The following is a 72089-nucleotide window of genomic DNA, read 5'->3' as shown; positions in this document are numbered from 1 at the left end:
GCAATGGGTGTGTGTGGGGGGGAGATATATATACGTGGGCTGCTGGGGTGTGTGGGGGGGAGATATATGTGTGGCCTGCTGAGGTTTGTGTGCCAGGGCTGCTTTTCAGCCCCAGTCCGGCCCTGATACCAAGCCATGTATGTGAACGTGCAAAGGATTTGGATTTCTTGTATTTGGTCACTTTTTTTTAACAGAGAAAAGTCCAAATATCTGCACAGAAGGACCATGGGTTGCAGTCTGACAGGAAGGGAGACACCTAGTGCCCATACGTATAATGAGTAGAGATGAGCGAAGTTCATCCGAACCCGATCGTTCGGCATATGATTAGCGGTGGCTGCTGAAGTTGAATAAAGCCCTAAGGCTATGTTGAAAACATGGATACAGCCAATGACTATATCCATGTTTTCCAGACAACTTCAAGCAGCCACCGCTAATCAAATGCCGAACGCTCGGGTTCGGATGAGCTCGAGCATGCTCGAGGTTCGCTCATCTCTAATAATAAGTTAAAATTTGATTTGCAAAAAAAAAAAACGGGTTTTTTTACCGCAATTTTGCACAAAAACAGGCATCATGACATTATCTATCCTGTACTATAGACACTACACTAGTGCTGTCAAAGTTACAGTGGGGTAGGGATGGGGGGGGCCCAAGCTTGGTCAACAGCCCGGGGCCTATGGTAAAGTTAATACGCCCCTGAGTCTTACATATATATTACTACATATATTTTTTCTCCATTTTCAAAGTGATGCACCTATTGTATAATATAGATATTATATGTATTTTACAGGGGAAAAAACTTTTTTCCCCCACATATATAACTCAATTACTTTTTAGACCATCTACACTACCTTCATTTTTCCTGGAATAGTCCTAAAATATTATCTGCCTTCAGAATGGACCAGTGTTTGCTCAGAATTTTTCTTATTATATGTCTCTAGAGAAACCCAATACAGAATCCCAATACAGAAAATATCCACCAATATAGCACCAACTCATCACTTTTCAGAAATTTCAAGTTTCTTCCATACTAACAGGTACAGGTTTGCATAACGGGGGGGGGGTGAATTCTGCCCCCATTGCGGTTCCAGTTTGCAGAGCAATCTCTCTTATACAACTAAAGTAATTGTTTGTGAGGACAAGCAAATCACCATTCATAATCTCTTTAATGGCTTCAGTTATCTTTTCTTGTGGGATAATAGTATAGTCGGGGAGGAAGGCTTCCTGATTTATGAGTTGTAACAGACTAAGTACATATAGTACTAAGTATATAAGTACATATATTTTTTTGTGCATTTATGAAATGTTATATGTGAGTAGTCTATAAATATATGGTCTTTCTTTTAGGAATTATTGGAAAAATAGGGCTGTGTAAGAATGGTCCCAATACTGACTAGGAATATAACAGTAGTCAAATAGCATAATTGCCATATAGAATGAGAGATTTCCCTGGGGTTTTCTATGGACTTATAGTTTTTATATTTGGCTGGGGTGCTTTAGGCATAAAAAATTAGTCATACTCCTGTACCCCTATCCCTTGCAGCTGCTGTTTTAATGGTTGACAGTCCCTGCTCATCACTGCTTCTTCCTGGTTCTATCTGTCCGTTCAGCCAATCACTGTATGCAGGTGTGTCCCGCCTCAGTCATTGATTGGCTGAGCAGGCAGTTCCTGCTAGGATGACTCACCTCAGAAACAGGAAGAAGCAGTGATAAATGGGGACTGGGAGTTGTCAGAACAGCAGCTGTGGGGGATTGGGGTAGGCGAGTAAGAATAATTTTTATTTTTTATACACCCCAGTCCCTGGACAACCAAATTCTATACGTAAATGTTAGATTTTTGCAAATTGAGTGTAATGGTTTTATATTGCAAACATTTTGGTTATAGTTTGGACTTTTCTACATTTTTCTCCACTAACGTTATATAGTGTATGATATTCAGTTCTGTGTTTTTAGCAGTTAATTCAATAAGAAAAAACACAACTGTGATGCATAGGGCAATGCTCCCATTGGTGAACAGGACTTTTAATATTCTCTTCACTCAATAGCAGCACAGCAGCAGTTTTTTATTCCGTTTTTTCTTTCTTTATTTTATTTTATTTATTTTACTGTTCTTGCTGCATCCACTTCTGGCTTTGGCTCAAAAAAACTGAAACATTGGCTAAAATACTGTGTGTGAACCCAGCCTTATAGTGTAACTAAATGGTGACAATGCATTACTCTCTGCTATCACTTCACACATAACTGACAAAGGAGAAGAACAATAAAACCAAGCATTTACTAGCAAGTTACTGACCATGTTATGGATAGGCAATAAAGCTGTAAAACAGCATTATTAGTTAAAGGGGTTGTCCAGGTTTAGATAAACATGTCTGCCATCATTCATAAATAGCACCTCTCCTGTCATCAATTTGGGTGTGGTTCTGCAGCTCGGTACCATTTAAATTGTCCCTGTCATTATAACTTTCTAAATCAACAGTAGATGTGATATAAAGCAAGTTTTCAATACACATTCATTATTTTGGTTGTTGTTATCATGCTGTAAAACAAAGCTGTACTTACCTAGAATCCAGGTCCAGTCTCCTAAAGGCAAATTTTCTGACTTGTGCTGGTTGAAAAAAACAGACTAAACACAGGAATTCCAGCCAGTACAGAGAGTCACAGCTCAATGTGTCAATCAGTCACATGACTGCCTTCTCTCTGTGAGCAATCAGATGGCCTGGGATACACAGGACTTCCTGTTTTCTGACAGTTTCCTGTTTTTTGAGAAAAAAGTGTCAGAGAACAGGAAGTGCAGTGTTTTCCATGATAATTTAAAATTTTTTTAAAATAATGAATGTAAATTGCAAACTTGCTTTATATCACATCTACTGCTGATTTAGATTTTAAAAGCTATAACGACAGTGACACTTTAAGTGAAAGGGGCTGAGTTCTAATACTGCACACACCCTGAGGACAGGGGTGGTGCTGTTTTTGCAAAGAAGTATCTGTGTTTTTTCTATTCTTGATAACCCCTTTAAGTAAGGGCCCTATTACATCTGATTTGTCCGATTATCACTCCGTGTAATAGGGACATCGATCAGCTGATGAAAAAGAATAGTTTCTTTAGGCTGGGACCTAAAATCAATGGGCGCCGACCACGCTTTGCTAAGTGTAATAGTGATGCGCAGCCGGTGGCTTACGATTCAGCAAACAGTGTACATTACCCGTCCACGTTACCAGTCTCCACCTGGGCTCTGCTTCCTCCCCAGTCTCACGTGCTGCAGCTTTAGAGCGGCCTGTCTGAGCTGACTGGCCGCTCAGCCAATCACTGGCCCTGAGGGCCCTGGCCAGTGATTGGCTGAGCGGCATGTCGGCTCTGACGGGCTCTGATCGCTAAACGATTATCTGACCGTGTAATAGGCCCAGTTAATGAGCACTGATCTAGCTGATCAGTACAGTATTGATTGGGCCGGCCCGTGTAATAGGACCCCAGCACTTTCCCTGTTGGATCCTTTCCCTGCTTTGGTAAAGAAAAAAAAATAATAATCAATGCATAAAAATAAGATAAACGTGCAAAATGTTTCCTCCCATCACCCTGTCTGGCTATGATTATACAGTAATAATGGGAAATGTGGAATACACTCAGCTCACGTGAATAAAGTTACTATGAGTTTTGTATTCTGATCTTCCAGGTAGTCGTAAAACCAAGACAGGACATAAAAGTAAGAAAATCCTGTGTTGATGGGCGAAGGATGAAAACACAGGCAGCAGTAACAGGAAAATAACACTTGTGGCTACACAAGTTTACTTGGATTAAAGATTTAGGGCCGTAGTACACGAAGAGAGAACCTGCCAAATCAGGCCAATTGGGAAGATTATCACTCTGTGTAATAAAATGTACAACCTTAATTACAACCTAAAGATCATCAGCTGACGACTGTGTAAAAAAACATTATCCATCCCTCTCTATGATCCCCGGTGTCCTCCTCGCTTCTGCCCGGTTCCCGCAGTCGCTGCTAGAACTTCAAAGCTGAAGTGACCAGCGCTCAGTCAATCACTGGCCTAGACTGGACCACCACGGCCAGTGACTAGCTTGAGCGTCCTGTCCAAAGACCGGCTTTGAAGTTCCATCAGTGGCTATTGGGAGTGTGCAGGAGCAAAAACACTGAGAGCATGGAGAGGTAAGTATATATAATATATATATTAATATATATATATATATATATATATATATATGTGTGTGTGTGTGTGTATATATATATATATATATATATATATATATATATGTATGTATATATATATATACACACACACACACACACACACACAGCTCTTGCTGCATGGTTATCCAGGCTCACTAAGCGATCACCAAGCTAGCAGATCGGCACTCGCTTACATTGGTGATTGGGCCATGTAATACGGCCCTTAGTTTACCTGCCTAGTTGTGTATGTAAGTAGCCTGGCAATGACCTGGAGTTACTTGTTAGACTTCTCCTGTCACATGGCACTTGGAACACATAAAAACAGAACATCTCTTAAACCATGGGTCTCCAAACTGCGGTCCTCCAGCTATTGCGAAACCACTACTCCCATCATGCCTGGACAGCTAAAGCTTTGGATTTGGCTGCCCAGGCATGATGGGAAATGTAGTTTTGCAACAGCTGGAGGGCCGCAGTTTGGAGACCCATGTCTTAAACCATGACCACAGTCGGCAGACTTTTGAGGGGTGGAGGCCTGTCTGACCCAGCTAACAGATAGTTATGTATCCTGAAGAAGTTCATATTGACATAAAGCACTGGCCAGGATCCCATCCAATGTCCATTTTACAGCATTCCAGGACTAATTTACAAGTTTCTCGCCTCACAAAGGTTATCCACATAACCCCTTGTAAAACCCTTCAAGGATTGGTCGTAAGACAGATAGGAGCTGCCTAAAGTAGCAATATAAAACTCACAGGTCAACATTTATAAGACACTATAGCCTGTCCTATAACATTAGACGGCTATTAACAAATCCCATTGGTGTCATAAGCTACTGAAGTTTTTCAAGGAACATGTATTGTATGCATCCAGCCCAGACAGGGGTAAGACTCGAGTTTCTTTCCAGTCTAATATTACTGTTGTCCCCCAAATAGAAGTTTTCTGTTACTCTCATTCTTCCAATCTTCATTGAGATTTACAGTCACTTAAAGGGGTGCTCTGGAGAAAAACATGTTAAAAAAAAAAAAATGTATACACATTTATAAATTTCGTATTTAAAAATTTCAAGTCTTCCAGTACTTATCAGTTGCTGTATGCTCTACATGAGGTTCTGCTGTCACCTCTGTTTGTGTCAGGAACTGTCCAGTAGTAGGGAGTCCTTATAGAAAACCTCTCCTGCTCTGGACAGTTCCTGACACGGACAGAGGTGGCAGCACAGAGCACCATATCATAATGGAAAGAATGCACCACTCTTTGCAAGGCATACAGCAGCTGATAAGTAGTTAAAGACTTGAGATTTATCAAGCCTCTAGCATTGTGGCACCATCAGTAATGAGTAATGTAAGGATCACCTTTTAGGCCCTCTCGGAAACCCGCATGCACATTGTACCTCCACTGCAGCATTTTATACAACATGTGTGCAACATATGGGCAACATGTTCGGAGCCATCCAGGTCAGAGAAGAGCACAAATAAATGTAATCAGACGCTACATCCTCCTCCTTGAAGTGCAGATAACCGACTCCTGGTCTTTATATGACGAGTCCCAAAGTCTGGATACGGCATTGACTATTGCTCGGCACTAAAGTCATGGGGGAGATTTATCAAACTGGTGTAGAGTAGAACTGGCTCAGTTGCCCCTAGCAACCAATCAGATTCCACTTTTAGTTCCTCACAGATTTTTTGGAAAATGAAAGGTGGAATCTGATTGGTTGATTGGGAGTTATGGTACTTACACCCCTGTTCTGCAGTGATTACCTCTCATAAGGTGCAGGTACCCAACCCTTAGTTACCTAATAACAGGGCCTGCTCCAGGTTTTTGCAGGCCCTTGGATGACAGACCCTCGGCTGGTCCCTCATTTATCCACTATGCACCCGTCATCCATACACTACGCACAATCACTTGAGACACCACTAACATACACACACTTACTTGACACACTTACTGACTGACACACATCACACACTGGCTGACAGACACAGCACTTACAGCTCAGTCCTTTCCATCTTCCTCTCTCTCCAGCTGCTCTCCACACTGTAGGGTTGAGGACCTGCAGGTCATGTGACCAGGTCTTTCACCAATTTCTCTCAGTGCAGGTCCTGCTCGGTCTCCTGTGTCTTCTGATGATCAACCTGGTCACCCTGCACTACAGTGAGCGGCCAAAACATTAGAACACCGGGCCCCTCTCCCTCTCTGGGCCCCTCTCCCTCTCTGGGCCCCTACAGGCGCTGTGGGTCCTGCACTTGCCCAAATAAGCGCTGTGCTGACGCCGGCCCGACCTAATAAGCTATATAAACGGTGTCCAAGACTGCTGCATGGTGTTTGCCTGTATTTTTATGTTTATGATGTAGCGATGCCGCTGGATGGGGAGCACTTTGATCTGAGAGCTTTCTCATATGTAACCAGTTTTAAAAGTTATATGAAGTTCTTGTCAGTTTAGTCATGAGCCACTCTAATGCTGCGTTTACACGAGACAATAATTGGCCCGATCGTACAATTAACGATGTCGGAGTAACGTTTTTTTTTTCCATAACGATCAGCGTTTACACGGAACGATCTGCGAATTTTTTACCATCGACGATTTGAGAACATGTTGTAAGATCTAAATGAACGATTTCTCGTTCGGCGTTTGATCGTTCGCTGCGTTTACACGTACGATTATCGCTTGAATTCGAACGTTATCGCGCAAATTCGCACGATAATCGTTACGTGTAAACGCAGCATGAATTGTAAGTATAATGAGGATTTAGACCAATTCAGTCTGGGCTCACTCTACATTTTTGCAATAAAAAAAAAGGACCAAAACGGATCCTTCTTTTTAGCGAACACAAAAATGAGGTCAACTACATTTTTGTGTACGTTAAAAAAAACTGATCCGTTTTGATTTTTTTTTTCTATAATGGAATTCAATGGAAAAACAGATCAAAATGGATGCACAGAAATGCATCTGTTTTTTTCATCTTTTTTTTTTACGTATATGTTATGGTATACTAGGGTAGTATATCTTACTAATAATGGCAGACAGTTGGTACTTCCTAGATGGTCTACAGTTCATTGATAGGCTGGCATAAAGTGGAAAATTGTACTTTATTTAGAACCTTATATACAAACAAAATGGTAGCAGGTGGAGTCATAGGACTATGAAAGGACCTGTTGATAAATTAGATGAGGACATGTCCAAACTGAGGACATAAGCGGTGCTGTTTCTTGAAGAAAGCAGTCATGGTTTTCAAAGCCTGGACAACTTTGTCGAAAATCTTTTTCTTTCAAATCAACTGGATTTAGAAAGTTATATAGATTTGTAATTTACTTCTATTTAAAAATCTCAAGTCTTCCAGGTACTTATCAGCTGCTGTATGTCCTGCAGGAAATGGTATAATCTTTCCAGTCTGACACAGTGCTCTCTGCTGCCACATCTGTCCATGTCAGGAACTGTTCAGTGCAGCACGCTGATTGGCTGAGCGGGATGTCTAGATGTCAGGAACATTCGAAGCAAGCGGGAGCGCGGACTGGTAATGTATGGACTGGGCCGCGGGGGGTTAAGGGGACTGGAGTTTGCTCCAAACTCACAGCATGAAATCCGCTGTGGATATGTTATGTGTAAACCCAGCCTAATACTGCACGCAAGGCAGAGGGAGAGCCGTGAGCTAGTCATCTGGGCTGTGACTAGTCACAGCTCTCTGTCCTGTCAGTGCACTCTGCTCTGGTACTCTGCTGCCTGACAAGCTGGCGGCCGAGCCTAACAAAGCCCTTTGCTCCATTCTTACTATAAAATCACTCATCTCTTCACACAACCATCATGGTTTATGTTATAATAATGAACAGCAATGAATACCAACAGTCCACCAGATCTCATTGACTTAAAGGGGTTATCCAGGCTCAGAAAATCCTGGCCGCTTTTCTTCCAGAGGCAGCACCACTCTTGTTTCCAGTTTGGGTGGGGTTTTCCAACTCTGTTCTATCGAAGTGAATGGAGCTTAAAGTGAATGTACCACCAGGTACATTGTTTTTTTTGTCATGAACAGACCAATGCCTTTTTTTGAGCCGCCGGTCTATTCCCGAGCATTGACCCGGCATGAAGCACTGGGTGCAGCCCGCTGGCCCCCAGAGTGACGCCCCCCGTGATGCAGCTCTAATGATTCTAATGGAACATTTGCTGGTACATTCACTTTAAATGCAAAAACCCCATTCAAACTGGAGACAATTAGTGCCATTTCTCGAAAAAATAACCCCTTTAATATTAGGGTCCATCATGGTGTCTGGAACTACTGAGTGTCCAAATAATGCAAAGAATTTTCTAAATGACCATCTAACTTTTTGAAGTTATCTTTGAAGTCATATTTAATTCGCTGTACACTATAAGAAAAGAGTTATAAGAATAAAAACATTTTTTAAAAATACAAAAAAAAAAAAAAAGATTCTTTTAGACGCAGATGACACAAAGGTTGAATGTAGGTACCCAACCCGCTTCGATACATTATATTGATGCTATTATCCTAATGCTCTGATTGCTCAGGGAGCCTCTGCAGCTGTCTGTTTCCACTCCTGTATGTCTTCATGTAACCGGTTTTGATACTTGAACATAACAGGATCTAAGGCCTCAGCAAGACGTGGCTAAAAAGTTGCTGTTACACGTAACAAACGTATCCAGGTTGGAATATGTACCCCTTTAACTATTAACCTAAATAAAATTAAATAAAGTAATTGGCATTCCCAAACTATATCTAATAACATTCCAACCTGACAGTAGTTGCATTTGGCTTATACTTTAAGGGTGCGTTCACGTGTACAGGATCTGCAGCAGATTTGATGGAGCAGATTTGAAGTTGCAAATGCAAAGCAAATCTGCTGCGGATCTGCTGCAGATCCTGTACATGTGAGTGCCCCCTAAGGGTCGCTTCACACGTATCGTATTCCAGCGGATTTGATGGTCCGATATGATGCTGTGTTCAGTTATTGAGATAAAATCTGCTGCGGAACCGCCGTGGATCCGCACCATCAAATCCGCTGCAATACGGTACATGTGAAGCTACACTAAGGGTATGTGCACACCGAGGAATAGGCAAAGAATTTGAAGCAGAATCCTCTCTCAATTTCCGCTTGAAATTTCTCCTGTAAAATATGAACAGAGCAATGTCCCATTGTGTACAATGGGATTTCCCCTCTGATGTTCATACGACAGAATTTTCAAGCAGAATTTTCTGCCCTGGATCGGCGGAATTCCGCGGCGGAGCTCTCTGCCGTGGAATCCCGCCATGCTCAGTGACCTACTTTGAATGAATGAAAGGGCGCACGCTCCTCTGATGCCGCCGCTCTCCGCTCAAAGAAGTGACATGTCATTTCTTTGAGCGGAGAGGGGAGGAAGCGGACACGCGCGCGCCCTCTCATTCACTCAAAGCAGCACACTGAGCACAGCGGGATTCCATGGCAGAGAGCTCTGCCGCGGAATTCCGCCGTTCTTGCTCAGTGTGAACGGGGCCTTATTAGGGTGCATTCACACTGAGTAAAATCGGCTGAATTCCACGGTGGAGCTTTCTGCCTGCCTCATTGTCAAACAGTGTGTCTATGGGGGGGCTTGCATGCTTCTGCTCTCTGCGCCTCTCTGCTCAGAGCATTGACGTGTCAATTTTTTGAGCGAAGAGTGGCGCATTCTACTAGAGAAATCCTATAAAAATCAATGGGGCTTGAATTCTGCTTAAATTCCGCTTTAATTCCGCTTAAATTCTGCCCCTATTCTGCCATAGCAGAATAGGGGCCCGTTCACACTATGGAATTAGCTCCAAATCCTGTCTGCTATATGTTTGAATGGGAGGCCTCCGCTCTCCGCACCTCTCCGCTCAAAGAAATGTAGTATGAATAGGACCCTTAGCGAGGAGTTTCAAGCAGAACACTTTCCTCTTCAATTCCTCGCCTATTCCTCAGTGTGCACACACCCTAAGGGACAGAATAGAATTATGTGTTTTTATATTTATATATAAAGTGTTTGTATATTCATATGTTAAATAGATAATACGATCATGTGATCTGCTTGTTAAAGGTTTCTGAAAAGCCAAATATTTTCATAGACTGCATAATAAATATAACAAAGTAAATTGAAAATATACTTCATAATGTCCCATTCTGATTGTGCCTCAAGACTTCCCAGAATTAACATGTCAATTTCATTGCCTTTCTTCCTATCACATATGGAATATTGGTTTTTCTCTATATCTTTTAGGAAGAGTGAATATATTCAAGGAAAAAATTTTGATCTTTTCCCCTCTGCCTTGTGCTGTGCTGCAATCCTCCTTGCAATGTAAAAGGATGTAGAGAAGAATAGACTTGTCTGGCTTGAGGTGAAACGGGCTTAAAGGGGTACTCTGATCAAAAAAGCCTGCCTCCAGAAACTAGAGACCCTTTAAATCTCCCAATTATTAGGAGCATAGGGACCCCTATTATGCTTTATGCTATTAAAGGGGTGTCCCAGTAATGTTTCAAGTAAATTGGTGCTGGAAAGTTATCCAGATTTGTAAAACACCTCTATTAAAAAAAAAAAGTACTTATCGGCTGCTGTATGTCCTGCAGGAAGTGGTATATTCTTTCCAGTCTGACACAGTCCCCTCTGCTGCCAGGAACTGTATAAAGCAGCAGCAAATCCCCATGGAACTCCTCTCATGCTCTGGACAGTTCTGTCACAGTCATAGGGGGCAGTAGAGAGCACCGTATCAGACCTAGGACACCTGTCCCGGATTTCTGGGTGAGTGCCGCATTCAGTCTCCGACACATCGTCTGTGCTGGAGGAGAGGAGCGGAGCACCGGCTGCTGGGATGCTGCTGCGGTGGAGCCTACACTAAGTGAGTTTTCTTTTTTTTTGCTTCTGGTGCGCAGTGGGGGCACTGCTTAGGGGGCAGCACGGGGGGGGGATAACTGTGCGGAGAGCACAGGGGAAATGACTGTGCGGAGAGGACAGGGGGCATTACTATGGGGTGAACACAAGGGGGATTACTATGGGTAGAGCAAAGGGGGGATTACTATGGGGAGAGCTCAGGGAGAGATTACTATGGGGACAGCACAGGGGAAGATGACTATGGGGACAGCACGGGGGGAATACTATGGGCAGAGCACACTGGGGACACTATGGAGAGAGCACGGGGGGAATTACTATGGGGAAAGCACAGGGGGATTACTATGGGGAGAACACATGGAGGAAAGTACTATGGGGACAGCAAAGGGGGGAATTACTATGGGGATTATTATAGGGAGAGCATATGGGGGACATTACTATAAGGGGAGCACACAGGGAGTCATTACTATAAGGGAAGCACATGGGGGGGCATTACTATAAGGGGAGCACATGGGGCCATGGCAATAGGGGACTGCACAGAGCGGGCCACTAACTCTAGGGGCTGTGGGGGGCATTACTATAGGGGATGGCATAGAAAGGGGGGCACCTACTATATGTAAACTGCACAGAGTGGGCCACCTACTATATAAGGGCTTCACAGAGGGGCCAGGCTTCTATATAGGGGCACAGGGGATCTAACTATTATATGTGCTGGAGCAAGTAGCCTAAACTTTTTCTCTTTTTAGATTCTGGAGAAAGGATTCATGGCCAGGAGAGGGACTGCAAGATGGCCCAGGCAGAATGGAGAGAAAAAGAAAAAGTGAACGACTCTGCTCAGAGAAGACGCCCCTGTGAGTCACTGGATGTAACTGCACTCTGTTATAGGGTCTGTAGTGATAGCGGTCATGGTGTGGTGGTATTATGTAGTGGTATCATTGGTAATGTCTTTCTGTTTTGTTCAGTTGCAGGATGGAAACAATATGTAAACACTGTATGGTGGTAATATACTGTGTGTGCCCTTAAAGGGGTTCATGTGGGCAGTAAAAATGACTAGTAGTGCACTACTAGTATATAAATTCCACTTAGGGTGCCATCTACACCCTAAGGCTGGCCGGCAGGACATAAAGCAGCTGATAATTACTGGAACACTGGAGATTTTAAAGTAGAAGTAATTTCCAAATCTGCATAACTTTCTGACACCATTTGATTTGAAATCATTTTTTTCTGTAGAGTACCCCTTTCATAGCATGGAGCATAAATGTTTAAGAAGTTGGGGTCCCTATTCTCCCTATGTAAGTGGGGGGTCCCTATTTCTGGCTATGCCATAATTGTCTATGTAGCAAAATTTCTTTTGATCATTCAACATGCCTCAACCTCTAGTTAACTTGAGACCTACCTGTACCCACCTCATTTTTTTTTTTATTAATATGGTGGTTAAAGGGAATCTCTCACTAGGTTTATGCTGTCTTAAATGAGGGCAGAATAAACTAGTGACAGAAATACTGAACAGATCGTTGTATGACTGACATCATTCTGTTCAGCCGTTCTCCTAATATGCTGGAGAATAAGATTCTTGCCACACACCTCCCCTGCCCTCCAGCTGCGGATTGACAGCTAACTGCCTATACACATCATGAATAAATAACTGCCAATCAGCAGCTGGTGGGTGGGGTTTTCTGCTTCTCATGAATATCCAGGACTACTGAGCTCATGCACATAATGGAGAGGACTACTTATTGTCCATGTTATTCAGAAGGATTTCTCTGGCTCAGCTGCACAGAACAATGTGAGTGATACATCATTCTGTTCAACTTCTTTGTCACTATTTTATGCTACCCTTAGATAGGACAGCATAAACCTGCTGACAGAGTCCCTTTAATATAAGATTTGCCTGTGAGCATGAGCCTTAAGGCCACCATAGGTGTATCAGCATTTGACATACTCCAGCCAATCATCACGATTTTCTAATAACTGTTGTGTCTATGATACTGCAGTATACGCCTATCCTCTATTGAGAACATAAAAAACGATTTCATGGCAATTTTAGCATGTCTGAATGCGGCCTTATAGATCTATACTCGTCTATACGACTTGAATAATACAGAATAGAAGAAGAGGATATTTTGGAAGTTCCAGGCAATGAAAGTGTTAAAGACTGAACTGGTTAGGAAAGATCAATGACTTAGTCAATGCGGCCCTCCAGAGAGAAGCCCTTAGAAGATTGACCTTTTACTTGATCTTTTTTTTTGATGGCTCATCGTAGAGGAACCTGTGTAGCTCAGCAGAGCCTGTATATCTGATGTAAGCCAATATCTATTGGGATACACGGCTTTCTGAATAAGAAAATATTTCCTGCTTTCACATTACAGTAAGTTAAGCATACTTCAAACACATTGATGGGGGCTCCGTACTTGAAAATGGAAGTAATGCTTCTAAACCGAAAATTACTGATTTCCCCAATCACAAGTACATTTAGCTCAGCTGGACGTCTATGGAGGCCAGATGGACGATTGGCTGCTGTAAAACTTTACTGTACCTTATCTTGTGGGAAAATCTTAGAAATTAATTTTTTACATCTGTTATCATTTAGATTTAGGTATGGAGATGGGTTGGGAGCTGCGATCCCTCCATACACGGTGGCTGTTGGCTGCTTTTAGGGGCTGACAGCTGCTGGCAGAGGTTGGTGTTGGAGCAAGCAACAGTGCTACTATTTTATTCATCTAGGTGTCACTGTCCAGTGACTGATTGCCAGAGGGTGCCGACTGGAATGGCACCAGGAAGCCTTCTGAAGGTCTCCATGACAGGCATAGTAGATCTGCCATGACAGCCTGCTATAGTCACTGATATGACCGACTGCTCGTACATGTCCCCTAGGGGGCTAAAAAAAAAAGTGTTAAACCTTTTCTTTTTTTGAGTAAATAAATTCTTATCACAGAAAAGTGTGTTCTCCTCTTATCAAGCTTCAACATGCACACAAAAAAGTTCAATAGCATCCTATTGAGATCAGGTTACATGCTGCCATATAACTCCATGGTGAGAACAGTGTTAACGAGTGATATGGGGAGTGAGTTCAGAGTGAGAACAAAGAAGATGCTACCTTTAAATATTAGCTCTAACTACTGGGCTTGATTTACAACTGAGACTGTTAACTACTGCTCCATCATGCTCTCCATGCTGCTGCTTGTCCTTAGGCTCTGTACCAATTTTTCCTTTTTTTTTTTACTTTTTATTTCCAAAACTATAAAATCACAGTTTTACAGACAAGAAAAAAAGAATAGTTCTCTCTCTAAAATAGCCTATTTTACTGACCTGAACATCATAGTTAGACATGAGCAAATTTGCAGTAATAACAAAGCAAATCACTTTGTTTGGCTGCCTTTTACCTCACGGCTGCTTCAGGTGACAGAAAAAAACTGGATCCAGTCTTCGGAAATATCCTAGTTTTCCAGGACAAGATACAGCTTTTCCAGACACTTTTCCCAGTTTCCCAGGACGGGACCCAGCTTTTCCAGGTACTTCTCACAGTTTCCCAGGACGGGATCCAGCTTTTCCATGCACTTCTCACAGTTTCCCAGGACGGGATCCAGCTTTTCCAGGCACTTCTTACAGTTTCCCAGGACAGGATCCAGCTTTCTAGGCACTTCTCCTAGTTTCCCAGGACCGGATCAGAAAGGCAGCTGGCTGATAAGTTGACTGCCGCACTAAGAAAGCAATTCACTTCGCTATTACTGTAAATTCACTCATCCTTAAAGAGAATGTACCATCAGGTACACTCTCTTTAAAATTACACATGGATCGAACGTCGCTTGCACGGGGAAGCCGATGCCGCGGCCCCCAGTGGGAGGAAACTCCAGTGCCTCCATGACGCGGCGTCCTTAGAAGCAATGGAGTAGTGCTTCACCTCTGGCCCGGAAACCATAAATAGAACGGCACCATACGTGGGAACTGGGCCGCGGATCAAAAAAAGGATCACAGCACCGGCTTCCCCGTACCGGCGCCGTTCGATCCATGTGTAATTTTAAAGAGAGTGTACATCCTCTTTAAACGTAGTGTTGCCGGTCAGGCCAGGATTTGCATCCTGAATATAAAGAGAAAAATATGTCCGTATTAGGGTTCCTAGAAACTAACACAGCTAAGGTAATATGATGTCACAAAAAGGAAATGTTCGCTGCGGATTTGTACTGTTGCGTAGTTGTACAAGACGTCTCCTCATCCCTGATGGGAAATATGGTGTGAGTCATTGCTATTTACAAACTCCCTATCCATTCCTTAGCCATCCATGGCCCCAGACATGCTGAAAATTCTCGCTAACTGTAAACCAGGACCAGATTTCTAGCAACCAGTATACAATTTACAGAGGAAAGAAATATATTTCAAACTTGAAAATACGAAGATGAATTATTTTGGTGGTTAAAATTTATACTAACCCAACAAAGTGTTTTTGCTGCAAGCACTTAGGTTGAATCCTTGACAATATTTGTTATATTTCCCTTCAGTGAAGAATTTGCAAAGCAACATTTTTTAAGATTTGGTTTATACAAAAAATACACTAAATATATCTTCTGGGCTTTTGTTTTTTAAGCAAAATTACTCAATGCTGTAAAATGTGGTTACCAAAAACACCCTCGAAACAAGATCTGTATATAACCTGCAAAAAGCAATGTACAGGGATATTTACATTGTTGAAATTAAAGGGGTTATCCAAAAAAAATGACTTGCTCCCAAACCTAGCTGGTCTTACTCACCAAGGCCTCCTGAGTATATTAAGCCATCACCTGTCTTTCTAACTGCTGCCATTCCTGAGTTACAAGTTTTTCTAAACACTGATCTAAAACCAAGATGGCGCCGGCCAGGAAATCTACATTTCCAATCCCATTTCCCGTACTCGCCCCCTTAGCTTTCTTTCTTGCCCACTGCTGTCATTACTATTGCACAGTAAACACAGGACAGATTTTTTCACTGATTTTGCATCACATCACCCCAATATGTATTCCATACCAACTGATGATGTAGCAGAGCTGATGCAGGCATGGTGTAGCTATGTGCTGCATGATGGCCATCTTTTTACCAGGGGGATGTAGTGTAGGTTTAGATCTCTGCTTTCTGACTGTAAATGAAAAAAAGCATTCTAGTTCCATCTAGACTCTAAGAACATCCATAACACTTACAATATGCAGAGCTGTGACACAAAGACAGGTACATATGCCTGCATTCACTGACAACAAGCAAAGATAGAACTATAACTTTCCATATTACAGAAACCTAGGCTCAAGGACGCCTGTAAGTCTATGGAAGCGGCGCAGGCGCAGATGATGTCTCCTACCAAGTCAATAGACAACTAACCTGGTCCCCAGAGAGGAGATCACATTTCCTGTGTCTACAAAGCAAGGGGGTAAGAGGGAGCAGCATGTTGTCAGAGTGGACCCAGAGAAGATGATTTTAGATGTCCAGAGCGGCTAAGTAAGAGAAAAAAAAAACCAGGGAAAAGGTGCAAGATATTGTTTTTGTTACCCGGATAACCCCTTCAATATCTGTCCAGGCATAAAGTTTCTTGAAATTTTTCTTTATTCCTCCTACCCAAAATAAGTATTTCATGTTGCAGAAATGACAGCTTTTTCATATGACTTTAGTATGACATTTCCCTCCAGATGCTATGGATTACAAGGGTAGTGTTATCCTTTAGGGCTATGGTCACACTGGTATTGTGGCTTCTGTTCATAATGGAATCCACAACTCTCTGCCGGATTTGTCACACAATACACACCAACAGCGCTGGATGGACCCTATTGACTTATAAATGGGGTTAATCTAATTTCCATAAGACACAGTACAAAATGTGGACTAAATAATAGCAGTTCTGAGCAGTACAAAGCATTTCATTTAGGAGGCTCCATACACTCTGGGTGAAATATTTATTTGTAAGAAATGTATCTACATAGATTGTGATTTTGCTATAAAGATTCAGATAAAGAAAATTTCATATTTAAGAAAAGATGTACAGTTGCTTCACATTATTATGACTAGTAATGAGCAAACTTCCCGAATGGTCAAGTTCATCCGAACCTAAATGCTCGGAATTAGACTCCCAATGACTGGAGAAGTTACATGCAGCCCTAGGGAGTCCTGGAAAACATGGATACAGCCAAATACTCTTTAGGGATGCATGTAACTTCTCCAGGAGTCAAATGTTAAGCCTGGAACAGCCAGGCCAGGCTGACGAAGGCTATAGGCCGAAACTCGTCCTCTATGTACCTGCTTGATTTTCACTAAATAAAATAAGTATAATCTTCTTGGTAAGTGCCGGGATTCATCTATTCTATTGTTTGGGGACCATTTCTACCATGAGCACCCCTAACCTGGACGGAGTGCCATCTACTATACCAAATGCCAAACCTGAACAATCAGAAGGTTCACTCATTAACTAATTATGACCACTTTCTACTTCTGATGGCAGCAGCTCGTAGCTGATGAGGGTTATAACATGTCAAGAGCTGGCTCAGTGGGTTTATACTGTAGGTTGTGTGAGCTGTCTGCACACGTATCCCTTATTCCTATCATGGGTAAAAGAGGCAATTTATCAGTGGGCAAATTTGCCCTTATTGGATTTTTAACTAAGGGCATTTTTGTTCCTGAAATTGCACACTTTCGGGACATTTATTAAAAGGCTAAAATGCATTTTTTAAGCGTAGATGGTCCCAAATGGTCTATTTGCAAATATTTTGTGCACATCGGACCCATCTGCGTCTCTTGCGCCAGAGGGGCGGGGAGGGGGTGTTACAGGAGTGCACACAGAGGAGAAGCATGGGGGGAGGTGAGTAATGATGGATTATTATTAGAGATGAGCGAACCGGGTTCGGATTCGAGTCCATCCGAACCCGAACGATCGGCATTTGATTAGCTGGGGCTGCTGAACTTGGATAAAGCTCTAAGGTTGTCTGGAAAACATGGATACAGCCAATGACTATGTCCATGATTTCTACATAGCCTTAGGGCTTTATCCAACTTTAGCAGCCACCGCTAATTAAATGCAGAACATTCGGGTCCGGATGGACTTCAGCATGCTCCAGGTTCGCTCATCTCTGATTATTATGTTCCCCCCTGTGCCCTGCCAGACTTCCACTTTAATAGACCAACCTTTTGGGGAAATCTTATCTGAAAGTGCTTTGTGGGCTGCCTTCTACCCTAGGGCATCTGGGACTGCTTTGGGGAATTTATCCCACAGTTTCCCAAATGCACAATGTTAGTGAATGGGAGTCAATGCGTTTTGCATTCATACAATGCAGCTTTTATTTATTTATTTTTTTTTTAAAGCATTCAGTATCCACCATTTTTCCCACCAAGGGATCCAAATAAATAGTAGTGAGGACATGGGTTTTGGTGGAAGTTTATTTAAAAAACTAATAATAATTTCACCATTCTGGTTCCATATGAATATTTTTTTGTTACACTGTGTTTCCCTCAGGCAGATTGGGAAAATTCACAAGAAAAACAAAAAAAGGAAAACCTTTGGACCAATGGCCACTGTAGACTAGAGATGAGTGCAATTCGAGCATGATCAAGGCCAATCATTCTGCATTTGATTACCGGTGGCTGAAGAAGTTGGATGCAGCCCTAGGGAGTCCTGGAAAACATGGATACAACCTATGGTCTATGGCTGTATCCATGTTTTCCAGGACTCTCTAGGGCTGCACCCAACTTCTTCAGCCACCGGTATTCAAATTCCGAACAGTCAGATTCAAGCATGCTCAAGTTGTAGTCTCTTTTGTAGACCGGCAAAAAATAGTGGTGCACCCCAGCATTACAGTGTTTATAACATTTCGCAAATCCTTTTTTTTTTTTTTTTTTCTGGAAGCATTCTCCACAGACAACTCACCATATGATAATTGTTGACTTGCTAAATCTGGGGCAGCTGCTGCAGTGACCGGTCAAGCCCGCAGAAGAGGATGGTGTTACACAATGTTTGTCACATATGACTTTTATTATTTCCTGCCGAAGGAGGAAAAGGTGTTGGTGTTTATAAAACTTGTCAAACTGTGATAACCTGTGACCGGGAAGATCAGTTTACTGATCGGGAATGAACAGATGAATTAAGTAAATTTGTCGTGAGTATATTTCTTAAATCACTAAGCTTTACTGGTGTAATGTATTACAAAACATTACAATGTCGAGCACCACTTGGGCTCTTTTCTTTGTGTGAGAAAAAGAGCAATAAATGCGGCACTCACCAACGCTTGATGCACATAGAAACTTTATTCCATCATACGGTCAGTGTACAGATGTAGAAGGACAAACAGGCAAACTTTTTGTATGTTAAACTTTTTTTTCCCCTTACTTTTTTGTATGTTGCTTTCTGTCAGGAGTTCTTATGCTACAACCTGATATAGATTCATACAATAACTAATCTGTTATAGCCTTCAAGGCTTGGCTATGCACTTAACAATGATGTAAAAAAAAAAGTCTCAATTTGCAGTAAAATTTTTAAGATTTTAATTTGCCATTTGTTGGATGAGAGTCAATAGGCTGTCATACACTTTAGACTAGGATTTTCAAACATGCAGCCTGCAGATCGACCACATACAGCATCTAAAACTGCCATCTGCGGACCATAAGACACTGGAGCTCCTGACTGGGGTGAGGCCAGCACTGGGCATCCAGAGTGCAAGACCTAGATTTTTCAGGTCTCAAAGCAACGGCCTCCCCTAACTACATCTGCATCCTTAAAATGCAGATGCAATGCAGTAGAATGGCGGAGCAGGGTCTATATCTGCTACCTATCAGCCACCACGATGCAATCCCCGCACTGGCTGTTGCAATGATATTATTATTGCATATATATTATATATATTGCATATATATTATTGCATCTGCCTAGGGATGCAACAGCTCTCAACAATGGAGTGGCACTAGGTGACTATAGTTTGTATTTTCTGTTCGGCCATCGGAAACTATCGAAGCCCTAATACAGTATAGGGGCACAGGGGGGACTACTGCCATACAGGGGGCTCTGGGAAAATTACTGTAACTAATTGAGTAACAATAAATTTGTATTGTATCGATTTTGCAAGGGTGATAATGTTATAATAATATGTTTTCCATGTGCGGTCCATTTACCTGGCCAAGTTTGAAACTCCTACTGAAATCAGAGGTTTTAGTTGACATTTCCCCAATGTGAATGGGGAACCTTTCGACTGCCTCTTAAAAAAAAAAAAAAAAAAGGGTGAAATCCTATTTATCGTGGGATATACAGCGGGGACAGAGTGTACAGTATGGCGGCTTTCGGCTACCAGAGGGAGCTCACCACAGCGCACACGTACAGCACAGCAGGGACAGCGTAAGGTATGGCGGCTTCCAGCCACCAGGGGGAGCTCACAACTGCACACTTATACAGCACAGCAGTGACAGAGTACGGTATGGCAGATTCCAGCCACCAGGGTGAGCTCACCACAGCACACTCATACAGCACAGTAGGGACAGTGTATGGTACGGCAGCAGATGAAGGGATAGCAGTAGACTGTGTGCAGCTCTACATCTGGAGGTAGGGGACAATAGGGATGGTGGCAAATGACGGGCCTCTATTTCTAGGTCTTACTTCCGGGGGAAGGCCTTTTATTTAGCAATTCAGCCAAACCTCTACTATGTCTTATATTTAGGGGAAACAGGGTATTATTACATGCTCCCATTTAGTTTCCATACCTGAGGTCTGGTGTCTTACCCCTTAAAACACAAATTCTGAAAAATACCCATTTGACCGTCTTACACCTTTTCCAAATATCAATGATTTACATATATATATATATATATATATATATAATTTATTTATTTTTTTAATTTATTTAATTTTTTAAAATAAAAATTCCTGTACAATGCGTGGAGGAATGAAGTCTTTATTGCAGACTAATTTGCAGTACTAATTCAGGAAGGTAGTGAGTGATCTCTGCAGCCAGACACGGGAGATGAGGTCTTACTGGTAACTACATCTTAACACTGACAGTATTTGGCAGCAAGCAATTGGTTAAACGTCCTCGGAAAGCATCACAAGAAATGCACAAGAAAAAAAGATACCGTTCCTCTAATTTAACAGAAAGCAGAAGTCTATATTTTTTATTACCTATGACAACATAATGTTATAAATCCAGCTGTTTCCCATTCACAGGTCTATAAATAATAAACATGCTGCCAGTCAGTGGGGCTCTGGAGCAGCAGATAGGACGCCGAGCTGGATCACAGCAAAGACGGCTCACTCATTTGGTTTTGCTTATTCTTCCTCCTCACCGGAGAAATGCGGAACAGACTTCTTGGCTACAACGTTGTCCAGCCTCTGTCCCTGTAGGTATGGATTCACCATCTGTAAGAGGGAAAGGTGGGTGGTGAGAGGGTAGATGGAGACAAGTGTGTATGTCATGGATACTAGAGAAAATAACACTAGCAATTAATGGGTCTTTAATAGGTACATTTTTCTTTTTTCACATTAAAGAGAAACTGACAGCATGGATGCACATATATCCGTGCTGCCCGTCTTCATTTGCCAATCATGCAAGCAGTGCATAAGTACCTTCCGCGCTGCTCTGTGATCTGGTGTTTTGCCAAAAAACGTTCTTAAAGGGGTTATCCAGCAAAAAAAAAATTCTTTCAAATCAACTGGTTTCAGAAAGTTATATAGATTTGTAATTTACATCTATTTAAAAATCTCAAGTAGAGATGAGCGAACCGGGTTCGAGTCGATCCAAACCCGAACGTTCGGCATTTGATTAGCTGGGGCTGCTGAACTTGGATAAAGCTCTAAGGTTGTCTGGAAAACATGGATACAGCCAATGACTATATCCATGATTTCCACATAGCCTTAGGGCTTTATCCAAGTTCAGCAGCCACCGCTAATCAAATGCCGAAAGTTCGGGTTCGGATGGACTCGAGCATGCTAGAGGTTCGCTCATCTCTAATCTCAAGTCTTCCCATAATTATTAGCTTATCAAGGAAGTGGTGTTTTCTTTCCAGTCTGACACAGTGCTCTCTGCTGCCTCCTCTGTCCGAGACACAAACTGTCCAGAGCAGGAGAGGTTTTCTATGGGGATTTGCTCCTGCTCTGGACAGTTCCTGTCTCGGACAGAGGTGGCAGCAGAGAGCACTGTGTCAGACTGGAAAGTATACACTAGTTCCTGCAGGACATACAGCAGCTGATAAGTATGGGAAGACTCGACATTTTCAAATAGACGTAAATTACAAATCTAAATGACTTCCAAAAACCAGTTGATTTGAAATATATATATATATATATATATATATATATATATATATATAGAATATTGTTCCATAGGCTGTTTATATTAGCAGTAACAGCAGAAATGAAAGGGCAGAGCTATTGGCGGGGGTCTCAGTAGCCAGACCCCAACCGATGCAAACTTCTGACGTGTCGCTATGACATGTCAGAAGTTTTTTTTAAATGATAGTTACATTTTAAATAATAGTGGGGGAGATTTATCAAACATAGTGTAAAGTGAAGCTGGCTCAGTTACCCCTAGCAACCAATCAGATTCCACCTTTCATTCCTCACAGGTTCTTTGAAAAATGAAGGGTGGAATCTGATTGGTTGCTAGGGGCAACTGAGCCGGTTTTACTTTACACCATGTTTGATAAGTCTCCCCCAGTGTGTAAAAAATTCCTTCTGTTCCACCCTTTCCTTTGTAGATTCCATATTCCATGTTCCATTTCCCAGTATTGCCAAGTCTTTATTCATGGGAACATAGGCTGTCCAAGAACGGTTATGAGATATGAACTCAGCAGTATACAAACACAACATAAAACACAAAAATTCTTACCCTCTTTTTCCTCTGGGAGGTGCCTTTCATCTTCTCATAAAGTAGTTTTTTATTCTGCACAATGGATAAAAGAAGAGATCACTATACTAAGAGTCACATTTTATTATATTGCAAAAAATCGGCCGTCATCCATGATAAAGACAAGCACAAATAACAAATACTATTCCAGAAATCTTAAATTAGCTAAAAGCTTTAGAAGTTGGTTTTTCTGCCCCTTCTGCAAATATCAGTGCGGGGAGATGCAGGTAATGCTGGGCAGTACAGTGTCATTGCCAAGCCTTAAAGGGAACCCATCACCATGAAAATGCTACCTAAGCTATCAGCATCATGTTATAGAGTAGAAGGAGCTGAGCAGATTGATATATATGTTTGTGGGAAAAGATTCAGTATAACTTGTAATTTATAGATTGAAATCTCTGATATTTCCAGTCCATTGAGTGACACCGCCCACTGGACTCCTAACACAGAATGAGCAGGGATTTCACTCAACATGGTACAAGTTATGCAGAATCTTTTCCCACACACATATGTATAAATCGTCTCAGCTCCTCCTGCTCTATAACTCGATGGTGATGGATTGGATAGCATTGTCTTGGTGACGGGTTCCCTTTAAAGAGGTTTGCTAGGAAAAATTAACATGTAAGAGATTGCGGGGGGTTTGACCTCTCTACCCCCAACGACCCCGGGCCCCCGGGTTCTTTGTTATGAATAGAGCCAGGGGTACAGCACATGACCTGCGGCTCTATTCATTGCTGTGGAGCCGCCAGAAAGAGCTGAGTAAGCCGGAAGAGTGCTTACTCGATACAGAGATCAGCAGGGGGTACGGAGGTTGGGCTCCCCGCAATCTCTTACGTCCCCTATCATGTGGATAGGGAAAAGTATTCTCTCTCATTATACCCCCCCACCCCCAGACTGATTGGACTGGAGCCAGTCTTCCTGATCTGATCGATTTGCTCTTTTTAATCTGGATCTAGTCTGAGATCTGGGGATACTTTCAATAATTTAACATCATTAAAAAATGCTCACGACAATTTTCCCTTTAAGCATAGAGGTTATTTTTTTGGCCTTAGGGATTTACATCTGTGTGTTGCTTGTCGTCATGTCTGGACTCCAAGATTATACAGAAGAAATAGGGGGTTTTCCACACGTACAAAGACTAGAAAAAGTGATAGAGATTTTACAATAAGTGACACCAGACTTTTCCCTTTATAGTACTGCTGGATAGCCAGGCTGAGTAATACTGCCTGTATGTGCTTAAAGGGAATGTATCATCGAAAATTACCTATTGTTTGAATCAAGTTTCTGTGCTAAACTTATACAGATTTTTTTAAAAAAATTTTCAAATTTTCCATTTTACTATTCATATTTTAAAATAATCCTGAATTTAGCATTTTTTCATTCAGGCCACTAGTCCATTCTGGTCCTTAGGAAACCTTATAGTTAAAACCATAAGCGTAGCACCTGGCAGCCGGGTGCCTGTCAACCCGATAGTGTCCTGCTCTTTAACCCATTCTGTGCAGCAGCATGAGTAATTAAGCTCTACATCACTTACCTGCTGCGGCACAGAAAGGGTTAAAATGCAGTACACTACATTTATGTCTTAGCTCCTGCACTGCCATCCTCCGCACTGGATTCCACACATATATTTAATTGTTTATTTTTTGAAAGTCTAATTGTGAATCCCCCCCCCCCAAAGTTTGAATTAATTCAATTAATCATCCAGCCCTACTTTGACATGACATGGTGTGTGTAATAGCGTGGAACGTGGAGCAAGCAAGCGCTCATCTGGCTGGTCGCCCTGTGTAATAGGGGCTTTGGATTAACTCCTGCAGAAAATCTACGGGACCATCCCCTGTCGCAAGGACAAGTAAGGCATGCTTCTCTCTTCTCCGTGTTCTAGCGATTGGTGGGGATCTAAATTGACCAATCTACAAGTGTCTACGACAATTGAAAAGTTTTTGAAGTGACAGGTTAATACGTGATCAGTGAGGATCTGATCACCGGAAAGGGAGCACTGTTTTCCAGACATGGTGGGTCTTTTGTACAACTAAACAGCTGAACTCCACTACCAATTCCATTCATTCAGCAGATTGGAAAAAGTTGACCACCCCATGGCCTTTCCTATAGATATTAAATAGATTCAATTATTATATTTTCAAGCTAATTTCAGGTGAATGGAAAGAAATTATAGCGTTACGGTAGTATAAAATAACTAGAAACGTACCCACTTGTTCACTCCAGGATAGTTGTGTTCCGGGTCATACAGATTTTGGTGAAGTTGGTACTCTTTGCTGAACTGGGCTGTGTCTGGGGTATCTGCCAGGCAACCTTCACCTATTTTCCAAAGGAAAAAAAAAAAGTGTAATAAAATTGGAACAATTAAATTTCCCTGTAGTTGGCCATTTAGAGTGCTGCATTCATGTGAGCACACAGACCGTAATGAATGTTACATAGTTAATAAGGTTGGAAAAAAAGAGTCAAATTCAATCTATAACCCTACTGTGTTGATCCAGAGGAAGGCAAAAATCCTCATGAAGCAAATGCCAACTGCCCAAATGTCAATTCTTTGAGCGGAAAGCCGCGGAGGGGCCCTATACAGAACATTGAGACAGTAAGCCAGGCGGGATTCCGAGTTGAGTCCATGGTGGGGATTCCGCTTGGAATTTCTGCCTGTTTTGTGCAGTGTGAACGCAGCCTTAGGGAGTATGTTCCCCTGAAGGGGTATAACAACATTTAGTTAGGTGGTAGGTGTCAAAGTAACATCCACATAAATGGGAGTACCAATGGTTTTCCAGGATAACATTACACTGCCTCCCCAGCTTGGCTTTTTCCCATAATGCACGCTGGTGCCATCTCTTCCTCTGGCTGAAAAGGTTTTCTAGCCTCCACAATTTCTTCAAAGTAATTTTGTTCATTCTTAAAGGGGAACTGCTGACAGCTCCCTATTACACATGGGACATTGAGGATGAAGGTATGTCTCTTACCGTGCAGTTTTAATGTAGTCCTCTGTCCAGTAAGGCCGCTTGGAGCAGTGCCCCATCCCCACAGCACTGATCCACCACCCCGCAGTCCGCCCATTCAAATGATTATTACTGGGGGGGACTGGCGGGGGGTGGGCCAGATCAGTACTCTAGGGGTGGGCAGTGCTGCAAACAGCCTTACCAGGCAGAGGACTACATTAAAGGGGAACTCCAGTTAGAGGTAAAAAAAAAAATGAAACTTCTGCAGAAGCATAACGCATTACTTACCTGTCTATCCCAGTTTTGAAACTACCAAAAATCCATTTGTTTGGGGGGGGTTTTGCTCTGTTTTGTGTTTCTGTTCTTTCTGGTTTGGCATTTCCCAGAATGCAATGCTTTCCCTCATGTGATCATCACAGATCCCACCCATTACAATCAGTAAAATTAGTGCTGCACCTGCTTCTAGCCGGTTAGAGATGGTGAATCACTCGGGATTGGAGGATCCAGACCCGCCTCCTGTGACATCACGCCCTGCCCCCTGTCTGCATCATCAGCAAACACACACACAATGTGAGACAGAGGCATGGAAGATTTGTCCCCTAGGGGGGATAGCAGAAGGAGCAGGAGACAATGTGAATTGGCACAGGGGCCTTTTTTTTCCACCTTCTGGATTTCTATCCAGAAATCAGATAATCTTTCTGTGTAAATGGACCCTAACCGATTAACGATTTGAAATAAGATTGTTTATCGTTAACCTGAAATCGGTCACCTTATTACACAGAACAATAATAGTTAGTAACGAGCGTTACACTGATCGTAGCTACGATCATTTACTCCATCTGATCCCAGCAGAAGAAGGAACGTTGTGCAATTAGACCAAATAATTAATGAACGAATGTGGAATTACAGCCAATGATTTTAGGGTCTCAATCAACAATCAACGACACACAATCGATTTTTCGATCATTATTATTCAATAATTCCAACACACCAACAACGGACTCTTCACTTGTTACCTAATGTATCCCGTCTTTTATCAAGCACCATTTTCCTAAGAACATCATTGTTATTTTTAGTATTATGTCTGACACATTGCACTGAAAAATAGTGAATTTGCTTCCCATTTGGTTTCTCTTATTCTATCAGACTTGTTCAATAAGAAATCATCTATATTTCATGGCGTTATATTTTTTCCAGTCTTACATCTTTTATTTAATACTGTCATAGAACCTACCCACCCTGCAACCCCAATAGCATTTTTACCAGTCTATGATTTCATGGATCCCTTCCTCTACAGCCATAGTCTCATACTGGGGGAGGATGGATGACCTTGTCTGCGTCTGTGGTGGTCACTTATTTACCAAGCACACTTTCACTCCGTGCCTTTGGCAAAATGTTAATGGTTACGGGTCCATTTAATGACTTGTTCATTTACTCACAGACAAAGGGACGCCACTGAGCGAGTACATGAGGAGGAGGAAAGTGAGAAGGCTTGGACACAGCAGGTGAATGTCAGAGTGGGATAGAGAAAATAGTTTGTCTATTTTGGATGTTAATTCATGGTGATCCTTACTGGGATAAACATAGCTATTAATGCCAGGCATACAGTGTACTATAAAGCCCCCATAGAGATATGCTTCCATATATCTATATACTTGACAATAGATCATAAAACCCATTCACACTGGCCATAAAGGGGCTCATCGCTTTGGGCAATACCGATTTGTTATAAGGGTCCATATGTTGTAACCCTCCACTGATCAGTTGTAATCTGTAGGTACACTTGGCAATAAGGGTTCAGTTTCCCTGTAGCGCCACCACAGGGAAAATTAAGTATTACACAAGGTGCTTATTCAGATCAATGGTCTGTCTGTGTAATCTACCCCACTCCGGCCAAGAGATGAGGATCCTGAAGAGAAGACCCCCATTTGTTAGCTCAGAATTCCTTAAAAACATATATAAAATAGTTGGGTTTTTTTAATCTGAAAAATCCCTTTAAGTAGTCATACCGGGAAGGTGGACAGATTTTTGAATTGTTGGGACTATTTTTGGGCTAAACTAAAGAAAAGAAAAAATTATGGATTCATATCAATGAGAACTTTAAATATGTCTCAAGGTCATAACACAAAATGGTACATTAGATACTTAGGCTATTAGATTTCTTTATATGTGTATAACTATATATTGATTAAGGCTATGTTAGTCTAAGTACTTATAAGAGCTGACAACGGTCTTTGTTGTGAAACAATTATGTTCATGATGATTAATTCTGCCCATTGATATAACAACGGCCATTGTTAGCGATTATCAGTATGTAGTGGGTACATAGCATTAATTCAATATTAAAAATCACAATGAAAATAAAGGAGTTATACCTGTTTTACCAACAGGACATGGGTTGGGAGGGTTTGGATATCCTTGATCTTCCCGGAAGTCTTTGGGAATGTTGTCCCCTGTTAGTTCTGCTACAATGTTTGGTATATTACCATATGGTCCCAAGTGCTGCAGTCCCTCATGGGCGCCACCTATAGGAAAAGCAAAATATAATTTGCATGTTAAAGTAATTATATCAACGGATATTCAACAAATTCAACAATACAATAGAGCTATGGATGATACCATTTTGCCCATCTATAGTTCCATAAATCTTTAGTAAATATTACAAGACTCTATTTTTATCTGTTTTATTGTTTAATGTAGTGTTTATTAGCATCTAAATGATCATATTAACCATAGTTTATAAGTAGAGATGAGCGAACCGGGTTCGGGTTCGAGTCGATCCGAACCCGAACATTCAGTATTTGATTAGCTGGGGCTGCTGAACTTGGATAAAGCTCTAAGGTTGTCTGGAAAACATGGATACAGCCAATGACTATATCCATGTTTTCCACATAGCCTTAGGGCTTTATCCAACTTCAGCAGCCACCGCTAATCAAATGCCGAAAGTTCGGGTTCGGATCGACTCGAGCATGCTCCAGGTTCGCTCATCTCTATTTATAAGGTCATATAAGGCTGCAGCCACACTAGCTGCTAAACACGTACATCCGAAACAAAGCCTGCACGCATTGGCCCCCATAACATTGCTGATAACCCACTGAAAAACGCATGCAGATTTTTTTGGTCATAGCCGAGAAGAGATTAGAGTAAAAATAAGAATGCTTTCAACAATAAATGCATTGAAGCCTATCTGCTAGTAACAAAAATTTAAGATACCTCAGGGAGAAAAAATACGTTTTAAACAGTCGGGGAATATTCACAACATGACCGATCAGGAGAATGCGTTGGGAGAAGTATGAGCTTAGTAATGCAGGTCTATGAGGATGTCCAGGCCTCAGACACAGAGCAGGGAGAGGGGCACACGGTAGCACGGTCGTCTCCCTGCTGCTTCTAATGATTCCTTGGACATTTATTATCGAAAGTTCCTCCTCCGAAATGGCTTTGTTTGTTTTTTTTAGCTCATTCATATACAGAATTTCTAACATGATCCTAGACAGGGGAGTAACTACCACTTTAGCAGTCATAGCGGCTGCTATGGGGCCCGCTTCTGCTATACACTGGGCTCCCTGAATTGTCACCATCTGCAGCACCAGGTGGCCAAGCAGGGCTACTGGGATCTGCAAATGTCCCTTTAACTGGAATTACTCCTTAGGGGAAATCAAACGTTTGCTATGGGGCCCAGTCATTTCTAGTTACGCCCCTGATCCTAGCCCTGGCTTGAATGCCTACATACAACAGATGAATAGAAATTGGGATACCCAAGTTATATAGTAGTTCTACAACCAACATGAAATGCAATATATAGCTATAGAACATTTCTAATATCCATTGCTGTCGGCAATGCAGAAGGAAAATGATTATCAGTTTAAAGAATTACTAATAATTCCCATCCTGGCAGTAGAGTCTCTATGGCTGCTCATTCTGGTTATACAAGTTTCTTGGAAGTCAGGATGAAGTGACAGAATTCCATAAATAGAAAAGCAACAGTCTCCTTGTATGAGCGATGCTTGCTGATCAATATGCAGCGCGCCACTTGTAAGCAGTTTGTTTTACAATGTGTCATTTCTGATACATGGATCCCCCTCGTGCTCACATCACAGACCCTGTGGCACCGCGAGCCGCCCATAAAGAAAACAGAGGTACTTAGCAGGCTCCAGGGTGCTAACACATATCTAGTTAAAGTTTAACCAAGTGACAGCATTCCTTCCACTGAGAAAACACATCTCTCTAAGCACTTGGAAATATAAGACAGCGGGGCTTAGATGAGCCTGGACTCTGTGTTGTAGCTAAGGAACCGCTGCAAAGTCAATTCCTACTTTTACTGCAAATAGGAAAGGTCACTGCAGTGGGTCACAGGGAGATGATGATGATGGTGGTGGTGGTGGTTGTTTACGGTCAGAATATTTTAAAGGTATATAAAGAGAATGCACAGCATGCCCACAAGCAGAAATGCCTTGGTTTCTTTTAAATAAAGTTTATGAGATTGTGATATTATTACCCTCTGGCATAGCTATGGAGGCAGAACACGCAACTGCTATGGGGCCCCTGCGACCCACAACTGCCCCACCCCATACACATACCCGGACAAGAGAACACTCTTTCGGAGGACAAACGTTTCTCTCCTGCCTGCTCACACACAAAGGTCCCCAGTCTCTGGAGGAAGCTGCAGGGATCATGGGATCAGGTGATGACGTTGCTGCCGGTGTCGGAACTGCACAGCTCCAGAATCCTCAGCGACCCTCCTCCTCCTCAGACCAGGGATCTGTGTGTGAGTGGCCGGGAGGGGAGTGTGTGTGTCCAGGCTGAGTGGGGGAGGAGTTGCCTCCTCTTCTTAGTGATGCGTTGCCAGAGATTGTCGGGGGGGGGGGGGGGGGGGGGGGGGGGTCATAAAGTATGCATGGGACCCTATGAATCCTAGCTACACCTCTGTCAATACCATACACAGATTTGGACCCCCAACTATATATTTGCTTATCATACAGATTGGCCATCAATATCAACAACTTGGAAACCGTTTTTAGGATGCTCTACAAATTAAAAAAACTTAAATAGCATGTGTCCCCTACATTTTCTTTTACTCATTAGAATCAGATATTAAAACTTGTTCTTTGATTCTAATCTGTTTCTATTTTCTGACTTTCATTTTTTTTTTTCTTATTTCACTTTTTGTATATTGTCATGGGGGCTGCTATCTTACCTGAGCTGTTTTTAACAGCATTTAGTGACATGCTTTACAGCAAGACTAATGGACATAGACTACAATAGACAGTCCCCTTGAGATGAATGAAAAACATTATTGAGCACGCTCTGTGACCTTTTAAAAGGTCATTCCAGAGGGAGCTGCTATTGTCTTGTATTGATGCGATCTACCTACTGGTGTCACATGATGCTGAAATGCTGTACAGATCACTTTACAACTACCCCTCCTCTTCTCACTACCTTTTCCATCCCAAAAAATGGCATGTAAAATATTTGTAAGTATCTGATGGACTCAAGGTTACATGTATATAAAAGGAATCTTCCGGATTACATTAGATCTGCTACCTTAATTGATAAGGTTGGAGGCCCTCCCTTTTTTTTTATCCATTTGGAAGCATGTGGGTTAATACCCCCAGAATACCCCTTTAAGGGGTGGAGCATGAGAATTATTCCTGTAGAATAGAATCTAAATGTCATGATTACCAAAGTGTGTAGTCTATTAATGGGCAGCATGATAGCTCAGGGGGTATCTGCTCTGCCTCTCATGCTGTAGACCCAGGTTCAAATCCCATAAGATCACTTTATCACTTGCATCTCGGCTGTAATCCCCCTACAGCTGAGAATTCAAATAGGTGAAAAAATGCCACATTTTTGCATAACCAGCTGCCCCACCAGACAGCTGTGCTATATGTATGTACAGTATATGGCGTCCCGACCCAACAGGGACATTGAGCTACTATTCCACGTAGCCAGCAGAGGGGATTGAACCAAGGACTCCAGCACCACTGCTGCTCAGCCTCCAGGCCCTTTACCCCCTGAGCCAGCTCCTGCTCTGAGATACAAGGGAAGGTTTGTCAATGTCATTATCGAGATGGAGGTGAACAGGCCCAAGGCTCCCGGCCCGAAAAAAATGGAAAAAATGGATTTCCTTGTAGCTGACATGGAAAAACTAGATCGTAAAGGCAGGATTAGAACCCTGGTCTCCTACACACATATCATGTATGCTAGCTGTTCATTGTACTGTGCCACAGCCACAACTGGGAATAATGGTGATATTTCTCAATGTCATCCATCAAAAACACGAAAAAAGGGATCCAGAACAATGATCTGACCATCCAAGGGATAGACCCATCCATGGTGGGGAAAACTGAGAGAAATGAAAAATAAAGATAATACTAAGGTCCATCAGATGTCTTCAAGGATCTCCAACTCAGTCCATGGAGGACTGAGTCGGAGATCCTTGAAGACAACTGATGGAGCTCCTTGCAGAAACTTCAAGAACAACTGTCCTTCCTCAACGGCTGAGAAGCCGGTACTAAGTGTAAACCAGGACATTAACATTGAGTCTTATACATCTTACCCCCCAGCCATGGCTTAGTAGTCAACACTGTAAGAAATATTATGATTATTGCTGGGAGCGATTTCAGAAAAGTCAAAGGGTGGGATTAGAACCCACAGCCCTGGTGATGAGGATGGGGGTCAGGGGCTAAAGCCAACCCTTCAAGCCACAGCCATCTTGGATGGTTGCTTGTGTGTTACACACTGGTACAATCATACAAGTTCATAACATGAGAATAAAGAGATCTCAGGGGATCAGAACCCAGAGACCCATCAATAAGTGTGAGAATGAAAGGCTACTACAAACCCCTCAAGCCACAGCCACTATGGATGGCTACTTGTGTGTTACACACTGGTATAATCATACAAGTTCATAACATGAGACTAAAGAGATCACAGGGGATTAGAACCCCCATCTAAGATGATGGTCAATGGCTGTGCACAGACATCATATATGGAGTCCAAACCCAACCTTGAGCACAAGGGTTTGATCCAAGCACTCCAGCACCTCTGCTCAGCCTCCTGGCCCTCTACCCCCTAAGCCAGCTCCTGCTCTGAGATATAAGTCAAGGTTTGTGAAGGTCATTATCAAGATGGAGGAAACCAGGTCCAAGACTTACAGCAACAATAAATGTAGTTCCTTGGAGGTCACAAAAAAATAAACAAGAGAAGAAAGCAGGATTAGAACCCCACTCTACCACATACATCCCAACATCACATAGGAGCTGCTCATGGCACTGCACCATAGCCAGATATGAGAACCACAGGAAACACAAGTGACCAATCAATGACCACATCATCACACCAGTAGAGGGCAGTGTGTCACTCCATAGCAGGATTAAAGCAATCACCAAGAGGCCTCCATACTCCAACAGAAGCTAGGTTTCTCGTTCACGACACCACTGCAAGTGAAGTTGATGGTGGCCACTGTCGATGGAAGGACATGTAAGTCCCTGGAAATGGTCAGGTACAGACAAAAGGGTGTAATATAGGTGCCCCCTGTGTCTGGATGGTGGGCACATAAACTTTGGGAGCTGCTTGTGCTTGTCTTCAGATGTTCTAGTGGTCCGTCTGGACTATCCAAAGCCTGTTTGCCGTGTGGGTCCTCCTGTGACCACTGCTTTCAACACCTCCTACAAGCTTGGTCAGAACGGCCTAGCTGGCAAGTAATTCATTGAAATGGCCGTCCTTCTTCCTCCTGTAAGGAACTTGTAACTTCTTATCGTTTGCTCAATTACATGGAACGATAATCGTTACTTATGATCGTTCTTGCGGTCGTCTTGTTGTCGCTACTGCGAACGACCCAACGATTTCTTATTCAATGCAAACGATCAACGATAAAAATAGGTCCAAACTCTATCTAATGACTAACGATTTCTTGTTGGTCGTTTAATCGTTGTCTGCTATTACACTAAACAACTATCGTCCAAATCTAAACGATCGAACGATAATCGTCCCGTGTATTAAGGCCCTTACCTTCAGTCTGATTCAGACTTTATTAGCAGAGCACTGATCTAAGGGTCCGTTTACACAGAAAGATTATCTGACAGATTATCTGCCAAAGATTTGAAGCCAAAGCCAGGAATGGATTTGAAAAGAGGAGAAATCTCAGGCTTTCCTTTATGATCTGATCTCTGTTTAAAGTCTATTCCTGGCTTTGGCTTCATATCTTTGGCAGATAATCTGTCAGATAATCTTTCTGCGTAAATGGACCCTAACTGATTAATGCTTATCATAGTATGGATAGGTATAAGCAATCTAATGATTGCATATTATAGTCCCCTAGGGAAACTTAAATAGTGTGAATAAAAAAAGTTTTTGAAAGTACAAAAAAAAACCCTTTCCTAACAAAAGTTTAAATGATCCTCCTTTTTCAATTTACAGTTTTAAATTTTATTGAAATAGACCATCTTTGCTCCAGCATGGTGACCGGCCCTCATACTACAGATATAGAAGCTAGAATATGATTTTTTTTGTTCCTAAAAATTGGAAATTTTTAAAGTTTACTTTAATAAAGTGCAAAAAGTATATATATTGGACCTTACTGTAATCGTACTGACCTACAGAATCAAGATAACATATCAGTTTTATTGCAGTTAACAATGAAGGAACAAAGTCCCTTAAAGGGGTACTCCAGCAAAAAAGAAATCTTTCAAATTAACTGCTGCAAGAAAGTGCCAGAGATTTGTAATTTACATCTATTAAAAAATCGTAGGTCTTCCAGAACTTATCAGCTGCTATGTGTCCTGCAGGAAGTTGTGTATTCTGCCCAGTCTGGAGAGCACATGTGTTCTATAGGGATTGTCTACTGCTCTTGACAGTTCCTGTCCCTGGCAGGGGTGGCAGCAGAGAGCATTGTGTTAGACTTGAAAGAATACACCATCTCCTGTAGGACATACAGCAGCTGATAAGTACTGGAAATCTGTGTAACTCTTTGACACCATAGATCTAAAAGACTTTTTTTTTTTTTTTTTTTTTGCTGGAGTACCCTTTAATAGTTCAGTTTCAGCATATATATATATATATATATATATATATATATATATATATATATATATATATATTTCTATTTTGCAGTATGTTTTATGATTAAATAAAGATATGACTCTTTGAATGCGAGAAGTTACAAATTTGCCAAAAATCTCATACAGGGGAAGGGGTTAAGGCTCCAGGCTACAAAAAAAAAATGCAATTGGCAACATCTGTTGCCCTAGTCATTCATATTATTGACTCCTAATCTATAAAGAGTCTGCAGCTCCACCTTGTGTGGAAAGGTGGGTACTACAGCCTGTCCAATGCATATGATAACAGTTAATGAGATATCTTTGTTGATCATATGCAAATGCCTTTCCTGCGTGATGGTGAATAATACAAAGCAGACGGATTCCCATTCCTATGCATTTCATCAAAACACTATGTCATGTAAGGAGTGGGGGCCTGTGTATATAAACCTTTCCCTCCCATGTCTGCAATGATTTGCAGACCCCAGGAGATAAGAAGGGATCAGAGGGTCCCTCACGCACAGGATTTTTTACAGTAGAGTCAAGGTCGCTTGGTTTCCAGGAATCCGATTCATCAGGTCCTCTTGATTTCATCCCTTAGATCATGGCATAGGAAAGTTCATTAATGTTAACATTTCAAGTTTAGACTATATGTCATAGTCAGACAGCCAAGCCCTTCAAAGGCAACGGAATTAACATTGGCGGCTACAGGCATGAGGCTTTTCTCCATCATAGGTATTGCCTCCAGGTGAGCATAGCCCCCATTCATATGGCATCTGTATTAGTGCAACATTGCAAGTGGTGGGTTTATCCTGGGTCACTATTATCTGCTAGAAATATAGCTTTTCTATAGATGAAAGTAGGGACCGGCGGCTTAAAGGGAACCGGTCATGTTAAAAATGCATCTAGTCAGCAGATATCATATGATATACTGTATATGTTATAGAGCAAATAAAGCTGAGCACATCTATGTATAGATATGTGTATAATCTCTAATTATTATGAGCCGCATTGTCAAGTGGGTGGTTCTACTCAGCGATGTGTATACAATAAGATGTGTCAATCATTGAGTAGGACCGCCCACTTGACTACTTAGCCTAGAATGAGCATTAGTATAAATGTAAATTATTACGAAAATTTTCTGGCGAAACTACCGGTATATATCAATCTTCTCAGCTCCTCACGCCTGCTGGATACATTTTTAATGCTTAAAGTGGAATGCTGTATGTTTCTGGTACCAAGTTAAAAAGCCACTAGCCGTTCAAAAAAAACTTTTAAGGGTGCCCTCACATGCACTTTTTGTCTGGAGTTTTTCAGGCCAAAAAAACAAAAACAAAAGCCACACGCACAGCAATGGTGTTTTTGAGACAACCAGAAAAATACCATTGAAGTCTATGGGGAAAAAAAAAACGCCAACCCCTCAGCGGGCTGCGTTTTGACAAAACTGCCACAGAACCTCAAAAATGTCAGAAGGGAGAAAATGTCACAAAAAAAAAAAAAAAACACTATGGGGGAAATTTATTAAACTGGTGTAAAATAGGATTGGCTCAGTTGCCCATAGCAACCAATCAGATTCCACCTTTCATTTTCCAAAGAGTCTGTGAGGTATGAAAGGTGGAATCTGATTGGTTGCTAGGGGCAACTGGGCCAGTTTCACTTTACACCATGTTTGATAAATCTCCTCTCATGTGTGTAAGGTAGATCATAAGCTTCCATTGACTTCCAGCCGCTGGTGTTTTTATAGTATTTTAAGGCAGTGTGAGGCCAGCCTAAGGCTTAGTTGTTCTGTGTGTACATGAGGAGTAGTGCCTTTTCTGTCCATTATATAACTTGTATATGGTATTTTCTATCAGAATTTCACAAGATTAATCAGTTATTCCTGAGTTAGTGGGTGGAGACTGGTTGCTATGATGTCTCCCATGTGTTTCATGCATATGGCAAGATCTTATTCATGGCAGCTCATCCCATGCCAAGGCTACCCGATACTTTTTATTGGCAGTCTAGTATACATCATATACAGCAGGGATGGGGAATTTGTGACCCTTTAACTGTTACAAAACTACAATTCCCATCATGCCTGGACAGCCAAAGAGTTAACTTTGGTTGTCCAGGCATGATGGGAATTGTAGTTTTGCAGAAGCTGGAGGGCCATGGTTTCCTCTTCTCTGCTGTGTATAATGGCAACTAGACTGAGTGACAATGAAAAGTATCAGGTAGCCTTGGCATGGGATGAGCTGCCATGAATAAGATCTAGCCATGGACATGAAACACGCCTTTTATGAATATATATATATATATATATATATATATATATATATATATATATATTCTTTTATACTCTTTTTCCACTTTGAAGACTGATATGTCACTAACATGTCCCTGGATGTTATTCTAATGCTGAGGTTTTATGATATATAGAGGAGTAGGATCCTTTACCCTCAATAGCATGTGACCTGATGATGAACATACAGCATATAATACACCATACAAAAGCCGCTATTATGTTATAATGAGTCGGGCTTCCTCTATTATGTACTGGCCATGCGCATTGTGATAACGGAGCTCACCAGTTGTAGTCGGGAACACTAATGGCCGATAATCCAAGTAATTATGTGAGCGACTCAATGACGAGTACTCGTTTTCAGTACGCAGCGACCGACATGTCTAATTACCATCCCGGGGCTAGAGCTCTTTTCTGTAAGTGGAATTGATGGTTGATTTATCATGAAGTTCAGCCCTGTACATGGGAAGTTGCCATTTTCTCAAGTACCCAAATTGGTCCAAACATCTCTCCTTTGTAGAAAGGGCCAACTCTCTAATGCTGGAAAAGACAGCGCAGATACTGTTATAGAGGGCTTTGTTTGCCATCTCCTGTTATGTACCTGACGTCACTGCATTCTGGCTCTGAAAAGCAAGATGAAAAGCAAACAGCAAGTGTTACCAGCCCTCTCCGTGTATGTAGCCCAGTCTCTCACTGTATTTTCAGTGGAACGCTTGTGGCCTTTTGGTGGTTAAAAAAAAAAAAAATATATATATATATATATATATATATATATATATATATATAATGTGAATTATATGTATTACTAGTGAGGAGGCTCCTCTTCTTGCTAGAAAAAATTCTAATTTTAGGCTATGTTCACACTACTGGCCGTAGTTTTTGTGCAGCGGAACACAGCCTATTAAGCAATGGGATCCCGGCCGGAGCGTACACACATCGTATACGCTCCGGCCGGGATCTGTGCGGCCCCGCAAATAACTGACATGTCAGTTTTCTGCGGCCGGAATTCAGTGTGTGCTTCACTGTGTGCTATGGTAAGCTCTGATGCGGGCGCACACTGATGCTCCCGCATCAGAGCTCTGCGGCTGGAAAGATCACCCAGCCGGTAATTAAGTACCGGTACTTAAGAGATGATCCGGCAGGGGGTCACGGAATGGCCGGTCTCATACGTTGTGTGAACATAGCCTTATGGTGCATTCACACCTACAGGATCTGCAGCTGATTTTCTGCAGCAGATTTCATTTAAATAACTGAACACAGCATCAAATCTGCTGCAGATCTGCTGCTGATCCTGTAGGTGTGAACGCACCCTTATATTGTATTTTTATAGATATATTAGCATGATCTGCCGTTAAAGGGGACCACATACCCCACATTTAAATGGATTAGGAGCATAATTCGTTCCGGAAACATTCTTGTGATCCAAATCACTCATATGTCAAAGCAAATTGAAATGCAGCAAATAACTGAAAAGCAAACAATTCGTTCCGCAATCCGAAAATAAGGTAAGTACGGTTCGGTGTATTAATAAAGAACGATCAGAAAGCATAAGTTGCATAGTCAGCACCTCGGGTTGTTAATGTTAGTCCCACACTGTATTGATAGATAGGAAAGAAGCACTTTATAAGCATTTCGCTTTATAAGTGTATATTAGTGATTTGTATAACTTTTGGGGGGCAATAAAATACTTTATTAAAAATTTTTGTCGGACTTCTCCTTTAATCTGGCATAGGAATATACTGCCAATGTCCTATGTATGGTTTAGGAAATCACATGGTCTGCTGGCTCCAGCGTTCCACGGCCATATAAATAAAAATTATGACGTTTTAACCTAAGCGTGTGTGGAAGTTTTTATACTAATCCATGTGTATCAATAAAGAAGCCTGTATCATTCAAGAGAGTTAACCCCTTCAAGACAGAGCCCTTTGATGCACGGATGTCCGGGTCAAATTAATGCAATGTTCCTCCTCGCCTACTAAGACCCATGTCCCTTAAATTTTTCCACCTACAGGGCTGGCTGGGGTGTCATTTTTTGCGCCATGATCTCTAGTTTTTATTAATATCATATTGAGAAAGCAGAAAATTTTTTATAGCTTTTTATTAATTCTTTTTCTGATATATAATTTAAAAAAATCATTAATCCTGGTGTGTTTTTTTTCCCCATTTACGCCGTTCACCGTGGGGGAACAATAATGTTATATTTTAATAAATCGGACAATTCCGCACGCTACGCTATGTAATATGTTTACTTATTTTTAATGTTTTTATATTTTTTTATTTTTATAATGGGCAAGGGGGTATTGAAAACTTTCATTGGGAGGGGGGTTTACAAGAGGTTTTTAATACTTTTAAGAACTTTTTTTCTTACTCTATACATGGATTGCCAATCCGACAGAATGGAGGTAAGAAGCTTACCCGCGCCTTTTGGCACAAACGATCGGGACCCCCGCATCACTTTGCAACAGAAGCTTGTTCTGTCACTGAGTAGCTTAAACGCCACAATCGCTATAGATCGCGGTTAATGAGATGCAGCTGCGGGATCGCAGACGCCTCTCATTACCTCCGGCCCCAGACACACCGATGTGTGCGGGACCGCTCTCACTGCATTGGTCCCGCACACCTCAGAAGCCCCGTCAGTGCAGAAACGTGTATATACATTCCTACTGCATAGGGTATGTGCAGTAGGAACGTATACGTATATAACTCTCATTCCACACACAACCTGCATACCAGACTAGGAGGGCGCTGCGGCATCGTTCACACTCCGAGGCTGAGCTGCTCGCTTCTTCAGGAGGATCTCTGCAGTTCTACAGGGTCCCTGATGCGGACAGGCACGGGAGGAGAGACGAAATGAGTCTGATCACCAGCAGAATTGGTCAGGTAGCAGTGGGTAAAATTAGAGGGTTTTCTACCCAGTACAGTATTAGGATGGGGACACAGTCATGCTTGTATCAAAAAATGTTCCTTGTTTACTGAATTAAACAAGTAGCTAGGTTCGGGTCCAAGGGAATGGGTGCCAGGGTAGGACTTGGTCATGCTTTTCTGATGTGGGACATTTTTAACAAGGTGACACGTCGCTTCATCTTACTGGAAGATCCCATCTGCCCCAGGTAAGACAATCAGCAAATATGTACGTACATGACAATGAATGGTAAGAAACAGTGACTGTCCCTATAAACTGAAGGCTGGAGTAAAGCAATATACACGTATCGCTATGGTGGACTGGCGGATGTGTAAGGTAACATGCACTCGGGTGCTCTTCTCTCCAGAAATGCAGCTCCAGTAGTAAACGTCAACAGAGAAGAAAAATAGAGGAGGGCACTCACCATGTTGTTCAATCCATCTTTATTTCTATTGCAACAAAAAATTAAAAGTCCAGTGTACTCTGCATCGGACGGCTGTACGCGCCAATACCTCCCTGCTGATTGTAACGGAGGTGTTGGCGTGTACAGCCGTCTGATGCAGCCTACAATAGACATAATTTTTTGATGGAAGAAAAATAAAGATGGGTTGAACAACATGGTGTGTGCCCTCCTTTATTTTTTATCTCTGTTGAAACACAAACACCAGTCTGTGTTCCTCCAGCAGTGATTGCAGGGTGTTTGCTCTCTGTTTCTCAACTCACACAAATAAACATTAATTCAGTGAAGCAGAAAACATGATCCATCGGCGGGGACAACCCTTTTACCAATCAGCGGATTTCATACAAAATGCAGGCAGTTTTGCGCATGACATCTGAGGCTATGTTCACACTATGTATATTTCCGGCCGTAGTGCGAACCACAAATATACGCCCGTAGTTTTGAGGTTAATGCGTAAGCTTGAAAGTATACGATATCCAGCCGCACAATGCACACTACGTATGAGCTTACGGCCGGATCGTATACGGCGCTGTGAAAAATGAACAAGACCATTGTTTGGGGCCAGAACTGTTCCAACTCACGGACGTGGATTTCAATGCGCCCCGTACGGAATACTTTTTTCAGCCAAATCGAACTTGATTTTTATATTAAAAAGGTTCTGTGTGGTTTACTGGGCTGGGCGAAGATTTCCAAGTAAATGACCTGCTTCAGACTGCTTCGAAACAAGCTAAAAAGCATAACTATACTACGGGCATATGTTCGCGGTTCGCCCGTATGTTCGCAATTCAGTAGTCTATTTTTCACACGCCGGACATATACGTAGTGTGAACATAGCCTAATAGAGTAAAATGACTGAAAATGATGGCACTTGTAACAGACTTTTATTAGCTATGGTGCTTTAGTGGTATTTACATGTTAAAAAAAGTGGCATGTACTCAGTTACCTTCAATGTTCTGTGGACCTACAATGTTCACCGCCTGGTGTGCCGGGTACTCGACTCTTGGCCTTGCAATCCCCAGCTCCTCCATTACCCCATGAAGCAGCCGCTGGATGTCTGCCTCTGACACCCGATCTGGACTTCGTACACTATGACCAAAAGCTGGGTTCATCAAACAGAGCATTATGGCCAGTATAGGATACGCCAAGGAGATGAAAACATTAGTCTCCATCTTTACCTGGATATAAACAAAAAGGTCCCGTTATATCTCCCTCAATCTCATGATGAGCAAACTTACCCAACCTTCAGGTTAGTCCGGACCCAAATGCTTGGCTGCAGAAGTTGTATGCAGCCATAGGAAGTCCTGGAAAACAGGAATACAGCCATAGGCCATAGGTTGAATCCATGCTTTCCTAGGGCTGCATCCAACTTCCCCAGTTGTTGGTAGTCGAATGCCAACCGTTCAGGTTTGGCCGAACCAGAACATTCAGCAAGTTTGCTCATCTCTACTAAATATGTATACTATAGCCATATATACACCAGCCAGACCACTTCTTGTAGGGCATGGAGGTGGTCAGTAAACTAAACAATAAGTTGACAACAATGAGAGGAAAAGAGCAGCATATCAGGTGGCAAGTTTGCTATATAAAGTAGGGATGGTCCGAACCGAGTTCGGTTTGGGTTCGTATGAACCCAAACTCTCGGTAGTGGTTCCCGCTATCTGCCCGCTCCGTGCAGCGGGTGGATCCAGCGGGAGGACCGCCTGGAAAACTGGGATACAGCCATAGCCATAGGCTGTATCCCACAGCGGGCAGATAGTGGGAATTTGATGCCGAGCGTTCGGGTTCATACGAACCCGAACCTCGGAGGGTTCGGACCATCCCTAAAATAAAGGTATTGGCAGAAATATTTAACTTGAGTTAAACAGTCGAAATGGTAATATTCCTTTATAGGGGTACTCCGGTGAAACAAAATAGACTTTTTTTTAAATAAAAATAAACTTTTTTTTTTTTCTTAATCAACTAGTATCAGAAAGTTATACAGATTTGTAAACTACTTTTATTTAAAAATCTCCAGTCTTCCAGTACTTATCATCTGCTGTATGTCCTGCAGTAAGTGTGGTATTCTTTCCAGTAACTCGCCCTGTTAATCCAACATCTAGCAACTTTGGGTCACTGCACATAGAGCAGCTGATAAGTACTTGAAGGCTTGATCTTTTTAAATAGAAGTAATTTACAAGTCTGTATAACTTTCTTACCCCAGTAGACTAGAAAACAGTTGTTGTTTTTTTTTTTTTTACTATGTATCTTATTGGTTCATTACACATTTACCTGTGGTGTCCCACTCTGGGTGTTCCTATCCTTACACCCTTCCTAAAAGTCTCTACTTATCTGTGATTTTTGCTATAGCTGTTGTGTTACTGAAGATGACCACTAGATGTTGCTATAGTGTGTTACTAAGGTTTAAAACTGCATGGATGAAGTAAACAAAAGGGTTTTGTTTCTGTATGTACCAGATTCTGTAGTCCAGTAGGATTTCTCCTTTCTTCTGCCGGATTCTCTATTTTCTATCCCGTTTCCCTATTGCACTCTTTCCACCCAACCACAGCGCAGCACACACGCTGGTTAGGAAGTTAGTCCAATGGGTGATGGGGAGTCTTAGCTGAGCTTTGGAGGAGAAAGGACGCAGCTCAGATAGCTCTTCTCAGTGGTTGTACCTGGGCCCTCTGCCAGGTCCCCTCTACCAGTTAGTTCTTAGTCAGTGCTCTGTATGGGTAGGACGCAGAACAGACAGTCCAGTAAACGAGCGCTGATCTAGTCGGGCCATGTAGTGCTGGAAAATCAGACTTTCTGGACCACTGGATGTCTGATTAAAGGAATTTTAATACTTTTTTTTTCCTTTTTCTCACTTTCCTTCCATTCTATCTGTAATTAATACACGGGAAGGAACACATATTGGTCTAAGCCATTAGTAATTTCCCCGTCCTTCCACTGGAGAGCAGACCTTGCAATGCATCAAGGCTCAAACTAACTGTATCAGTATAGGCCGGATTTATACATGGCAGACGTATTTGAGATAACGCTATTATGTAATATGATGTTTTTTTATACAACCCCTATTGTACATAACAGATAGATACCATCCTTTTCTAGCCCTTCTTTTTCCCTAACTATCCTCCTAGTAACTAGCAACCTACGTAGTCAGCTCACTATCGCCTATCCTTTCTGAACAAAGGGTTAAATTCAGCTGATTAGTCTCCAGCATCCCTTTAAATACAATGAAATGTAACCACAGAAATCCCCGGCCATACAGTAGGCAATCACGTCCGACCCCCCCCAATCTCACTAGGAGCTTGCTATCTAACCAGAAAGACAAAAGACATCATGTAAATGCATTGAGAAGAGAATCCGACTTACAAACATGGAGGCTGACAGCTGGGAGATGCAGGATCTGAAAGGAGAAGAGGAAGCAGCAGGGAGGGGGAGCGAGGATGGAGGCAGATGGAGCACATGTGGGCGGGAGGCTACAGTGACAGGTGAGGGGGAAGGAGAACAGCGGTGCACAGACAACCCCCTAGCCCTGGAGCTTTATAATAGATAGCATAATATATAATGTATGCAAATAGCAACAACAGGGAAAAATACTACTCATCCCAGCATCTGACTATAAGGTGTAAGGATTCTACTGGGTAGGTATAAACCTACAGCAAGGGAGGACAAAGTGTAAGTGATGTCTCCCCATTGGGTGGGCTGGGAAAACGATCTATGAATTTACACCTGGCAAGTTTGTCGCATTTTTTTTTTTTTTTTACAAATGACCTCTTTATCTTAAGAAATGGCTGTGTGTTTGCTGCACTCAGATGGATGGAGCCGATAGTATAATGCACCATCTCATAAAGGAGAGGATGATGTGAATGATGACTAAAGACGTAGATGCAAAAGTAAAGCGGAGTTCTCCAAGATGAATCTTTCATGAAAATAAGGCTGGGTTCTTGCTGCGTTCTTGCTGTCCATTTAACCCCTTAAGGATCGGGCTAGTTTTCGTTATTGCGTTTTTGTTTTTTCCTCCTTGTGCTTAAAAGGCCATAGCACTTGCATTTTTACACCTACAGACCCACATGAGCCCTTAATTTTTGGGCCATTAATTCTACTATGCAATGACAGGCTGAATTTTTCCATAAAATATGCTGCGAAACCAGAAAAAAAATATATGCGTGGTGAAATTGAAAAAAAAAAAAAAAAATCCTTTTTCTTTTTTGGGTGGGGGGGGGGGGGGGGTCGTTTTTACGCCGTGTGTCCTATGGAAAAACTGACATGTTCCTCAAGTCGATACAATTACAACAATATATAACATGTATGACTTTTATATTATCTGATGGCCTGTAAAAAATTCAAACCATTGTTAACAAATATATGTTCCTTAAAATCGCTCTATTCCCAGGCTTATAGCGCTTTTATCCTTTGGTCTATGGGGCTGTGTCAGGTGTCATTTATTGCGCCATGATGTGTTCTTTCTATCGCTACCTTGATTGAGCATATGCGACTTGATCGCTTTTTATTACAATTTTTCTGGATTTGATGCGACCAAAAATGCACAATTTTGTACTTACGCCGTTTACCTTACAAGATCAGAAATGGGACAAATTAATAGATCTGGCGATTATGCATGCAGCGATACCAAACATGTTTATTTATTTATAAAATGGGAAAAGGGGGGTGATTCAAACTTTTATTAGGGGAGGGGATTTTTTTTATTAATAAAAACACTTTATTTTATTTTCACTAACAGTAATATGAAGCCACCTGGGTGATTTCTATATACACAGCACTGATCCCCCTGGGGGACTTCTATATATACAGCACTAATCCCCCTGGGGGACTTCTATATACACAGCACTAATCCCCCTGGGTGATTTCTATATACACAGCACTGATCCCCCTGGGGGACTACTATATACACAGCACTGATCCCCTTGGGGGACTTCTATATACACAGCACTGATCCCCCTGGGGGACTTCTATATACACAGCACTGATCCCCCTGGGGGACTTCTATATACACAGCATTGATCTCAATGGGATAGAATAGAATGGGTAGCGATAGAAAGTACACATCATGGCGCAATCAATGACACCTGACACAGCCCCATAGACCAAAGGATAAAAGCGCTATAAGCCTGGGAATGGAGCGATTTTAAGGAGCATATATTTGTTAACAATGGTTTGAATTTTTTACAGGCCATCCGATAATATAAAAGTCATACATGTTATATATTGTTGTAATTGTATCGACTTGAGGAACATGTCAGTTTTTCCATAGGACATTGCCTGTCATTGCATAGTAGAATTAATGGCGCAAAAATTAAGGGCTCATGTGGGTCTGTAGGTGTAAAAATGCAAGTGCTATGGCCTTTTAAGCACAAGGAGGAAAAAACAAAAACGCAATAACGAAAAATAGCCCGATCCTTAAGGGGTTAAATGGACAGCAAGAACGCAGCAAGAACCCAGCCTTATTTTTATGAAAGATTCATCTTGGAGAACTCAGCTTTACTTTTGCATCTACATCTTTGGTCATCATTCACATCATCCTCTCCTTTATGAGATGGTGCATTATACTATCGGCTCCATCCGTCAGATTGCTCCATCCGTCATTGCTCTATTATAATGGTCTGCAGCAGACCATCTAAATAGATTGCCGAGCTGGGATTAGCGTAATTCCGATGCTGAGCCCCGTCCGGCTCATTAGAACGGATCTCCCCTCCGCGATCGCATCGCAGGGGGGAGATCCCCCACTAGACACCAGGGACAGGGGGCATATACACTATACAAATGCAGCTGCTTTGACAGCTGCATTTGAGCAGTTAATTAGTCAGCCACAGCGATCGGCCGTGGCGGCTAATACCCGCCGTCCCTGGCTGCACATAGAAACCGGGGACCGTGGGCTGCAGAGCTCCCTCCCAGACCCTCCCTGTGTTGACTGACCTTTTAACCTTTTATAGTCCGGTTAGATGGAGCAATTATCGTTCAAATCTGCATGATAACGATCGCATTTGAATGATTATCTGCTCGTGTAAACCCAGCTTACGATCAAGTGACAAGCGAGAAATCATTCATTGTGGTCTTTCTACATGTTCTCAAATCATCGCTGGTCGCTCACTGAAAAAACCCGGATCGCTTCATCTGAACAGTCTTTGAAAGATTCACACCCTAGTGTGTGAGATGGCCTTAAAGGTGAAGTCCTGTGAACATTTTTATTTATATTGTATTGCCCCCCCAAAAGTTATACAAATCCCCAATATACACTTATTACGGGAAATGCTTATAAAAAGCTTTTTCCCTGCACTTACTACTGCATCAAGGCTTCACTTCTGGATAAAATGGTGATGTCACTTCCTGGATAACTTGGTGATGTCACTTCCTGGATAACATGGTGATGTCATTTTCTGGATAAAATGGTGATGTAACGACCCGACTCCCAGAGCTGCTGGAGAGGATGATGGTAGGAGGACACTGAGGGACACAGGAACTGGAGGGACACTGAGCATCCCTCTGTCATCATCCTCTCCAGCAGCCACAGCCCGCACAGCTCTGGGAGTCGGGTCGTGACATCACCATGTTATCCAGGAAGTGACATCACCATTTTATCTAGAAAGTGACATCACCATGTTATCCAGGAAGTGACATCACCATGTTATCCAGGAATTAAAGCCTTGATGCAGTAGTAAGTGCAGGGAAAAAAGCACTTTATAAGCATTTCCCGTAATAAGTGTATAACTTTTTTGGGGGGGCAATACAATACTTAATAAAAAATTTCACCAAACTTCTCCTTTAAGCAAAATCATAAAAACGATCTTTTCAAACGATTTATCTCTTGTCTACATGCTGATCGGCATAAAAACCAAATCATTGCTTCAAAATAGTTAAAGAATCAATTGAGCAATTTATCACTGATTTTGCTTATAGCAACCAATCACAGCTCCACTTCCATACCTGATATAGTGAAATCTAAACTTTGATTAGTTGTTACTGGAAAAAGCAGACACCTTTAGTTTTAGGCAAATTGACCAATACTTTTCCAGTCTTTTTCTTATTTTACAAAATAAATAAATAGGCATGCTGAGGACTGTAGAGTCTAACATGTACGTCTTGGGAATTTTGCAACTGCTAGTGGTCTTGAATGTTTCTCACTTGTGAATAATCTCACACTGTAGGGTCAGGGATGGGGAACCTTGGCCCTCCAGCTGTTGCAAAACTACAACACCCATCATGCTTTGGCTGTTCGGGCAACAGCTGGAGAGTCATGGTTCCCTACCACTGCTGTAATGAACTTTAAATTGTTTGCAAATGATCATATAACTAGTGTTGAGCAACCCTGTCAAAATGTTCGGATACATTATCCAAACCCTCAGCGTTTGATTCCCTATGGCTGAATCCATGTTTCCTGGTAGCATCCAACTTTTGCAGCCGCAGGGAATCAAACGCGTTCGGGTAACGTTGCTGAACCCAAACCTTTTGACAGATTCGCTCAACACTACATATAATCCTTCCCAGACTGAAACAATCGCTTCTCTAAGATCCTTGGAGGTGTCTTTGCTCCTTGGCATTGTCTTAACACACCAGAGCGAAAAAATGGCAATGGCAGTTTTACCATTGGAGGAGGGTTGGACTGCAGATGCCATGGGGCACAATATTCAGACTATTGCTGATGCATAACCCGTAAAACAAACCTTGTGGCATTCTCAACAGCCTTGTGGACCCGAACTTAGAGCTGGCTCCAAACGTGATGAAGGGTACTGCTAGATCGGCACTCATTTACTGGGCCTATTACACGGCTCCATAATCGTTTAGCGAGGGCAGGGACATTGTTACCGATGTCCTTGCTTAAACTGCATGCATTACCTATTCATGGTCCAGGGCTGCTCCTGCGCTCTGCTTCTCCCCAGGTCCCGAGCGCTGCAGCTTCAGAGCGACCTGTCTTAGCTGACAGCCCGCTCAGCCAATCACTGACCACGGCGGTCCCGGCCAGTGATTGGCTGAGCAGCCTGTCAGCTAAGACAGGCCGCTCTAAAGCTGCATTGTGTGGGACCCAGGGAGAAGCAGAGCGCAGGAGCAGCCCTGGACCATGAATAGGTAATGTATGCAGTTTAAGCAAGGGCTGTAAGGACATTGGTAACAATGTCCATGCAGTCCTTGTTAAACGATTATCGGGCTGTTTAATGGGCCCAGTAAACGAGCGTCGATCTAGCAGATCGGCGCTCATTTACAGTTATTATTGGGCCCCCATGGGCCATGTAATAACACGGTTAGGTAATGTATGCAGTTTTTAAATCGTCAGCCGCGCAGCGCTATTGCACAATGCGTGGTCGGCGCCCGACAATTCACTGATCACTGTCATCGGCTGATCGTTGTGTTTATTACAGGGAATGATAATTGGCCGGATCGTTCCATGTAATAGTACCCTATGTTTGTCCCTACCTGATTTACCCAGATCTAGTCATTGGCGCCTGTGTCTACTGCAATAAAGAAAACAAACCATCCTCTGCATATAGTTTATTTTGTCATCAGTCTCAGTTACAGCTGACCATATTGTGACATTTTATCACAAATAACAGTTATAGATGACCATGGCTGCTCCTTACCCACCTGTTATGGTAAATACTTGTATTGCCCAATAAACAACTATTTTGGAACTTCTTTTCTTACAGCTCTGTGATGTGCTACTTCTCCGTTATCGTTACTATGTGTGTCCTTACGCTGTCAGTTTTGACTGGACAGTAGTAGTCACGGCTGTGAAGTCGGTAAACAAGATATCACGTTTGCTCTCTTCCACTTTCAACATCTCTTACAAGGTTAGAACATCGGAGTCCAGACAGACATGTCGGCATCCTTCGACATCAAGAAATAAAGGCACGAGGATTAGGAGTCCTCATGTATCTTACACCTTCTTGATGTCAGAAGAGCAGGACTGATGTTTTTTGCAGAAACCAATAGTACAGGTGATTAAGAAACATTGTAATTGGGTTTATTAGCTGAAAAATGATTTTTTATTATGAAAAAGCAGTTTGAAGCTCTCCCCCTGTCTTCATGGTTCTTTTATGGAGAGGGGAGGGGGAGATGAGGCACCAAAACAGGACAACAAAGAGTTAATTAACAGCTACATCACCAGGCTCTCTCATCTGAAGTCAGCAATGACCTCTGAATACAGGCTTTCACACAGGTCCTGCTGTGTAATCCTTTGTTCTTTGCTGGCGACTAATCTTTCTTCTCCCCCCTCCCCTCTCCATAGGTACCACAGGGCTCGACTGATGTATAAGATAATGAGCAGTGATGGAGAGAGAGGAATGGGGGGGGGGCTGGGGAAAGGCTTTTTGAATGCAGATAATAGCATATTTGCCTAATAAACCCAATTACAAAGTTTCTTAAAATCGCCTGGACTATTGATTTCTGCAAAGAAAAAATACAACATGGCACTTTAAGAGTCAAAATTATTCCCAAGGATGAAGCTTTATCTGTACAATTTTCAGGATAGGTTCAGTCATCGCAGAAACGTATAAAATGGAAGGTCTTTCCTTTCCTCTTCACATACAACTCGTGCTACAGAGGCCTCATGGGCAGAAAGGAGTAATGTACCTCTAGACGAAAAAAACACAAGGCCGCTACGTGGTCGACTCCCTTAACCTTTGTCAAGCACTACAGGCTCGACATCAATTCTGCACAAGGTTCGGCCTTGGGGGATGGGTAGTGCTGCTTTCCAAGTCCCATTGTGTGCTGACTGAGAATGTTTACAAAGGAAAAATTGTCTCACCTGAAATTTTCCTTTCCTGACGTCCGAGGGCAGCACAGCATCCCCCTTTACTGCTGTCCAATAAGACCCAGATATCATTTAACCAAACTGTGTGCTGCCTTTGGACTATAGGAAAAGAAAATTTCAGGTGAACCAAATTTTCCTCATCTCCTCCCAGAGAGAAAATAGCGCTGAGGCCAGAGTTTACCTGTGACTGCTACACTACTTATTGCTTCTTCTCTATGTTACACAGGATATCTTCATACCATACTGGACTCTTACAGCTCAGAAACAAGCTGCCAAATAGTGATCTCTGACTTTTCCCTGGCCATCCCCATCTAATAGGGCCATTGCTTTATTACTGATAAAGAGTGGGTTCACACTGAGGAATTCAAGCAGAAAGTTTTCTGCTTGAAATTCCTCGCCTATTCAGCTCTGGCAGAATAGGAACAGAATTTGAGCGGAATTGAAGCAGAATTAAAGCCCCATTGACCTCTAGCGGAATCCGGCCAAAGAATTGACATGTCAATTTTCCAGGTGGAAAGTGGATCCGCGGTGGAATTTTCAGCGCGGATATTTCGCTGTGTGAACAGATAAGCGGAAAGCCCATTAAAGCCAATGTACATTCACAATGTTCATTCTTTACGGGCAGAATTCCGTGCGCATTTTGCAGCGGAATCCGCGAGAATTCCTCAGTGTGAACCCATCCATAGGGAGGAAATGCTTCACCCTTTCTAACCAATGTATTTGAGAAAGTGTAGAATTCATACGGAATTGAAATATTTTTTTTTAAAATAAAGTCAGTAAATTTTTTGGACTTCAACCAAAGCCAGCTCCTACTCCACTGCCCTGGTAGTAAGAAAGAGTGTGTGGATAGGGCCCTCAACTGGTAACATATGGCTATTCAGTCATTGATTTGAAGTAACTGTGGAACGGACATCACACAGCTGTAAGAAAACATGTTCCAAAATCGTTATTTCATTAACAATACATGCATTCACTAAAACAGGTCAGAAGAGGCCATGAGTCCTCTTAAAGACTGAGGATTCCACTACTGTACAGTCTATTAAACAGAATTGTTAGCTTTGCCTTGTACAAAGCACATGAACACAGTTCCTGCGATCTAATAAGTCACAACCTGAGGAATAAGCTTGTGCTAGATCAATGAAGAAAAAAAAAAAAAAGTCACATACAACAAAACATTAAAATATATTACACATAGTCTACAACAGCTATGGCCGGGTTAGGCCCTAAACTCATGTCAAAGGAAGAAGCTGTCTCATTAGGGTCTGGCCACTTCTTCACCCAGTACAAGTGAATCTATTATGGAAAACTAAAAATAACCCCCTATAACAGGTTACTGGAACAAGGTTTAAATTTTGACAGTGTGTGCCTTTCCCATGAAACCACACATCAAGTTTACGAAGAAGTTGCAGCACCCATTATCCATTCTGTTTTACAAGGTGACAGAGGCAACATTTTTGCCCACAAACGTCTTCTGGGAAAATATACTTGATAATAGGTCCACTCGTTAAATGCCTTCTGTGATTTTCACATTATGCCAGATGATCTCCTTAAAAGGACAACTCCGGCGGGGACACCCCCCCCCCCCAAAAAAAAAAAACACAGACACACACAGACACCATACTCACCATCCCTCCGGTGACGATCGCCACTCCATTCGCCCGCCGTCCGCCTCACTGTCACCTGCCTCTGCCATCCAGCGATGTCTCTTGCTTCCGGGTCCATGAGAGAGAAAAGGCTGCCAGCGCGCTTGCGCACCGGCAGCCTTTTCATTGGCTGGAGCGCATCACATGGCTTCCAGCAAGCTCAGCCAATCAGGGCTGAGCAAGCTGGAAGCCATGTGATGCGCTCCAGCCAATGAAAAGGCTACTGGTGCGCAAGTGCACCAGCAGCCTTTTCTCTCCCATTCACTCTCAATGAAGACGCCGAGGAGGAAGAAGACCCGGACCGCCCCCAGCTCTGACATCACCCAACACCAGAGAAGAGGACCGTGACGACCGTAATAGGTAATGTATATATTCTTTAACTTCCGGGGTGGGGAGTCGGGGGTCGGAAAGTGGGGGAAGGGGGCCAGACCGGGTATTTAACCACATTACAAAGTTATATAACTTTGTAATGTGTGTTAAATAAGCCAAAAAAAATTTCGCCGGAGTTGTCCTTTAAATCTGAGGGATAATCCCTCAATCCATTCAAGAAGTTCCTAGAATCATTCAGAAGATAATAGCAGGGTAACTTACCTATCCCTGCGCCCCTACAGCGTCACTGGTCACACTCAGCCAGTCCCTTGTTCTCCTGTGCGTCATGACCCTGCTAAGCCAGTCAGTGACTGCAAACAGTCGTTGAGTCACAAGGTCGGGCCAGCCAGTGGCCTGTGAGCAGTGGTGCTGCAGGAACACAGGGATGGGTAAGTATCCCTTGGGCGTTATGATTCCACAACCTTGATTTTAAAAACATTACGCCCAGAGTTCACCTTTAGCCAGGGGATTAGCCCTTAAAGACATTCCAGAATTATTTGAGGAGATACCAAACAAGAGTTTTTATCGCGTGTTTTGGAAGTTTACAGAGAAAAAGGCACAGAGAGAAAAATAAAACCTTTGGAAATATGGAAACTCATCATGTAAGACTAATTTGTAACTTCTAGGTGTTATTGTCTGTGCTCTCCAAAACCGTGATGAAACCTAGTTGATTTAATAATATGCAATACTCTGTGACCATCATGCACCAACTATCTACAAACTATTGACGCACCAAGTACTTAAACGAAAACATTTTAAATGGCACTATGAGCTAGGTACTCTGGATGGTCAATGACATGGGTTTGGAAATGTTTATTACATACATTTTAGACCTCTAGATCCCTACCGTTAAAGCTGCTCTCCGGGGAAAGGGAAATTATTTTCAGTAATAAATAAGTGACGATACAATTTTCCTATTACCTGCGTTACCCAGCATTCATTCACTTTACACCTGCTCATTTTAAATAGCTTTCAACTTATAATTAAAACTCAACATACGTAAACCCCTCTGGGTACGGCTCAACGGATGAGACACACCAGAGATCCAATGTAAGACGATTTGGTGCGATGTTTTCTATCCAGCAATTAAAATATGACTAAAAAAAAAATAAAATCAAAACCTGAAATCGAACCATTAAAAGAATAAAACAAAACATCACATTAGCTATATACTGAATAAACTAAAGATTCAGTTCAATACTGAGAAGCTAACTCTCCCCAAAAAATTGAATTTAAGCTATGTTACCCGTGTATACAGAATAACAAAAATTGATAAGGACAAGAGCAAAAAGTCAAGTTTTTCTCATTCTTTTTTTTTTTTTCCAATGTTCTCAAGCTGACAGATGGTCCAGTTACACACAAAACCTACGAGGAAAGGATTAAGCTTCCAGCTCGGCAGCGTGGAAACAAAATTCAGGTCATAGGTTCTAATCTGTCTTCAATTGCGTCAATGTTGTTCATGACCAAAATAGAATAGCGAGTCAATAACCGACTCCTGAATAATACAGGAGACATCAGTTCCGAAACCGTTCCAGTCAGCATCATATCAAGCGTGCAAGGTGCCTCTGACAGAAATGTAAAAAATATAGTTCTGGTACGATTGGCTTGCATGTTACCATGCATGTAAACAAAGCAAGAAGCCGGCCTTACAAGTCTAAAGGCTTGGTAGCTGGCAGGAAAGTAACTTTTGCTATTGGGTTCTTTGGTGACCCCCTGTAGCGACTATGCTCTCTACCAGATAGGATGCGCTTTGCATTATTATTGGGCGTTGCAGTAGATTTCTTGCAGGAGGACAGGGATATATGCTGATTGGTCAGATCCTCCAATACAGTTTTTTGTGGGTTTGCAGGGCGATTGAGAGAGCTAGGTGTATTCGGTACAGGCTGCTTGGGAATCCTAAAGTTCCCTCGAAAAGAATAAATTGATGAACAATCCACAGAGGATTCGCGCCTTTTCCCCCTGGTTAAAGGCATATCAGATGACAATGATCCATCGCAGCTAACCGCTTTGACCATTGGGGAGGCAGCAGTGTTTTCTTTCTGCTGACTGATGCTCCCCTGTCTTTTTAGCTCCGCCATGGAATTTATGCGGCGGACAGACTGGCGAACAGGTGTACGCTCCAATTTGATGGGGGACTTTAGTTTCGGGATGACCCCATGATCATTTAGGCAGAGTTTATTGAAGTGGTGTATATGGTCCGACACTCTGCTGGTTCTACGGTGAGGCTTAGGAAGAGGATTTTGAGAACCCTGAAAAACAGCTGGGGTGGACACAACCTTTTGCAATATTAACTCTGATACTGCCAGTGTGTCATGGGCATCATCAGAAGCTGGACAGACTGGCTTACTCAAGTCACTAGGTTCCTCCATGAAGCTTTCCTCTTTCTCTTGTGCAAATACATTATCAGCGATGCAGTCACTTTCCTCCACAATCTTTAATACAACTTCTGAATCTTGAGCAGCGCTCTCAGAGCCGCTGTCTTCTGCACTTGGTTCCTTTTCAACAAGGCTATTCTCTTCTTTACGCAACTCCCCTTTGACATCAACGTGCGCCTTGTCCAAGCTTAAATCCTCAGCTGAAGACTCCACATGAGGATCACAGATACATTCGGGACTCTCTTCTACTTCTGCAGGCTTTGAACCCTCAACCACCATATGAAGATCGCTCCCAGATTCTGAAAAAGCCTTTGTGATTCTCTGTACAGTGCTCTGTACCTGACTCTCTCCTTCCTCGCAGAGGGAGGAATTCTCATGTTCTTCAGAGCTTGCTGTAAGGCTTATCTGCTGTTTGGGCATGACGGGGGGCTTCCCAGTCACAAGAACAGGCTCAGAATAGCAGTTTCCAGCATAGAGGTATCCACTTATAGGAGTCTCCTTGTCACACAACTCTCTAATATGAAGCGGACCAGTCCAAGACAGACGATGGTTAGTCTCATCAGATTTTTTAGGGGTCAATAAGTTTTCTTCTGATTTACTTATATTTTTGGGGCCTGTGAAGAGTCAGAAAAACACCATTAACTGTAGTGGAAGACATCCATACAAGCTTACTTGCTTTCATAAATTAAAATTGTTAAACAGCGGGTTGGGCAAAACAACAAGAACACCCTTTGTGTACTTTGAGAACAAAGGAGTTGCAACGTCATGTAGACTATATGGCCATTGGATAAACACTGTTAATTGTGCTGTTCTAAATTTTTTTATTATTTTTTATTTTTAACCCCTTAAGGTCAAAGCCAATTTTCGTTTTTGCACTTTTGCTTTTTCCACTTTAGGTGAAAAAATGCAAGCGCTATGGTCTTTTTAACATAGAGACCCACATGAGCCCTTATTTTTAGCGAAACCAATTGTACTTTGCAATGACAGGCATTATTTTTTCATAACATATGCTGCGAAACTGGAAAAAAATCATTTGCGCTGTCAAATTAAAAAAAAAAAAAAAAAAAAAAAAGGAATTTGTTTTGATTTCGGGGAGTTTTGCATTTACGCCGTTCGCCTATGGTAAAACTGACTTGTTATGCATGTTCCTCAAGTAGTTACGATTACAACGATATGTAACATGTATAGCTTTTATATTATCTGATGGCTTGTAAAAAATTCAAACCATTGTTAACAAATATATGTTCCTAAAAATCGCTCTTCCTATGCTTATAGCGCTTTTATCCTTTGGTCTATGGGACTGTGTCAGGTGTCAGTTTTTGCGCCATGATGTGTTCTTTCTATCGGTACCTTGATTGCGCATATACAACTTTTTGATCGCTTATTAAATTTTTTCTGGATTTGATGCGACCAAAAATGCGCAATTTTGCACTTTGGAATTTTTTTGCGCTTACGCCGTTTACCGTGCGAGATCAGGAATGTAATAAATTAATAGTTCGGGCAATTACGCACACGGCGATACTAAATATGTTTGTTTATTTATTTATAAAATGGGAAAAGGGGGGTGATTTGGACTTTTAATAGGTGAGGGGATTTTTTATTAATAAAAAAAGTTTTGTTTTTATAACTAGAAGTTCCCCTGGGGGACTTGTATATAGACAGCACTGATCTCTCAGAGATCAATGCTGTGTATATACACAGCAAAGATCGATCAGATCGGTCAAAGATTGCTATGGCCTGCTGCAGGCCACAGCAATCTATTGCCGAGCCGGGATCAGCGGCACGCTGAGTGCCGGCCCGGCCAGAAGAACGGATCTCCCCGCGGGGGGGGGGGGGGGGGGGGGGGAGATCCGACCCACTAGACACCAGGGATGTGTTTATCTAAGCATCTAAGTGCAGCTGTCAGGTTTGACAGCTGCACTTAAGAGGCTTAATTAGCCGGCGCGGCAACGTTTTACTCGTCCTTACATTCATAGATGCGATTATGACAACAATAGACCTCAGGAGAAGGAGACAAGTTTACTAAATTATTGTAATTTGCAAAAATATTTGAAGGGATAATCCCATCTCAACTAATTCAGCTAAACTAAGGAATAGGAACTGAAGCACCCAAGTGCCTCTTGTAATTACTGGTTTGACCTAATAAAGGATAATGTTACAGAAATATCTGTTTAGGGAAGAGTCGGTTAATTTACAACCAGATTATATCTTTTTATATCCAAACCCAAAATTACAATTCCTTCCTTTTACCAAATAGCATGTATCCAAACTTCACAGTACTCCAAATCATTTCTCTTCACCTAACACTGAAGCTCAGCTGAGAGCCCATCTCTTACCTGTACTTACAAATGGACTGACAGCTGGTGAAGAAGCAACATCGGTCTTGCTTGAAGAAATATTAAACTCTAGTGAGTTTGCAAGTCTCCAGCCAATGTTTTGAGAGCGCACACTGGAGGGAAACCCAGTGCTCTGAAAGGATTTAACAAAAAAAAAATAGCAAAGGTTAGAAACCTGTCCTGTTAAATGAGGACACATTCGGCAAGATATAATAATACACATAAAAGTAAATCTATAGTAAACAAGTTAGACAAAACATCAGTTTTAATCTCTATACTGCCTACCCCATATATTGATAACTTAAACCTGTAGCAATTGTGCACGTTTAATACTAGAAGTAATCTAACACATTGAGTCAAAAAGACCAATTTTTCCCACCCTGGACATTTTTCTTTTCTTTACCTGTTGGAATCCCTGTATGCCCAAATGGAGGCTGTTTTAAGGAATACTTAATATTTGAATTTATGCATGGAGCACTGACTTTTGCATATGCATATCTAATAGGAAATTTGCTGTGTACCATTCAAGCGCACAAAACACAACTTGACATTTATTGAAGATTCCCCTGTTCCTCGGCTGATGAGAACACCAAAGGCCATCATATCCAAACAGAATGAATTGAGAGGTGGTTGTCCTTAGCTTAGGCGGATAGACCATAAATGTCTACCATGGAAATATTTCATAAATAACACTGGCTACACTATAAAAGATTAGAGGTGGGGTACAGTATGAGTAGAATGTTTTCATGCAGACTTACCACATCCTTGCTACTCTTCCCTAAACTGAATCTCAGACGAAGTGACCGGCGGACCATCTCCGTCCGACTTATTTTAGGAGAGAAGCAGCCTGTTTTCCCCGATTCCACTCTGGTAAAAACATTTGTAAGAACATAAAATAGTTACAAAAATTAGTGTCTGGTAAGCCTGGAATATGTTAAGTGACAACACAGCTATACAGCAAGATTTACCTCTGTACTTTTCGGTTTTCTCGCCTTTTGCTGCGCCTTAGATTGCTAACCGATGGTGAAAAAGAGGATTCTGGGGCTTCAAAGGAAAAACAAGGACTTCCCTCAGCTGCAGCTACACAAGAAGAAAAAAAATACAAAAATAAAAAGATGCCCAAAGTAAATAGTCCTAAACACACCAATAGCTGTAACTCAAACAACAAAAAATAGGAGATCCATAAAGGGATTTAAAAAAAAAAAAAAAAATGCAGGACCATCACAGATAAATATTGTTATAACCTTTCTTTAAAAGGCAATTTGCCTGCCATCTAGTGGAGGTTGCCTGTATTTCAACAGCTAGATACTTTTCATGAGCATTCTGTATGCATGTGCAATATAAGATCCTATGAAGTACATTTATATGTCCCCTCACTGATTTTTTTCATTGTATGGTTCTGTTTCACACCCTTCATGTTAATGAATTTTATTAAATATGGATTATTTAAATAAAGATTATAACAATATTTATCTGTGATTGTTCTGCATTTTTTTTGTGATCCCTTTATGGATCCCCTCTTTGTGGTTGTTTGAGTTACAGGAAGAAAAAAGTAAAACTGTCAATGGTAAAGTTGTCCACGGCTGACCATAACAATCGACCAGGTCACAGCTTTTATTTTCAGTGGGCCTCAGACATGAGAAAGCGATCAGTTGCCCGATATAGCATCAGAATTATTTTCTAAGTATTATAGCACATCCTCTAATCCAGCACTTCTGAAACAGTGTGGCAGGGCTCAGCTGGGCACCAGCTATATGTTAACAAGGTGCTAGCGGAGGCAGTGATGGTATGCCAGTGCCCATTGCAGCCGGCCTTGCTCTTGTAGCTACAGAATTTTGAAATGCAGTGGGATTTAGTTCCTAAAGGGGCAGTCTCATCACCTAAACATGTGTAAGATGATGGGAAATGCAAAAGAAAGCAATTCTGCAAAGGCACTTCACTAGCAAAATTGCTTTTTTTTTTTTTAAGTTTGGTCCCTTTCTCCTGCTGTCATGTTGAAAGCAGTTGCATAGGATCATGACATCCCACGTTTCCAGGGCTTGGATTGTCCCTGGAGGCATATTTAATGTCAGAAAAACATACAGCAGTTTCGAGCGTATTCAGCTTGGCACCGCTGGTTCCCATCCTGTTCCCCCCATGCTCAGCCCAAAAGAAAGAACAGGACGCGGCGGGACTGAGCTGAAAAGGGGGGATGGCACAACCCCCTTAATATTACACTGTGTTAATAGGAAAAGTAAAACTAAATTGTGCCCTCTCTAACCATGCACACAACACACTTGATTCTCCCCTGCAAACTTCTCTACATCTGCTTTTCTCCCTCTCTACAGCCTATGTGAGTTGCCCTCAAAGGATTCTTAACACTATCTAAGCTGGTGTGTAACCCTCTTCCCCCCCCCCCACCCCCCGCTATACAGAACACAAAATCTGTGATGAATTTATCTGCTCTTATTTGTTTTATGGTGCGTTCACACCTACAGGATCTGCAGCTGATTTTCTGCAGCAGATTTCAGTTAAATAACTGAACACAGCATCGCACCCTAAAGGTAAACACATAGGCTATAGGCTACCCATGATCATCTAGTTATCCCATATCCTGTGACGTCACCAGGAAGTGGTGAGCTGCATGGGCTGGGCACCATCGTAAGGGTTCTGGCAGGGAATCAGGGCGGGCAGGCAGGCAAACTTTTACCCTCTACCTGCGCCTCTCTCTCTGCCTGGCCATTTCCTCCGACAACCCCTTTAATAGGAAAAAATACCATATTTACCTGAAGCTGGTGTTGAGCCTCCACCAAGGAGACTGCTTGGCAGCAGATCAAAAGTCAGATTCTGTTTAATGGATTTCCTCTTTTTAGTAGAAAATCCCTGTGCAGAGTCTAAAGGCAGCTTTCTTTTTGCACTTGGTGTAAGAATTAACGGAGTTACCATGGAACTCAGCACTGGAAGAAAGAAATTACAGAGTCAAACATGTGACATAGAAATCTGCACATTAGAAATTATTAGACATTAGTCATACAGTATGTTAGAAGCCGGCCTCAATCTGGGTCATTCAAGAAGTGGTTAGAGAAGGAATGAAAGCATTTTCTATGCAAGGAGCTCAAGCCATAGGCAGAATGCACTTATTCTAATATCAGGCATTCAGGCACATTTTCTTTTTATAGTGCAAACAAACAAACCCAAAAAAGGTTTCATATACATTGAAAGGTGCATAAATTTGTGTTTATATCCATGAACGCTGAATAAACTTCATGTACATGCAGCAGGCTAAGAAAGTCCAGCAAAACATGCATGACTGTACTGAGAGGTTGTAACGATAATATATTCTATGGATTAGGAGATGTATCTGAAACCCTTTATTTTCTATAGCGAGTTACAAAAGTCAAGCAGCCAGCATCCTACGAAGTATTGGTTACTACCAGTTACCTACCAGTCCTGTCTGTCTGAGGAGTAGAGGAAGGTGTTCTATTAGTTTTAAGTTTATTCAATGCTCCACTAACAAAATCTGAAATGCAAGATATATACTAAGTATTCTTTCATAAAAGCGAGTGCTGCACAGAAAGTGTTCACTCCCATTAGGAACGACAAGTAGCATCATAGAAAACTTTGAAGTGTCACTGTCTAATTTTTTTGCAGAAATTTAGTACAGGCGATTTTAACAAATTTTGTAATTGGGTTTATTAGACGAAAAAAGGAATTTTTATCATAAAAAAGCAGTTTGAAGCTCTCCCCGTCTTCATGGTTTTTTTTATAGAGAGGGGAGGGGTTGAGGGAGATGCGGCACCAAAACAGGACAACAAAGAGTTAGAAATTACATCACTAGGCTATCTCCTCTGAAGTCAGCACTGACCTCTGAATCCTTTGTTCTCTGCTGGCAACTAATCTCCGCCCCCCTCCCTCCCCTAGAACAGACAGGGCCCGACTGATGTAAAAGAGTCAAGATTTCCTGATAATGAGCAGTGGATGAGAAGAGGAGGGGGGGGGGGGACCGGGGCAAAGTCTTTTTTTAATGCAGATAATAGCATATTGGCATAATAAACCCAATTACAAAGTTTCATAAAATCGTCTGTATTATTGATTTCTGCAAACAAATAAATAAATACAACAGTGGCACTTTTAATAAGAATGCTCCATTCATCTATATTTGATACAAAAAGCAGGTTTAACCTAGTAGTGCAGCAGGGGTATGCAAGGTCACTGTTTCACTGTAGTAGGCCATATAAGTGATTGAAATTTTTTTTTTCTGTTTTCACCCACAAATGCCTGCTATGTGAAAAAACACAATTTACAGACAATTTTTGTTTAGTTTTTCATTGCATGGCAGATTAAACAAATCAGTGGCATCTTCTTTGTTGCTTATTTTTGTTGGTTGAAGTTTGTGTGGTATGTCTCTTCCCGTTGATTTATTATTTGCAATACTTTTATTAGCTGAATTACTGGTGTCATATTTGATCTTGTAATTTTCCACGGCATATAATATTATTCAGCAAAGATTACCTCCAACACTTCTCCGCCTTCTTCTTTTCCTCTCTCCAGGAGACTCTACATCTTCTTCAGATGCCTCGGGTCCAGGAGTGTCAGCTCCCACATCCACTCCCAGCATGCCTGGGATCTTTTCAAGTAGAAACTCAGGAACACATCCTGCAAAAAAAAAAAAAAAAATGAAATATAAAAAAAAAAGCACAGTAACTTAAGAGTATACCAATTCTGCACAAGACTATTCAAGAGGGGACCTGTCCAATGCAGCAAGTTACTCTGCACCCATTATGTAGAAGGCATGCTGGATGGTCTCAGGTTCACTAAGACAGTAAGAATTATTCAGCACAAATGTCAGTGAATGGCAGCATGGCTGAGGTGGAGACAGCTGAGGAAGTAAAGAAAAGTTAGCAAAACACTGCTGATAGAAACCAACTAAGGGCAACATCTGCAAGAAGTTTGTATGATCTTCCAGTGTTTGCAAGGGTTTCCTTCCCCACAAAAAACATACAGATAGGCAAGCCCTAATGTGGACAGGGACCAAAACTGACAAATCTATGTGAAGTGCTGCAGAATCAATTGGTGCTGTGTAAATAAAGGAATTATTATTAAATTGCTAAACACTTTTAGTTTAGCATCTTACCGATATCTGCAGGATGGTCTATAAGTGTTTTTACAATCGCTGCTTGAATACGTAACTTCTTCTCTGTGCTGGGAGAGATCTTCTCGCTGTCATCCGAATGTAGGAGATTAGGAGCAAATATCACTGCCAGGTTATTGCTGTCCATTCTATTTTCTTGATATCTGCAGGGAGATGGTAAATACAGTTATTTGTCCTTGAACACGAAAAAGACCTCAAAAGAGATTCCCGCCCCATAAAACATATTTTAATTTAGTAATAGCAAGAAAGAACGAAAATAAAAACACAGTAACTATAATATACTCTCCTCTCCCTGTCCAGTGCTGGCTCTGTTTACTCCCATTTGAACACGAAAAAGACCTCAAAAGAGATTCCCGCCCCATAAAACATATTTTAATTTAGCAATAGCAAGAAAGAACGAAAATAAAAACACAGTAACTATGATATACTCTCCTCTCCCTGTCCAGTGCTGGCTCTGTTTACTCCCATTTTTAGTTACCATATTTTCCGTTGTAAAAGACGACCCCTGACTTTTAAGAAGATTGTCAGGGGTTCGCATTATACGTTGGAAAATGTTAACCCCTGCCTGACCGCAGCCCTGACCCCCTCAGGCAGGGGTTCACTGCAGCTAAATTAAAAAACAAACAAAAGTTAATCCACCTGGGGCCTGTTCCCGGCGTCCGCGTGTCTCCTGGCCCAGGCAGTGTGACGTACACTCCCTTTGCTGGGGACCCCCAAAGCTCTCCCGAACAGCCGGGCGTCTCATCGGAGACGCTTGGCTGTCGGGAGAGCTTTGGGAGAATGACAGAGGTTTCGGTTACTTCCAGAGTCTCAGTCATTCTCCCGAAGCTCTCCCGGCTGTTAGTGTACGTCACACTGCCTGAGCCGGGAACGGGCCAGGAGACGCACGGAGGCCAGGAATGGGCCCCAGGTGAGTTAAGGCCTCGTTCACACGTAGCAAAACTAGCGGAATTGTCCGCCGTGGAATGCCTTTAGCATCCCTCTCATAATGGGAGTCTATGGGAGGCGCGCGCTGCTTTTCTTACAGCGTCTCTCCACGCTGAAGAATGAACATGTTCATTCTTCAGCGCGGGGAGAGCAGCAGCCCGCACCTCCCATAGACTCCCATTATGAGAGGGAGGCTAACGGCATTCCGCTGCAGAATTCCGCTGGTTTTGCTACGTGTGAACGCAGCCTGTGTTTTCTATAATGGTAGCCCCATAGGGTGGGGATGCCGCCATTTTTTAGCCCCAACCCCACACACAGTATGGGGCAACTATACACCGAAAAATACGATACTTGCCACACTAATGCATGGTCTCACCTCTACTGATGATGTTCCAATCCCACTGTAGCCTCAGTGACTGGCTCCAGTAGGATCAGGCCATCACCAGCATAGCGAGAGCATCATCAAGGTAACAAAAGCCAGAACAGAGGTCAATGCTAGACAGTAGGAGAGTAAAGCATAGTTAGTTATGTTGGATCCAGAGCAGCAAACTGCTTTTTAAAGTAAACCCTTCTACAGGGGTAATAAGAAATATGGCGAAATCTTCCTTCCCTTTTATCAACAACAAAACACTCACCTTCTGGACACAGCATGCAGAAAGTTGAAGAAGTATCGCAAGATGGATACTGTCTGGTCAGACATTAGGCAGGAGATGAGCATGGTTGCAGAAGTCCTCTCCTCAACACTTCCCAAATTCTGGGCCTTGGACAAAGCGTCCTGAAGATCTGCAGGCAGTATAGGATCCGGTAATTCCCTGAAGAACTGCTTGAGGATGCTAGCGACATCATAAGGAGGAGCTTCTGACAGACCATCCTCTCCCTTTTCCAGTTTTGACTACAGAAAGCAGAGATGTTTTATTGTTACCTGTTCAAATTTTATGTTCTTTTAATATAGTGCCATTGAGGGTATCTTACCCCTTTTAGTACTAGTGTTCCTTTCATTCTTCAACAACTTAAAGGAGAAGTCCGGCCATGTGAACAAATTATCCAAACTCACCCCTCTCTGTGCCTCTACAACACTGGATCAACACTCCGGGACCTACTGCAAAGCTGACGTCACTACGACACCACTGCAGTCATAGATTGGCTGAGCACGCAATCCATGAGCCCGGATGAGCATTTTCTCGAGTCCCCTTAGTCCCAAAGCCTGTCACGCAGCGTGGGCACGGGGAAGGTAAGCAATGACTGATTGTTGTGTTCTCCCCTGCCTGTGAGATTTTTCAAAATGGCCGGAATTCTCCTTTATAGGCAGCAAATCCATGCAAGGACAGAAATAAGAAGTGAATGACAATACCATAAGCCTAAATATTCATTGTGTGAAACTGGGCCTACCTTTAAGTGTTTCTGCCTCACAACAGACCCAGACTTCCTAAAAAGTCCTTCAGTGTGTACATGATCCTCCAGGTACTTGCAAACAACAACGAGAAACCTGTCAGACATAAGGACAATGTTTGAATGATTCACACAGAAATAGGTCTACTCATTTAATTTGAATTCAGAACGTTTTATTCAAGTGAATAATATCAAAAACCACCATTTGTTACACAGTTATATGTCACCTAAATGTTCTTTTACCGATTAGAGTCAGATTCTAAAGTTCTTTTATTCTAATCGGTTTCTATTTTCTGACTTTTGTTGTGGGGGCTGCCATATTGCCTGGGCTTTTAACAGCGTTTAGTGACATGCTTTACTACAAGAATCATGGACATAGACAACAATAGACAGACTGTGCCCTTGAGATCAATGTGAAACAACATTGAGCACATTCTGTGACCTCTGAAAAGGTCATTTCACAGGGAGCTGCTATTTTCTTGTATTGATGCTATTAAACTGTGACATTTTCTTAAGACACATTCCCTTTAAGGGTTTGAAATGAAATATGGGATATTTAGGATTGGAAGGAAAAAAAAAACAGCTACTGTACTTTCATGCAAAAAATAGCACAACCCCTGCCCTCAGGTTTTATGTAGAATTACAATTCACCTCCATTCACTTCAATGGAGCCAAACTGCAAACCGAAACCGGGGATAAGAGTGGAGCAGTTTCAGGAATAAAGCGGCAATGTTTTCTATGCTTTGATAACCCATTTGATGCTGTTGCATCTAAACGCATTGAATAGACCGGTGCTATTTATTAGCAGTAGTATGCTGAAGGTAAGATCTGAGGATCACATAATTTCGCCATTGGCTTTAAATGACATTATAAAATACAATCACTGAAAAGAAGCTCAAATAATATTCCTGCTTATTGACATGTCAGTAAATAATTCACTCACGATGGTATATTTCCATACACTGGAATATTCACGTGTGGCAGGGTATGAAGAGGCACGCCAAACACCTTACCCTAAATAAGAAAGGGTAAACAAAGTTACTTGTACTAACAAAAAATGTTTAAATAAAAGCATGTATACCAAAACAAGAAATAGATAAAACAAACAGCAATGAAAACCTGTAGTTAGAAGCAGAAAAAGTGACTACAGTATGGTTATTGTACAAGATTTCTCAAATCCAAGCTGCCACAAAGGAAGGTATAGGAGGGATCTCAGGACAAAATGATCTATTGTCCACAAGGCTATTAAAAGGCTGTAAACTAAATTGTCAGATGGACAGGATGGACATTTGCAAAATGGGAAAGGGGGGGGGGGGTGAACGCTAGGGGTGTGTTATTAGGGGCTTCATAAACACTTCATTAACGGGCAATCCAATAGTAAAAGCCCTATATCTAAACAACTAGGTGGGCAAAAAAGTCAAAACACCGGGGATTGGGCAACCTGAATGATAAATAACCATTTTTAGACTGTCCATATGTCATCATTAAAGAAGCAGTTCACAAAAATTATTATTGGCCCCCCTGGTAGGTGCTGGTACGTGTCTTGCGGCCCGGCTTTAATTCCGGTCCCGCGGCACGGTTCATATCCAGCGTGCACTCACTTCAGCTTCTGCAGTAACTCCTCTGCTCTGCCTTGTAATTGAACGCCGGAAGTCACGTGCATCCATAGAGAATGCATTGAAGTGCGTGAGACCTGGCGTATAATCACAGGATAGAGAAGAGTAGTCACAGCAGAAGCTGATGTGAGCGCGCACCGGATTTGAACGGTACCGCGGGACACTGATCAGCTGCGTTGAGTATACGTGCCTGCGCCTACCGGGGGGCCAATAATATTTTTTGGTGAACTGCTTCTTTAACGTAACTAGAGCATTTTTGTAACCAAAATTACCTACTATGGCTGCATATCGTTCCCTAGGTCCTAGTAAACCGCATGGCCTAAACTGTGAGCAGTGGTTGGGTAAAAATGTCATAGGTCACCTGAGTGCTCTCCATTACCAGCCTCACTGTTCCTCAGCAGAGATAGTAGACTCGGCCTCTCTTCCCAAGGCAGATTACTACAGCTCGGCCTCTCTTCCCTAGGCAGATTACTACAGCTGGCTGGTCACAGGATCTCTTCCTACACTGAGGTGAGATAAGCTCCTCAGTCTGACACTGATGCGACTACTGACCTCATGCTTAGGGGCATCATCTGACTGTCACACTCCAGGCAGCTTTCTCTTCCTCTAAGCCATCTATCCCTGCATAACTTATTGAGCCATATACATGAACGAGCTAAAGGAACATAACGCCAGAGCCCAAAGCCACTGCAGATTAGGAAGTTATTAGCTGCATCTGAGAACAGATCACCATTGGTGCCCTTTGTTCCTTCCACTGTAAACCATTTCCCAGGTATAAACAGAAGGTGACTCTCCCAGTACACAGCCATGATGTTCCCAATACACAACCATTTACTAATAGAGAAAACACCAGCAGAGACAGAAAGGACAATGTGTTACACCTCTCTATACAATCTGGTATAGTAACGAAGTATCCTGTGTTATTTACAAAGTACATACAAGAATGGGCACACATCCTTCTATCGACGTTGTACAATGTAGAAGCTCTAGAGACATCTTTACCTGAAGAGAAAGAAACATGAGACTGCTCTTAGCTTCCATGAAAGAGGAAATGAACTATAACTTCCCCAGACGACATTATATTATATGTTCTATTCAGCAGTGTGCTCCATCAATGGCAGCACTTGTTGTAGCTACACCACTAATAGGAAGAGCGTGCCTCCTGCTTTGGGCAATCCACAATGGTTTTAGAAAAAATCTATTTGTAGACCTTGCAAAAAGTCACAAATCTATCTATTACATCCATATATTCCAATAGGCTATAAAGACTGTATACATAGATATAACCAAATTTACATAAACTAAGCATATCGGCTTGGCAGTCAAATTATACGCAGCCGCCTTTGATCTCCATGCTGGTCCCAGTTTCTTCTCCCAGCTTTACAGGACTGGATCCAGCTTTTCCCAGGCACTTGGGGTGGAGGGCCAGGGAGCGGCACGGAGATGAAAGGCAGCCGGCGTATAAGCCAAATGCTGGGCAAATGAAGTGCCTCGCTTCGTTTGTAATGTAAATTTGCTCATCTCTAGTTATAGACCGTGTTGTTCGAACCTGTCAAAATGTTCGGGTTCAGCAATGTTATCTGAACCCTCAGCGTTTGATTTCCCGCAGCTGCATAAAGTTCACTCAACACTAGTTAGAGTGCGGGATAACATTTTTAAAGTAAATGTGACAAACTGACGCAAACAGTGCACAGCCTTTGGTTGACGTCCGTTATTACAGAATTCAATTCTGAAAACAGAATTTGTGCGTGCCACTTTTTCCTCCTCTAGTTGAATAGAGAGAAAATCTGACCCACTAAAATGAACGGTACACATCCATCTGTTTTTCTGATACCTGAATACAACAGACAAACCACTTTCTGAAGACCTATCCCCTTTACATTCTGCAATATATTCATCCATAATGAAGAGAACATAGGAGTTCCTGTCTTTTGTCTCTTCCTCTGATGCTTCCTGTAACAGGATACGTGCCATACATCCCTACGGACATCACACCTATTCTAGCTATTGTGCTGGATCTGACAGAGTTTTCATTTTAATTTAGCAGTAATACGCTGGGTGTTGAGCAGTCATCCGGCTGTGTGCGGCGCTCATGATAGTTATACCCAAATCTTCCCTCCAGACACATAATATACTAGAATATGTACAGCTCACCGGCAGGCTGTATTGTTAAGTGTCACTGTCGTTAGTGTAAGTGTCATTGTCGTATTTTTTTTTTTTTTTTGCAGAAATCAATATTCCAGGCTATTTTAAGAAACCTTGTAATTGGGTTTATTAGGCAAATATGCCATTATCTGCAATTAAAAAAAGACTTCCCCAGGTCCCCCCTTCCCCCTCCTCTCTCTCATTCACTGCTCATTATAAGGACATCTCGACTCTTTACACAGTGGGACCTGTGTGAAAGCTGCTATTCAGAGGTCAGAGAGGTCAGTGCTGACTTCAGAGGAGATAGCCCAGTAATGTAGCTGTAAATTAAAGGCCCTATTCCACCAACAGATCTGACGACAGATTATCTACCAAAGATTTGAAGCCAAACCCAGGAGTGGATTTGAAAAGAGGATAAAACCAGTCTTTCCTTTATGACCTGTTCTCTGATTATAGTCCATTCCTGGGTTTGGCTTCAAATCTTCAGATCTGGGATCTTCAGATAGGTGGACTAGGGCCTTAACTCTTTGTTGTCCTGTTTTGGTGCCTCATCTCCCTTCACCCCTCTCCTCTCCATAGAGAACAATGAAGACGGGGGGAGAGCTTCAAACTGCTTTTTCATGATAAAAATGCATTTTTCGGCTAATAAACCCAATTACAAAGTTTCTTGTTGATTTCTGCAAAAAGGAAAAAAAAAAAAACTAACAACAGTGACACTTTAAATTACACCCCTCATACACCTATGCTTACATACTGAGGTGTTTCTGCTAACTTCATTATCACCGCAACACAAGGTAAACAGGACTGTGCAAAACACACACACAAAGTCCAGCAGAGCTGCATGGCTGCAATACTAAGGAAGCCAAACAGACTCATGCATGGTCATGAAGGTAGGAAGCCTTGGCTCAACAGCTGTTGCAAAACTATAACTCCCATCATGCCTGGCTGTCCAGGTATGATGGGAGTTGTAGTTTTCAACAGCTGGAGAGCCAAAGTTTCCTACCCCGGTCTGTGGAGAGAAGGAAAAACCTGAGGCGTGAGTCCTCACTGTAATACTGCAGATCTGTATAGGTTAGTGTATGTGTGAGCCTGCAGGTCCAGGCCTGATGTAAACACTGTGTTACACGCTGACTACATGCTATACATTCCAGCGACCTCACACCGCCATATGCCTGAGGATAAGGTTTTTTTAGTGTATGCAATAAAAACCAAAACACATCCGCGCTCAGATCGGCTGCATATATCACCAATCCATATGCAAGAGCAGAGATGAATGAGACGTTTTGGGGTTTTTTTTTCAGACTTTGAATTTCGAAAAAACACAGCCAGATGCTGAGACCCCTGCTAGAGGCAGAAGCCCCCTCCCTGCTACTGTATAGTATAGGGAGGGCCACAACTAATGCAAATAGAATCAGTCAGATTTTTGGGGGTTAAGGTTGCACCTAACGCATATATTGATAAAACCACAGCCATTGTATAAAGGCCGTGATTATGGCGAAAATATATGTTACCTATAGCGGCCGCAGAAAACCCTGTCGGTGCACACTATGGGGTGAGCGGCTCCGGCTGCTTGCTTCATAGTTTGCTGTGGGGAGTTCTGATGCGGGTGTGCACGGATGCGTCTGCATCAGAACTCTGTGACTGCAAAGATCACCCGGCCAGTACTGCAGTGCCGGCCGTTCCGCGACTGGTCGGTCTTATACTTTGTGTGAACATAGCCTTATAACGTAACGAGTGCACATGATCTATAGTAGGGGCAGGGAACCTTGGCTCTCCGGCCTGTTGCAAAACTACAACTCCCATCATGCCTGGACAGCCAAAGTTTAAAGAGGCCCTGTCACCCCCCCCATGCCAGGGTGACAGGCTCCCGACCCCCCGTTACAGCCCCCTATACTCACCTGGTCCGGTCGGGTCACGGAGATATGAGCGCCCGAAGCCCGGCACGCGCGCGCTCACAGGAGAGTCTGACGCTCATAGAGAATGAATGGGGAGTCCGATGCTCCATCATTCTCTATGGGCATCAGACTCCGCCGTGCGCCGGGCGCTCATATCTCCGTGACCCGACCGGATCAGGTGAGTATAGGGGGCTGTAACGGGGGGGTCGGGAGCCTGTCACCCCGGCACGGGGGGTGACAGGTCTCCTTTAACTTTGGATGTTCAGGCATGATGGGAATTGTAGTTTTGCAACAGCTGGAGTGCCAAAGATTTCCTACCGTGATCTATACATATATAGCTATACTCGGTCACCCTGATATATATAGCTTTACTCAGTCACCCTGATACATATAGCGCTATACTCAGTCACCCTGATATAGAGCTCTATATCAGGGTAACTGAGTATACCTACATATATATGTGTAAATATATCAGGGCGACAGAGTAATATATATATATATATATATATATATATATATAGATATATAGAGAGAGAGAGAGAGAGAGAGAGATACTCTGTCGCCCTGATATATTTACATATACATACACACACACATATATATATATATATATACACAGCTATACTCGGTCGCCCTGATACCCAGTCTGTGGCCAGCGATGACATATATATATATGTCATCGCTGGCCACAGACTGGGTATCAGGGCGACCGAGTATAGCTGTATATATATATATATATATATATATATATATATATATATATATATATATATATATAGCTATACTCGGTCGCCAATACCCCGCCTGTGGCCAGCGATGACCATATATATATATATATATATATATATATATATATATATATATATATAGCTATACTCAGTAGCCCTGATACCCCGTCTGTGGCCAGCGATGACCATATATATATACACATATATATATATATATATATATATAGCTATACTCAGTAGCCCTGATACCCCGTCTGTGGCCAGCGATGACCATATATATACACATATATATATATATATATATATATATATATATATATATAGCTATACTCAGTAGCCCTGATACCCCGCCTGTGGCCAGCGATGACCATATATATATATATATATATATGTATAGCTATACTCAGTAGCCCTGATACCCCCCACACGTCGTACAGCCATGTACCAGCACACGACACGTTTCGCAGCTCCTCATACTTACACTATGGCCGCCTCCCTTGCCAGGCTCTGCCCGCACCTTGCTGTTCCAGTGTTTTATCTTGATGCCATAGGAGCGGAGGTGCTGGATAACTGCCAGCCGTGCCAGGCTCTGATAGTCAGGCGTCTGCTTCATTATTACAACTATCTAGCAGCACTATAGCTAACTGTTCACACTAGTACCCTGTACCGCACATATAACTTGCACATAGACCACCCAACGCCTTCTGCCCTATTCATGCCCCGTGCCCAGCACACAGCCCACTCACTACTCTCCTTATAGCCCGGCACCTCCACGTAACCTTCCGCCCGCCGCTTCACTTCCCGCAGCCATCTCACTTGCTTTGCCCTCTCACACACTCCTCTCTGCCTTCTCCCTCTCTCCGCTCGGTTTCCTCTCTACCCGCTCTCGCCTGCTACGTTTTGATTGGTCAGCGCTAGTTCAAATCTCAGGACCCCCCCTGCTGGTTGCCGTAGTAACAGGGCTGCCCCGAGCCGCGCCTGATCAGGCAAAATAATCGGCGTTTGAACGTCATGGTGTCACGTGACACGGTAACAGAAGCCTCTGTCAGTCAGGCAGGCAGGGCCGGCGGCGGGAGGACACGTGACGTGTCCGGGAATAGAAGTCACCTATATGTATAGAGATAGAATACATGGAAATAGGGATATAAACAGCTATATCAGCTATACGGTAGTATAATTTATTATAGCTCTGACATGGGCTGTGGCGTCCTACAGACATTGTAACCAATAATAGCAGTCTTTATGACAAGAACGACTGTTCTTTAAAAAAAAAAATGCATTGAAGTCAAAGCAAACAAGGGCTGTCCAGGCATGATGGGAATTGTAGTTTTTGCAACA

The 72089-nt window shown here is 42.3% G+C and overlaps 2 protein-coding genes across 4 annotated transcripts; both read right to left on the bottom strand.

Moving 5' to 3' along the window:
• Positions 1-19229: 19229 nt before the first annotated feature.
• On the bottom strand, positions 19230-43844 carry SCG5 (secretogranin V). Of its 2 annotated transcripts, none has more exons than XM_069949461.1 (6): positions 43804-43844; positions 41393-41624; positions 28147-28296; positions 25036-25145; positions 22812-22865; positions 19230-21343 (listed from the first exon to the last, which is right to left on the bottom strand). In XM_069949461.1, the coding sequence occupies exons 1-6, from the start codon at positions 43807-43809 to the stop codon at positions 21254-21256; spliced, it is 642 nt and encodes a 213-aa protein (XP_069805562.1). In that variant the 5' UTR covers positions 43810-43844; the 3' UTR covers positions 19230-21253. The 2 variants fall into 2 exon arrangements, with proteins under 2 accessions (XP_069805562.1, XP_069805563.1); XM_069949462.1 differs by having other exon boundaries at positions 21255-21343; positions 25040-25145.
• An 8515-nt stretch (positions 43845-52359) lies between these two features.
• ARHGAP11A (Rho GTPase activating protein 11A) lies at positions 52360-71725 on the bottom strand. Of its 2 annotated transcripts, XM_069949458.1 has the most exons (12): positions 71233-71725; positions 65311-65381; positions 64368-64464; positions 63614-63870; positions 62034-62194; positions 61412-61555; positions 60345-60419; positions 59686-59856; positions 57889-58000; positions 57679-57787; positions 56921-57053; positions 52360-55198 (listed from the first exon to the last, which is right to left on the bottom strand). In XM_069949458.1, the coding sequence occupies exons 1-12, from the start codon at positions 71362-71364 to the stop codon at positions 53856-53858; spliced, it is 2805 nt and encodes a 934-aa protein (XP_069805559.1). In that variant the 5' UTR covers positions 71365-71725; the 3' UTR covers positions 52360-53855. The 2 variants fall into 2 exon arrangements, with proteins under 2 accessions (XP_069805559.1, XP_069805561.1); XM_069949460.1 differs by lacking the exon at positions 60345-60419.
• Between the last annotated feature and the right edge of the window lie 364 nt (positions 71726-72089).

The sequence above is a fragment of the Dendropsophus ebraccatus genome, chromosome 13 (genome assembly GCF_027789765.1).
Source record: "Dendropsophus ebraccatus isolate aDenEbr1 chromosome 13, aDenEbr1.pat, whole genome shotgun sequence".
Lineage (NCBI taxonomy): Eukaryota > Metazoa > Chordata > Amphibia > Anura > Hylidae > Dendropsophus > Dendropsophus ebraccatus.
Note: the sequence above shows the minus strand (reverse complement) of the source record. Positions and strands in the feature narration are given on the sequence as shown.

What these genes read in the sequence shown, in the direction of transcription:
- SCG5 (XM_069949461.1), bottom strand. An exon ending in ATGTCCTGTTGGTAAAACAG is followed by an intron (nt 25,146 to 28,146) that starts GTATAACTCCTT and finishes TTTGGAAAATAG; the next exon opens with GTGAAGGTTGCCTGGCAGAT. An exon ending in CCTCCCAGAGGAAAAAGAGG is followed by an intron (nt 21,344 to 22,811) that starts GTAAGAATTTTT and finishes TCCCTCTTACAG; the next exon opens with ATGGTGAATCCATACCTACA.
- ARHGAP11A (XM_069949458.1), bottom strand. Translation starts at nt 71,364, where the DNA reads ATGAAGCAGACGCCTGACTATCAGAGCCTGGCACGGCTGGCAGTTATC. An exon ending in GGAAGAGTAGCAAGGATGTG is followed by an intron (nt 57,054 to 57,678) that starts GTAAGTCTGCAT and finishes AAATCCTTTCAG; the next exon opens with AGCACTGGGTTTCCCTCCAG. An exon ending in CAGTCCATTTGTAAGTACAG is followed by an intron (nt 55,199 to 56,920) that starts GTAAGAGATGGG and finishes GACTCTTCACAG; the next exon opens with GCCCCAAAAATATAAGTAAA.